At 38.0% G+C, this 72,089-nt stretch overlaps 1 protein-coding gene across 1 annotated transcript; it reads right to left on the bottom strand.

Moving 5' to 3' along the window:
- Nucleotides 1-6,162: 6,162 nt before the first annotated feature.
- NGFR (nerve growth factor receptor) lies at nt 6,163-60,671 on the bottom strand. Its single transcript, XM_072414739.1, has 6 exons — nt 60,556-60,671; nt 41,751-41,886; nt 21,057-21,413; nt 15,017-15,224; nt 14,216-14,364; nt 6,163-12,646 (listed from the first exon to the last, which is right to left on the bottom strand). Exons 1-6 carry the CDS (start codon nt 60,604-60,606, stop codon nt 12,348-12,350), a joined length of 1,200 nt encoding a protein of 399 aa, XP_072270840.1. The 5' UTR covers nt 60,607-60,671; the 3' UTR covers nt 6,163-12,347.
- Between the last annotated feature and the right edge of the window lie 11,418 nt (nt 60,672-72,089).

A 72,089-nucleotide genomic window follows, 5' to 3' on the forward strand; every position in this document is an offset into this window, starting at 1 on the left:
TTTGGTATTAGTAACATAAAAATCCCCCCTTTGTATCAACGGGATAATAGTGTTACCCCCATTCGTATCAGTAAGATAAAAAGTACCCCCCTCATTGGTGTCATTGTGATGAAGAGTACATTAGCAGTGTCCAATATGGATATCTCCTTTTCAATAGTACCTGTAACGGTGCCAGCAATGCCTACTGGAAAAACTATGCAGGCAATGATGGTATTGGAATCTCTTCATCCTACAGGCATGAATCCAGTGCCAGGTGATGGAACCTATTACCACTTGTGCAGATGTGATCATGGATTCATCAGAACTACTACAAAGAATGCTGGGTGCAGGTGGCAAAGCTGCAAGGCTTGGGAGTGTCCAGGAGATACAGTAGAGATGGTAGAAACTTGCTACAGGAGACCAGGAGACTGTCCCAGATCCCTGCAGGACCTCTCTGTTCAGAAATACTTTCCGCTGGTCTGAGTCATGTGACTCCCTGAGAGCTGCCCCTTTACCCCAGAGGACCAGATTATTCCGCAGGAGCACTCTGGTGGCGGAAGCGTGAGCACCACCTGAGCTGCCTTTGGTTCAGTACTCCCTCTAGTGGTGGGTATAGTTACTTGCTGGTCCCGTGATCTCCATTTGCCACATGACCTCCCTAATAAAAGGAAGTGACTTGCAACAGTATGTTACCTGAAAAAGGAATTTAATTAGGCTCTGCTTCCAGGTCTGCATTTCCTGATTCCGACTCTTTGGCATACCGACCCGACCCCTGTCGGACTACTCCTGATTGCCACCTGCCCTGACCTTTGGCTCGTTTGACTACTCTTCTGCCTTTTTGGACCAGTCTGCAGTTATCAGCCCCTGCGTGTACGGGTTGCAAGAACCTGGGATTCCCTCAAATTTCCCATGAGACTCAACAGATCCTGGAACAATACTGTGGTGCATTTTTTGATGCGCTTCATGCAGCTTCTCAGGACGATCTACCATTTGAGTCTCTTCCATAGACTTCTAAACGCTTGAAAATGTCTGTCCAAAATGCTATTATATGTTTCCGGAAGGTTGAAAATAAGTGACCAGGAGCAGTTAACCATGTGGAACTTCCATCTGAACTTAGTCTAAAGGTTTTATTTTCCTTATACTTATAAGTCATGACCAAAAAAACTCCCTAAACCCAGCAACTACAAAAATTTAAGCTTTCAGATCCCTATTCAGCAAACAGTTAACATAAAACTTACCGTGCCACTTGAAAGAACATGACACCAAGACAGAGCGAACACGACTACACGATAACCAAGCAGCCAAAGTTGTTCTTCTATTTCCATGGTTACCACCAAAGGCCTTTGGTTTTTTAACTAAGCGAGGTTTAGGTTGCCATGGACACCACACTAGGCCTCACTTCCCAGCCCCAACATATTATATCCTTCATCTTTTTACATGCAATGATCAAAGTACAGCCTTGTATGGTGCTGCTCAGTTCTTCTTTATTTCCCATAAATAGTTTGTAATTTCTTTTAGGTATTCAGGTACATATCACATGACCGTAAGACATAACTATCACCTGATGTCTTTGAATTAAGGTGAATTATGATAACTGCAAGAATTTTAATAAACTTTGTTGCTGATTTGTAACTTTTGCGTGATCTAAAGAAATAATTGTTTGCTTTATAATATCTGCTAACTTGGAGGATCATTGATATCACCACCTGAACAATACTAAAACATAATGGAACATTCAATATAAATGCGTTTAATACATTCTAATTGCAACAAAACAAACATCAAACAAACTCATCACATTGTTTTTCCAATAAGCAGCCATCCCTGGCACCTGCAGACTGAAACAGAAATGTCATTTTTAATAGCATTCGGCATCATTGATATTCTAATAATCATGCCACTACCTGCATGATATGAATACTTTCTATTGGTTGTTCATCAGCGGGGCCCTCTCAGGACCCTGGAAAGGATACCAAAGCAAATATATCAATGCAACGGGACTGTAGGGGACTGGCGGTGGGGTCACCACTGCAACACGGGACTAGCGGTGCCCAGAATCAACAGTACTGAAAGTCCTGGATGTCCAGGAGTACAATTTGCCTCTCAAGGAAAGAATGCAAGAAACATGCAGGATGAATGTGTGCCTGGAAATGGGCTTTATTATCTGTATTGTAATAAAATATGTTCATTTGACATTGGGAAATTGTATTTACCCATAATGGTAAAGTTAAAGTGTATGTAAATCTGTTGATCCTTCCAAACATTGAGTCAGTTACTAACTTCCTGTGCATCGAATTGGGAGGTTGGTTCAAGCCCCTTCCCCTTTTATTTTAGCAAATTTTATTGCTGATTCGTAACTTTTCTGGTATTATACAAACTCCATCCTGAAAGTGTCCTGGCTGGCATTCAGACCTGGGACCCCAGTGCTGCAAAGTCAAGGTTGCCTAAACTGTCACTTGTTTCAGATGTGCTTGTCTAAACAAAGGTTAATTGTTATTATTTTTGCTAGGGGGTCTGTCTGATAGGGTTAGGTAATAACCTTTATTCTGATTTTTTTAAATACACATGAATAAAGAACAGACACAGTTTATTATGGGCTATGGATTTTGGAGTATTTAACAAAGCTGATCAAAATGTAACAACGCTTTGTTTTTGTTGTTTAAGTGATCTAGAACTGTAGAAAGAAACATTCGGTTTGTTTGAGCAATGTCACTACCTCAAAAGTTTTTAGAAGTGTGTCAGGTGCCTGAATCCCTGCTGAACGCCATGTGTCCTAATGACAACCCCTCCATCAATGCTGGACATAATATATTAGGGCAGGGGGACACAGGCATCCAAAAGTATGTGAAGATTCTTTAAGGCGCTGGGAACATTCAGTGAACGGGCACCAGACAAAACAAAGTTTCATGCTTAACAGGAGACTTGGTAGACATTATCTTCTTCCATGACTTTGAACAAAGCAGAAAAAAGTTCATGCTTACGGCAAATATAAAATAAAAGTCTTAAATCATAGAAACGTATTGTGAAATAAAATAACAAATGGAGTAAAAAAAAAAACTCATACAGCTTGCAAAAATGACCTCGCTGTCTGACATGGTCTACTGCTAAGACTTTTCAGACAAAAGGTCATTTAGAGTGTGAAGTAGGAGGACAGCTGTGCATGGAGGGTGCACACTTCCCATAAAATTCTGCCATGTGGAGCTCTATAAAAATAGTAGAGTTTATATAAATAAATATGAACATGGAGATGTGAATAAATAAGAATGAAAGCACTTTTCCTTCTTTTGTCATAACTCTGCTTCTATAATATTTTTCACGATCCCTGCACTCCTCGCGAAGTATACGGTTATGTCTATAAACTGATCGTTAGCGCATGGAGAAAGTTCCCTGATGATTTGCAGGTGCTTGTTTTATAGTCACTACAAAGACACTTTCATATGCGTTCAGGGCTTGTTGTAAGGATGTGCTCATTGTTGTGTAGCCAGGCCTTTATTAGGTTTATACTATAGCAGTGATAAGGGGCTTAAAGAAACATTTTACACCCAGGGCAAAGATTATAATAACAGATCTACTAATAGCAGAAAAGGTGGTGTATGATTCAAACACTGCAGAGGGCATGGGGATGTTCCGTCTTTGCAATGATGTAGAAAAGGTCTGTGATTTACCTAATGGAATAATTAGCATATTAGAGGATATTTATTGCCCCACATGAGTTTTATTTTGTATTTCAATATTTTTATTAAAGTTTTCAGAAAAATAAATCAAGAAAAATAGTGCTATTACAGTAAACAAAGACACATTGTATGTGCACATACATTTAAAACCCAGAACACTGCAAACAGTGCCCAAACAAAAGTATTTGCCACATCCAAATATACATTAAGTATGAGACACATTAGAAACAGATGCCTTTACACAGGGAAGGGGGAAAACGACATTAATAAACCGTGTTTGAACAGTGCATGAACAAATCTCGTGTCCTATCCCTAAGACAAGGAAAACAACACACATAAAACAAAAAACCAAAACCACAAAGGAAGGGGAAAGGGGAGGTAGAGGAAGTTTGAAAGGCGAACTTGACCAGTTCGCTATACCCAAAATCAATCCTTCATAGATCAACAGCTATGTACTGTTGAAAGAAATTCAAGGCTCCCAAATATCATCAAATTTGTCCAAAGAGTTCTTTAGGGTATGAGTAAGTCTATCATTCACCATAATCCAGTTTATTTTGGTGACAATGGGATCCAGAGTTATCGAGGGTGACTTCCAAGCTTTAGCCAGTGAAATTCTGGCAATGAGTTTTATTTTGAAGCAATAAAGTGTTCTTTCCTGAGAACAGAAGTTGTTTCAGGTAAAGTTTTATATAAACTTTAAAGAGGAGATAAACTCTGGTAGATGTGCCCAACAAAAGGTACGGACAAGCCACCAGCTTGTGTTCTTCATAAAACTTTATGTATGTGATGACTTCCTGACCAGTAGACCACTTGATATGGACACAGAAGACATCTCTAGATCACTGGCCTCCATTCAGGGACTCTTGATGGTGGTGCTTTAACTTATTCTGAGACAATCTTTAGGGAGCCCCCCATTATTGACCATATTAGCTTATATATTTCATTAAGGATTTCAAGTTACGTGTTCTGATTTGCTATCTCTTTATTATTATTATTATTATTATTATTATTATTAATAAACAGGATTTATATAGCGCCAACATATTACGCAGCGCTGTACATTAAATAGGGATTGCAAATGACAGACTAATACAGACAGTGATACAGGAGGAGAGGACCCTGCCCCGAAGAGCTTACAATCTAGTTAGATAACCTAACATAGAAAATTGGTGTCCTTTAAAATACCCCCCAAGTACCTGTATTGTTTGTATTTTAAAATATACAACTAGAATTATTTTATTTTACTCATCGTTAAATTCTACACTCCTTGTTGATCTTCCTGCTGGTTGTGTTATTGCATTATCTGGATCTTACAACTGCTGTGCAATGCATAATTTAAACAATTGATGAAAAGGCTTGCATCGTGTTCATCTCAGCTTCCTGTGATTTGTTCCCTGTCATTCTATTAATAGAAGCTCTCTCGGTATGTCCCTGTCTTTTAGATAACCCAAGTTTCCTAAAAAAATAATACAGTTCCAGCTAAACTGTGAACATTAGTGATGAGAAAATCCTCTTGGATTTGCTCTGCAGGAAATCTGAAGAACCTACCACCTACTTAGTAGGGCATATGATTTATTGCAGAGTTCTGACTTCCAAATAACTGATAGAAAGAGGGTTTTACTGGTGTTTCGCTGTGTTGTGTGCGACTCTCCCATTCAATGGGTTATTAGGTGATCATATGCTATAGTGAAGGCTATTCTCCCTACTGACCAATTATTTAAAGAGACGGCATCTCCACTCATGACCAATGCAAGAGAGCACTTTGTCACTGATAACCAATGTAAGGGGGCAGTCACCACTGGACATCATTTTTATGTACCTGTTCCTTGAGACCTAAAAAATTACTTTGGGTTTCAACTCGTATGGCTTTGGACTTTAAATTGTGCGCAGTGTGTTCATGTCGCCTAAGTTTCACACATACACATTGGGTCTGATTTATTAAAGCTTTCCAAAACTGGAGAAGATAGATTATCATTGGATAATTTGTAGCCAGGCCTCAATATTAATCTCACTTGTGTACTGATCCTTACATATGTGAGCTAACTTATGTTCAATGCTCTCTGCTGTATGAGCCTTCTGCTGTGTAAATAATTTGTCTTGCTTCCCACTTGTTCCAGGGAACCCAATAAAGGACACCTTGATAGTTAGGAACTGACCAGAAGATACTTAAGCACACTTGAGATGATTTTCTTGTCCAGTGGTCCAAAAGGTCCAGAGAAAGGTTTTTCCAGCAACAATTCTCTTGGACATTTGTACAGGGTTTAAAGCCAACCTAAACTCGAAATTTTTCATAACCCTTTTATATAAAGTAAAAAAACGAGAAATGCGCACAGCCTCCCAGGATACCTACGTCACGCATCCCAGGGGGCTCTGACTGCTCCTTCCATGCATGCCCGGCAAGGCATAAGAAGCCTTTTCTTTAATGGAAGAAAAAATACTGCGTAAAGCAACACACACACATACACTGCTCGAAGACAAACATTGGTAATAATTCAGTCCAATCACTCACTAATAATTATAATGTTTATTTTTGTAATTGTCAATCAAATTATTTTACATTGGATGGGTTGTAAGGGAAGGGAGGATCTAGGTTTATCACAGAATAAAACATCGAATATTTACAGTTTTAACAAAATGCAAAAAACGGCAGAACAATTTAAAAAAAGAAAAAAGTAAACTAAAAAAAGAAAACAAAACTTTAACATTTTTATATTTTTTTTATATACAAAAGTGCTCTAAAAAATTATTCTTTTAAAATAGCAAAAATGTTGCAATTAGGATTTGTTACAGAAAACCAACATAGTAAAATAAAGGCACATTTTTGTTTAAATAATGGTAACTAGGCCTACCATATGACCTCTGACCTCTTAGGTTGGGGGATGGGAATGACCTCTGGCTAAGTGCTTAGCTGCTAATGCTGACTTCAGGCCGATCGATCCACTGGAATTCTTCTTTGCCCATTTTTTAATGAACTTTAAACGTTACACCAGAAGCTAAGGATATCTGAGACATCTTTTTCAGCCTTTGCTGAATAGCCTTGGCTTCTGAAGCCCGAAACCTGACTCCTCAACCGGCTAATTGTCTGTTGTAACAGAATTATACATTTAAAGGGTCTGTCCACCTTCACATAACTTTAATTTATTGGCTTGCACATGCCTTAAGGAAACATTTACTAAATCCTTTGCTGTGTCAAATTTGTGCTTTTTATTCATAGATAGAAAAATGGTTGCCACTCGCTGTTGGATACAACATAGCTCTGATGTACAATATATGTTCAATCCACAAAGGTATTACACTAGGATAGGGATCCTTATTTTTTTTTATGTGAGTTATTTGCAGTCAAATGAGATTGCAATAACAGTCACATGGACAAAATAAAAATCCTTATCCACATGTTGGGCTGGATTTGCTTCTTTGGGGTGCGTAATGTTGCATGCCAATTTACGTAGCAGCAAGCAAAACCATTCTTTTTGAATGAATGCACCAAAACAACGCCAAGTATTTACTAATTAAGGCATTGACAAAGCAAAGATTTAAATCCAGCTTCATAAACCACAAGCCCAAATCAATTCATGAGATGCATGAATGTATTATGTATATCTTATGTATTGTATATGGCAACCTTGTGCAGCATCAACAAGTGTTTAAATCCAGCAGCTGTACATGATGATATAAAACCATATAAAAAAGCACAACATGAATTAAAAAAACAGCAAAGAAATGTGAAGGAGGAAAAGCCTTTAAAATGAGCAAGAAGAAAATTAAACGGTCAGTCCACCCAAATCAGATTTAAGGAATTCTTAATACCTGGAGTTGGTAGATGGAGCTGGGAGCCCAGGGGCAGGTAACTACTTCTGGTTGGTTCATGCAACCTAAATCTGATTGAACAATCTGTTACATTTTTCAGATTCTCAAAAACAACATTATTATAGTGCCATTCCTATATAATCCAATTAATATCCAATCAGGTCCTTATCTCAATGAGGCTTGTACAATTAGATTATAACTTGCATGGCAACTTTACCAGACCACCATCAACCCACAAGTAAAAGTCTTTTGGGTGAAATGACCCTTTAAATAACACTTTCCAGTAATAGCTGTGAAGCACTAATAACATAATGCAGCGTATCAGCATCTGACATGGCTACGGAGTGATAGCCAACAATAAATTTATATAACCTGCTGGAACCAGAGGACAGTTGTCAGTAACCATATTGGTTGTAGAAGACTGAATGTCAGAGACAGAAGTCAACAAGGAAGGATTATACAAAGCATTAATATGGCTTTTGTTAGGCATTGCCTGTTTTAATTTCCATAGACCCGTTAGTGTTCAGTCTATCTGACATTATCTGGTGATCAGTTAACACCACAGTGTTTTGGTTTTCTTTTTATTGCCCACCATACTTGGATTGCTAAAGAATAACAGAATGAAACAGAAAAGGATTATTGGGTTTATCTACTTGGAGTAAATGGAGTTATGGGCTGCTACAGCCACTGGCAAACTGACATCCAATCAGAAATTTACATAAAACTGACTAGTAAAAGCTAAATTTGATTGCTGCTTGATCTTCAAATTAAGTGTTACATGAACCTATAATTAAAACTGAAAAACATGAATGCAGATGTCCACAGTCAGATGACAAAATTCTCTAAATTGTGAGCTAGTCCCTTTTTATTCTCAGACTGATAGACCGATAATAAATTCAACCCAGCTGGGGCTAGGTCTGTTGTCCTGGACATCCAACAACAGGGGTGAATTAAAAAAAACTGGATGCAATCGGGACTTAATATCTGTTGCCAACCGCACAAGTAGTTTTTGTTATTTAAGGGTATTAATTGTTATAAGCAACACAGAAAATCTTCGGGTTTATATAAAACCATATATTTCCAATTGGGTCCCCGTTTCACCTTTATGAAAACCATTGGTCAATATTTGTTTGATAAATGTCTCTCTCTGTGATATCACTGAATGGCTGCTACATGCCAAATCCTTATCCTGCCACAAAAACCTATTCAGAGTACCCCCGACTACTTGCTACTTTGCCTTACTGCCACCCAAATTTCATCAAATCAATCCTAATATTTAATAACACCTCTTCTATTGGCCTTTAATATGGGCTCCATTTTGTACCCTTAAGGTTATACAATATCTGGTATATTGCTCACTAGTATCTGGTCTATTCTCTTCTATGGATCATGATATCTTGTCCTTTTTATCCCTGAGGGTGTCACAGGCTGGAGGTAATTAGGATGGCTGTCTATCAGGCAGCAAAAATGTTGGGTAACATAACAAAATATGAGAAACTCTTGTTTACCCCACAAATAGGTTTTTGTGTTATATTTAGAATAAATCATGTGCTAACATGGGCGGAGCAGCTGACAAATTCATACAGCCTTCATGTTTAACATAACCCTAAAATGTATATGCTTCAGTTCTGTGCTTCCAGTTTCTCAGCCTTTTAACCCCAGAGGAATCCTTTCCAGGTTCTCGGGTGTCAGGGAACTCCTTCTATAATAAATTAATAAAAATGGTATTTGCAGCTGGTTCTGCCAAGTGGTATTGTTTCATTAAACCCTGGTTGAGAATGGCCGTTCCGGAGGCTGTCCCATGCCTGTTCTCTTCCTTCCCTTTATATTATAGTAGAATGAGAATACCTCTTTAACCTATGGAAATGCCACAGTTGTATTAGTAATATCCAAAAACCGCAACACAAATACTTTACTTTAATGCTTGAGGACTAGGCTAACCAAAAACTTGTAACGATATTGTGCACCGAAGTAGCTTTAATAATATTATAAGACACCCAAAGACAACTCATATTGGTTGATCTACTAAAGGAGTAGAGAATATCCATTATCCAAAATGTATGTTCACTTAGCTCAGTAAAAAAAAGTTGAATATTTGCTTTAAATACCCAGTCATGTGCAGTAGAGAAAAGAAGAAAAAACAGCTTTTGTTAGCACTCGACTGGATGATAAACTCAGTGCCAACTTACTTACTAAACTAAGTAAAATATCACTTTGCAAATGTAAAATTCTCTACTCGTTTAGTAAAAAAACTTGTTTCATAAAGACTTGTGTGGTCCCCAGCTTGGACTGCTTCAGCTAATAAAGTTGCTACAACATTTATAAAAAGTAAAAATATCTTTTGGGTTATTTAGACCAGAACAAGGGTATTTTGTATTTTTTAGCTTGATCCAACATGCAAAGGCCCTGTAATGCCACTCACTGCTTTCTTATAGGTTCAAAAGGAAACTTACTGTAAGTCTTCCAAGTGACTACATTACTATAACTAAAAATGGTCCAACTTCTGTACATGGATTCTATTATATTAGTAAATAAGCTTCAGTTTATTTTATGGCCAACCTGGTTAAGTTGCATTGATACATTTTTTATGTTTGCTGTGAACGTTGTGATTGTCTGTGCACCTGTACAAAGAGAATCCTAGCATGGTGGAACACTTGCCAGTAAAACAAGATTGTGTAGTAAATATTCTTGCTGTAGGTAATGATGTATAATTGGTCCACTTTAAAGCATAACTCTACATAAGAAGATATAAGAGAGTGAAATGTTCAGTTTTGTCAATAAACCCTTTGACTTACCTCTGTTACTTATGGCTTTTAGAGGATCCTTTGAAGCAAGGAATAAAGGACCACATTTTGTGGATGGAACATTAAATTTTTAGCTCTGGGTCATTTTTCTGGATGTCGCAGTTCTGTACTGTAAAAAGGGGGCTTATTGAATAAAGAGTGGCAAAAGTATACATTTGGTGTACTTCATCCAAAATTATTTAAAGTGAACCTGTGCTAGACAAAACCAGCCCATGAAACTGGCTCATGAATTCTCTAACATTTGCATTGGCTACTTGAAGAAGGGAGAAGGACACACTGGGTAAATGAATCCCAGCTGGAGCTAATGGTGGGTTCATTCCTTGCCTCCATTGATATGGGTTGGTCAGGTACTGTTAAATGACTCAAGAGTACATACTCCCCCATACTTAGACCAAGTGAGACTCAAGAGTACATACTCCCCCATACCTAGACCAGGTGTGACTCAAGAGTACATACTCCCCCATACCTAGACAAGGCGTGTCAAGTAACAAAACTAGAAAGTTGGCAATGGGTGCATGAGATGAGATGGCATCCACTATGGCCATCTCTGTAGTTGCTTTAAAGGCCAGGACAGAACAAGTTGATTAAAACAAAGTTGAACATTTCACTCCCTTACCTTATAATATCATATGGTACTGGAGAGGTAAAGTTACTTATGAAATCCTAATGCATGTGACACATTTGTCTACACCAGTGTAGATTCGTAGGTGGTAATGCAATGGCAGTTCATTTGACATCCATACAAGTAAAAGGCGGCATGTGACAAAAGGTGCCAATTGGATTTTAATAAACCACTGATTCAATTAATGTTTTGCTGAACCCATGGACAGGTATAATGACTACCCATTGTCTACATATTAGCCATTAAGGGCACATTAATACAATCCACACTGATTGTTTGGCATTAATAGCAAGAGTTGGAAACTATTGGTCTATAGATCAAAGATCAAATGTAGAACTAGGCACTTTCCTTCCAGTAAGTATTCCAGCACAATTTCATTATTTTCTTCTTATTATATAAAAACTTAGCCCATGCTCCTTGTGTTTTAATCTAATAAGGTTTAGCAGCATGAAACATCCCATCAGGTAAATGTTTTAAGCCACTATGGCCATCTCTGAAGTTGCAAGTACTTTTATCAGTTGGAAAGCTGGAGTCACAGCTTATTGTTACAGTTCAGCCAGCTGTCAAAAATTCTAATACTGATAATCTAAAGGAACACACAACATGAGTCAGCAAACTATTTACCCTCACAGAAGGCTGACAACTTTCAAAGTGGGTTATATGGGACAAGTAAAAAAAAAGGGGTCCAGAAGTATCTTCCGGTCTCCTGTAAGTCTTCTGGCTGTACAATTAAATATGTGTTTTAATTTTATGAATAGTTATAGAGAAATAAAGGTTAGTTTCTGATTATTTCCAAGGCAAATAACTCAAAATCTTAAAGATATATCTGTATATGTAGGCAATGGGTACATTTAGGAACGTCTCTGGGTCATAAAGCAGCATTACCTGAATAAATCAATAAAACCGTAGAATTAGGGCACAATCCTTGTGCAGCATAAGGTGCTGTATTTCTAAGTGCGACTGTAAAATAACCTTCAAAATCTAAATCCACAATAACCCTCTACTGCACAAAGCCTACAAATTCCCTTAAAAAGATTCTGGAGGGTTGAAGAAAATAGCATTTTGGGGTAGGGTGGGGGGTCACTAGTCACGGCCTAAAAAAAAACATGTAACCAAAAAGATTAAAAAAGACTGAAGAAAGGGGGAGGTGGGTGCACCTTAGAATTCTCAAAAACAATGTCTGAACATCCACAGCTTGCAACTCCTTATCTTAAAGTCTTAGGTCCATCACAGTGAGAAACCTGGAGATGCAGGACATCAGAGGTCCATGGAGAAGATTACACGCCACAATACTGAAAATAATGCTTCAGTGCAGACGGATTATCCGTTAATACTGGGTATAAGGGAAGGATGAGGAATTTCAAGGGGGAAGGGGGCAAACTTTCCTTCACATCTCGTGCGGGATGCTCCATTGACTGATATCAACATGAAACATCTTCCTTCTGTCCTACTATGTCTCGATTACACTGGCGAGGTAGCAGTGGAGTCGCTGTACAAGCTCTGCGCGATGTCCTCCCTCTGAATTTTGCGAAGAGCTGTGTACAGGGCGTCGGTGGTGGCACTGTCCTTGTTGGACCAGTCAGAAAGCAGTGCTCGTACTGGGAACTCTTCCCTTGTAAAAGTATCTATGAGTTCATCTTGGTAGCCAAGTTCTCCAGCCAAGTTTTTCCATGTCTGCTCCAAGGAGCTGGTCAGGAGCTTTTCCACCTCTTCTTGTTTGTGTGGTGGGAGGCTGTTGTAGAGGTGAAGGTCATTTTTGCCTACAGAGCAAATCAGATAATTACCAAACAGTAAAACAGAACTTATCAACAGGTCAAAAGGTTCTACTCTTATCATAGGGACAATGCAAACATCCATGGGTATTAACAACTTGTTAATCAGCACCAAAGAAGATATGTCAGATCCCTGAAATTGGTTGGCTACCTTCTTCAATAGATATTTTAGAGATTGGTGGATTCTCTTCTAAATTCTTTGGATATAGGCATTAACCTTCAGGTTAAGGGAGTGGAGCTCTTGTGCTTTGTGGTTTTATAACACCTAAGATTTCTTTCTATGTACACATGTACAATCATTGTTATTGGAAAGGATGTTTCATGAACCTTTCCAACGAGAAACGTCTGCACGATGCATGAACGAGTGCTGTACATACAGCACCGTTCTGTTCTTTCGAGAAGGGAGGGGAAGAACGATGGAGTGGCACCCCACTGCACTCTCCCCCCTTCACTTTCATTACGATTGTTCCTCGTCCACTGTCTGTGGATCAGCCAGGACGGTCGTTCGGACGATGGACATCAAACGCTGAACACACGCAAGATTCTCGACCCTGAGCCATGGACTGCAACTATTGCACGTGTGTACCCAGCCTAAGATTTAATTGTTATCTGTGTTGCCATCAAAACGAATAACATGTACTTCCTATTGCCAGAGGTTTGAGTCTACTTGCAAATCCTATGTCCAAAAGCAAAATTAAATTTTAATATTACATTTAAAACATATTGTCGTAAGGTGGCTAACTGGAGTGAGAATTTTAAGAAAGCATGTACAGTATATATGTATATATGTTTAACGAGATAGCTGGAGAGCAATTCATTTAAGCTAAAATTTTAAGCAGCCCAAAAGCATAAAATGTTATTACTGTAAAGTGCCTAGAAACAGTTTAATCTGTTACATTCTTAGGAAAAAATATCCATAAAACTTTAATAAAATCTTGGCAGTATTTCAGACTTACTCTAACACCTGCAAGGTTTACATGGTTTATGATTTCTGTCAGGTATAAAAATGCAGAGTTGTAGTAAAGATTCAAGTCTTTACCTGTGGTGTGGTCCTAACTAGAGGGTCTAATATATTGCTGAATTCAGCAAAGGTCTCACTCACAGGGTGAGTATACTTTAGGAACAACCTTCGTAGCTGAACATGTGCAAAATGTTAAAGGAACAGAAAACTTAAACTCCTATTTCTATTATAAAAGTTTCCTATATCGTTGGCAAGCAAAATTACTTAGAAACACTCTATGCAGGGGAGATTAGGAAAAAAATAACATTGATGTATTGACATCAGCACTGGATTACTATACAGTATACTACAAGGGATTGTTGCATGACCGGTGCCTGGCACTATGATGTGAGCATTGGAGGGAGGTCATGAGATAAAAACACTGCATTTAATTTAAACGGCCACTACATATCCTAAAACATTATAACTTTTTAATAACAAGTCTATTTAAAGGCTTAGGAAATCATAAAGTGTGGGAAGCTATATGTTGTAAGACCCAGCCAACTTTTTATTTAAACCCATAAAAAAGTTTGTTTGAATGACATCATCTTCCATACCTTGCATATGTCCTGCAGGTTGTTCGGCAGTACTGTCACTATTGACAGAGATCCCACTGTCGCTGTGTAGTTTCTCCCCCTCGGGGGACGGAGTTTGGTTCACTGTATGGCTATTTCCTCCTTGCTTGTTCTTCTTACAGCTGTTCCACCTACATGAAGATGAGATAGCGAATGATCACACACTTTCTACCTAAAACATCACACAGCTCTCTCATATTTACTAATGAGTTTTAAAATGATGGAGAAAAAAAACAAAAAAGAAAAAACAAAAATACAATCTATGTTATTACGTAGTGAAGCTTCTCATGTAATTCCACCATACTATCACAAGTAATTTTTGGATTTACAAATGGAGGGGAAACGGAACTAGAATGAGAACATACCTACAGTATAAGGCCTGGGTGCATTTTAGCCATGATAGATGAATTGGCATTATAGATATGATTGGGAAGTATTGAATGGTTGGAGCGAAATGTTACAAGTCTCTGTTCCAATTTTAATTGTTTTTATAAAATAAATAGCTTTACCACCAATTTCCACCCCAGCATGTAGATTTTACTTTTCTATAATCTCTTTTAGTAACTTCTTAGTATATCAGTCGTCCACAATGAGAACTTGGGCAATGATGAAAGTCCTCAGCATCTAGCACTTTCATGTTGTCAAGATTCGGACTTATGAGCTATCCCATGATAAGATTCCTTTAAAGTTAGAATTTGAATGGGTTTCACTTTATGAGAATTTGAATGGGAATCGCTTGATGTTTCTCTTTATTAGAAAGCGACCTCACTACCACTTACTTACCGCTTAAAAACAATGAATGCCACCAGCCCAGCAATAACAGCAGCCAGAATGGAACAATAGACAGGAATGAGGTTCTCTGCAGCCCCACTTGGAGGAATAGGCTGCGAGCCCCCTGGAGTTGTGGCCATTATCTCCGGATCAGTCATGGTGGTGTCCTGGTAGGTGGTATTGAAGAAGGGAGTGACTGATGCCACACGCGGGTTTGGATCTACAGAGACAAGCACAGAAAAAGAAAGTTTGGTTATAATGGGAAATATCCAGCAAATATAACAGGGATCATGAGTTTTATTTTATAAAGGATCAGCAACCAAACTCTTAAAGACCACAGGTAAGTTCCATCAGTTAATAGGAAACTAATAAAAACTGGTTGCAGGTGGAAATGTGACATTTTAACATTTACTACTACATATTTGTCTGATTAAAAATAACAAATCTAGTTTCAAAAATATGTATGAGGACTGAATAAATTAAATAAAATACATGAGAAGTGTTTCATGACATAAAATTATTATCCTCTTTACGTGGTTAAAATTGTCCTTCCAGGAATGCAATGTATTCTCTTGTTACTTCAGTTTCCCATGATTATTTTACATTTTTACATGCAGCTTTTTAAGTTTGCCTTTGGCAATGACAATGGCTTATTGCCAGCAGTGGAGAATATTTTACTGGGGATATCTGTGTCTTTCCCAATTTCTTTATATGCCCCAAGCAAAGCAAGGGGGATGATTGTCAAGATAGAAAATTTTTTTTAAGTTAATTGCGTGGGTAACTTTTGTTTCTTAGAAAGAGGAAGGTAACAACAGTTGCTTAATGTGTACTCTAGACAGATATATATAAAACAAAATCCATATTAGACTTCATACCAAATATTTGTAATGTCATGAGCAGTATATCTCAGAATTGGTTTGAAGCAGCATAAAGTAAATACACTGCTATAAAGGACCAATAATTGTTTCAATTCTTTCTAAAGGGTGACAGCGCACTGTTCTTGCCTTCCAGTCACTCTCCTGCATTGCCCTATCTTCTTTCATAAACTTTATGCATCCATGCCAATGCATATTCCACCATTGTCACCTTTTTATAGCCCATTTTGAGTGTTTCGATGCAGTACATGTAGATCGGAAGTAGCTGCAGAGACTATATGAGTACTGGGATGCAAATGAAGAATGCTAAGGGGTATACAGTATATCCAAATATAAAAAAGACAAATATTTATGATACCCAGTTATCTACTTTAAGAATATGTATAAGTTTGGAGTTATTCCTATTCTCTCTTCAAAGAACATGAAAGTTTTATTTCGCCAACAAAAAGGAATTTGAGGAAGCGAATGTGTGTGTGTGATTCAATGGCCGTATGATTCCCATAATTCAAAACAGATTTTAACTTCCCAGTCTGTAAAGACTCTTCCAGCAACAGCGTGATGTGCCAACGATTCTATCTTGCCAAATTGCCTGCAAACGCACCCAGAAATATGCTTCAACCTGTCACTTCCATCCCCTTTAGTGTAACACTTTGGAAATGGCTGTTGGATTTTTTTTAACCTTTCATTTTTTTCCAAAAACATAATGCTTGAGTTCAATTAACGGAGTGATGAACTTGGAAAGAAACTGAAATGTTTTCATCATAGTTGTCAGGACAGAATATTCATATTAAAGATTTAGTGAAGTTGTATAGGGGATGAAAAATACATCTGCTTATGGACTTGTAAGGTTTAACCCAGTATAGTTTATATATGTGTATATATATATATATATATATATATATGTGTATATGTGTTTATTTCAAGTATACTTTGTATATTTTTTACATCTTGTATGGGGGTTTAACATATAGTTAGGATAGTTTAGGGTAAGGTCAGGGGTATGTAAAAGGGCTTAACTATTGGGTAGAGTTTAAGGCTTAGTATTAAAGGTTATTTTAAGGCTGATATAAAAGAAACAAATCAATGCAGCTCTTTGTCTATTGAATGTATGTTTTTGAATAAGTAGTTTATGTTTGACCTGGACCTATGCAGCATGGCTGGAGAAGTAGAGGAAAAGCAATACAATAAGCCAATTAGTGCTGAAAGGAAGCAGAGTTATAGTGAAACAAAGAGAGCTCATCCCTGTTCTGCTTCTCTTTCTACTTTCAATGCACAGGCTGGGCAACCTGGGCTCAGAGGAACTGGGTTGAAGGATTCTGGCCAGAAAACTAAGGACATCTAGTGGCATAAAAAAATAATGCAGAGGCAATCTTTACATTAAAAGCGATTAGAGCAATAAAATCTGGTTTTGGGGGGATGCTAATTAACCTGTCATGTTTTTGGAATGTGTTAAGAAGACTATGAGAAAACCTCTGCAAGCACAAGGAGAACATACAAAGGTATAAAGGTTAATGTTAGTGGTATGTAAATGGGAAATACCTAAAACTTGCTAGCCAAATACATTTTCAGTTTTCATATTTTTCATGTGTCTTCCTTGTACAGTAAGCAGACAAATGTTTTCCAGTCTCCCTCTCCCCCATGAAAATGCACCCTGCAGAGCATTGTGCTTTACGAAGAGATGAGTTGGACAGAGATGGCCCTGTTATGGTGTACGATGCCCAGGGGCAGTTTCCTGTCTTCCCTATGTCACACAATAAGGTCACTGTGAGCAATTAGAACAATGAGTCACAGACAGACTGATGGACCGGACCATTACATTGATCTATTAGTGTGACGGTAGATCTTATGTCATTACAAGTGTATGTCAGTATAAGGGGGGGCATAAAGCACAGGCAGGCATACAAGCGTGGATAATTGCAGCCTGTGCGTGTCTGATCTACCAGCATGTGTTCTATTAATTGCATATGTAGAAATAGCTTTGAATGTACACAAGTAAGTGAGCATTTTATTGGGGGAAAATACTCTATACAAACATTATCAGGCTTATTGGGTAAAGCAGTGCAATGACGATGATGATGAGCACAATGTAGTAACCAACGGCAATCAGATTTTTTATTACTGAATTCATATCACGGAAAGATTTTTTGCCTTTACTTTGAATTTTAAAATAAGTTCGTATCTTTTCTACAATAGTTAAAAATAAAAAAGTCAGGTTTTTGGCAGAAGAGACATGCAAAAAAGTCTGTTTTGCCAAAAAAAAAAAAAAAACTTTTTCCCTGCTCCCAATAGCATTTTGTATTTTTGATGCATGTGCCGTTTGGTTCATTGTAGAACCGAGGACCACTAAGAATAGACCTAGATAGGGACAATGCTCCTGCTTTTCCTGTGTTATTGGCTGCCCCATGTCTGGAGAGGACCACAAGGGACCCAGAAGAGTCGGCATTAAAAATTATGGCTTTGGGGGATGCAGTGGTGGCAGGATCCTGGACTTATCATTACTGCAGTGTCCCAAGAGAAAGGTCGGTTTGTGCAATGATTGCCGATTATGGCAGAAGCTCACCCACACCAACCATCATAATTCCGCTCCAAAGCCTATGTAAAGGCAACTTAAATATCATAAAAAGTATAGCAAACACTGTCCACAATATGATACACTTAAATGGTACAGATGGTTTTTTGGCAAACAATATTATATATTCTTAACAATTCTTGATGGACGGTACAAAAGAACATGAAAATTGCACAAAAATAGCTCTAGACAGTATTTAACTAACCAATGAGCAATAGTTTGTGCATAGAATCCAGCGTAAGCATATTGATGTAAAAATCCTCGCATATGTGCAATGAGTTTACCCGATGCGTTTCGCCCAATGTAGGCTTCCTCATGGGTAATTGCACATTTGCCCATTGAGAGTTAAGTAATCTTACACGATATGGTAGTATGTATATGTGCTGGTACACCCCGGGGGGAATGTAATAGGGTGATGACAGCCTGATCAAGGCTGGGGTAGAAGTGTCCATTAGGGAATTGGACGCCGATAGGAGAGCCAGCTGCACGGTAGTGTTGGTTAGAGGGGGGGAAAAGTCAGAACTTCTATGAAGTTTTATTGCTGTCTGTAACTAAGGGGAGGAGATTATCTCATCCATTCATTATTCATTATGCATCCTGTTTATAATTGTCACTGCACAGAGGATAGAAGAAAATGTCCAATGGGGACAAATGTTTTGATGACTTGCTTAGTTTTCAGTTGCATATCCAAGATAAGAAGTGATGAAAAGTCTCCGCCAAGAAGGGCAGTTGCATGATATACAAGGGCCCTTTATTTCTCCTTCAGTGTTGGTACTTGTCCATGATGCAAAGAAGGAGGAGTAAGGCTTTGTACACATGTGCAATAATTGTCGTTAGAATAGAGATTGGAATGGGGGCACTCCGGGACAATTAGGGAAAGAAATGGCTAGATGATGCTAAATATCCTACAGCAAGGGAATGAGGGACAGGCTCTGTCTGATTTTTATGATAACTGTAGAACGCTCACAGTGTGTAGAAAAGTCAAAGTAAACAATTTATTATAGAAGAATTCATATTTAAGGATAATAGTTCAATTCAAGGAATTGTATTTATTGCCCTTGGTAAAGGGTCAGGATTTCTTATTTCTCCTGGATTGCAAAATCAGCAGCCATTCACAAATAGTTTTATTTTGCTTGGATCAAAGTTGTGAAAAGATAAACTTGATTGACTTGATTGGTATGCTTGCATATATTAAAAGAAGCAAAGTAAAGTTATCCTTTAAATCCCTTGGCGGCCACCCAAAACCAGGACACCTTTAAGTCAATAAAATACGAGCATTAGATTGCCCACAAATATTCCCGTATCATTACTGCTATTGGATTTTTTCATTCCTGGCACTTCCACCTCATTATATCATACTAAGCCTTTGCTGTGTATAGCAAATAACCTGTCTCATGATTTCTGGGAAGTAGGGTTTCAATTAAATATATATAGCATCCCAAATATTTCTGGCGTATTATAGAGGGAACTGAACCAAGATGTCTAAAGGCTAGGCCAAGATTTCATTGGGATTAATGACTTTTCCACAATTTAATAACCAAATGTGCTGAAAGGCTACTGCAGATCCAAAAACAGTGAATATTCGATATTTCCTCAGAGAACCATTGCAAACTTAAAGAGACTCAGATCTCTGCAGAGCCTGAAGGTGAGAACTGCAGGGACCTAGAGGGACAAAAACTCCTCCAAACCTACCCATTAAGGCTGACTGCCAGACTTATCTAATAGGGTACTTTCTGACTATTCTGGGTAGTATCCGTGCATGGGGCTGTCAAGGGTCTTCAATGATGGACTATTCATTGTTGGAGACACTTCAGGTGTGACTTTTGGGGAGGGCTCCCTCAAACCTATCTGTTATATTCAAATGCTATCTGTTGTGATAGGGCACTTTAAGACATTTTTAGTTATCCTCTGTTCTTGGGACTGTTGAGGGTTGGTGGATCCACCATCCTGTATGGTGGAATTTGGGTGAACATGGTTGGATCATTTATCAAGTGATAAATAGCCATGGCTACAATGTAAGGCTCTTTAAGAAGGTTGGAAAAACTATCAATCAAAACTCAATTGTATGGGGCTGAGGATCGCTAATTTGGGGTAATCATAGGACTTCTATTCTCCACTTTTAGAAGCTTGTTTGCCCCCAAAAAAACATAAAAACTATAACAAAAATCTGTTCTCCAGGTTAATCCCTATATTTTACTTATCTTACAATTAAGGAAAATAATGTTCAAGATGAGCTGGGGGTGGTACAAGAGGTTTTTCTTCCTTTCCAGCCTAGCACCTGGAGAAGAATGGGTATAAATCATCCTCTTGGGGGCACAGATAAAATCTAACAAATATTCTACACTTTTAGTGAATTTTTATTTTTGCCTGTATGCCCAGTGGGAGGATTTTTCTGTACTCGCTATTCTGGCTTTCCATATAGACATGTGTTAGGATAAAGCAATAGCAATAAAAAGCACAGTGTATTGTTGTTAAAAATATATCTTTTTTGTTATGGTTGGAAGAGAGAACTGGAAGTGTTTAGTGGGCACCTTTGGTTCGGGTTCGGCTCTTGGCCGATAAATATTCTATATACATGTATTAATCCTTTCTATGGTCTTGTACTTACCAAAACATTCTGTGTCTGATATGGGTGTGCATTCTTGTATTGTTATCTCTTCATCTTCACAAATGGTGCATGGCAGGCAGGGGTCCATGTTGTTGTCCACATTTGAGAATGTCCATTCTGGACATTTTTCACACACGGTATCCTGGTTCATGGAGCAGGACAGGATCATGCCATATCCAATAGGGCATGTCCTGCATGGTTCGCAATCTCCCGTTTCTTCCCTGAAGAACCCATAGGCACAGGCGCAGAGAGCATCATCTGTTTCCACGCAGGGGGCAATCATACGTTTATTACCGTGGCACTCGGTACATGGCTTGCAAGCTTCTGTATGACTGGTAGTGTCAGAGTAGGTGACACCTGAAAAAGACAAAATGTATAATTCAACATTCATAAATCAAAAACCAACAAAAGAAGCACAGTAATAAGAACATAATGTGTTACTTGACATGTGGCTCATATTAAAACACAGGAATTCTAATTCCATTTATTGAGAAAAAAGGGAAACCTTTGGGGTGTATTTTAGGGTTATTTTGGGGTATTTCTTTTGTGGGTTTTTTTTACTGGTAAATAACAAGCACTGGGTTACCATCCTATCTTCTAATTTGGAACATATAACAACAAAGGTGTTACAGGTAGGTCCATGCTGTATGGGATGCATCCAAGACTGCAATGTAGATGGGAGCTAGAAATGGTTGCATGCTGTTGAAGATGATTATAACTACATTTTTAAGTGTATGTAAAGGCAAACCATTTTTGGATACAGTAGGGAAGAGTTTGGTTTATTATTAGGTTAAGGATTGGGATTAAATCATATAATGAAAAGCTTAAAATAAATGGTAATCTAAGTACCGGTAAGCTTTAGTAACTGATTATGATAAGTAAACAGTAAATGAGTTAGGGCAAATGACCCAAACAAAACACAATTTGCAAAAGCTTATGTAAACCTATGACTAATTTTACAAGAAATCACAAGGCAGTGATACCATATCATCCCAGGAATAAGTAAGTAGAAGAAAAGACACTAAGCTTTATATTATTGGATGCCATGTAATAGAGGCTAGTGCAGCATTTGTCGACCTTTTCAATATGGAAGACCCCTTGAAATAACGTACGGGTCTTCAAGCCTGTGCTAATTACTATATCCTCAGCACACAGTACATTAGTGTGGTGGTCAGTTGGAAGAAAGGTACAATATTAATAATATTAAACAGTATTTATATAGACCCAACATATTAGGCAGTGTTGTACAATAAAAAGTAATTAGGAAGAATGATCTCCCTTACTGATAGCTGGAAGGATCATTGGAGAGACACAAATTGCTCAGGGAACCCCCAGCAACTTCTAGAAAAACCCTGGGCCAATATATGACATAGCCAATAGTATTTAATGAAGTGTATAATGTGCAATAAATCAGAACAGCGTATAGAAAGATACAGTGGTGTCTGTTCTTTTATGAATATAATCTACATTTATATGTTTATAGTTACATAGTAGGTTGGAAAAAGACATCTAAATCCATCAAAATCAACCACTAAGGAAATAAATAATCTAGAAAACCTGCATATTCCAGATAGAAATACAGCTGATTCAGGGGAAGGCAAAAACATTATAAAACATCTTCTAAACAGCTGGCATTCTTTTATTTCCAGAATAAAGAATTAAACCCTAAAACTAATAAGCATTTTAATCTATAGGTCCAAATGTTCACACTCTTTGGGGTGTATGAATACTTTAATCTTCTGTATTATTTATACACAACTTTTTTGTTCTGCACTTTATTGAGATGTTTACACACTGTGAAGTCGACCTAAGAAAATACAAGCTATAAATGTTAAGATGGTTGCACCACGTATTGATAGAATAAAGAGCTATTGGACCAAGAAATTCAAATTCAGAAATTCATGGATGGGAAGAACAGTAACACTGCAGTTCTATCAGGGCTGACTCATCTGTGACTCACACTGCAATTATCCTCTCCACAATGCAGGTCCAAGTGGTTTAGATAACATCCGAGGACAGAAATAACCCAAAACATGCAATATTTATAAGCAACGATTGTTTTATTTATATATATATATATATATATATATATATATATATATTAAATCCCAACCATCTCATACTCTTCTGGGACTACTAAATACATTTTCCTGAATATGAAGTCTCTGAAACTGACACATAAAATGTAGAGAAGTACATCCCTCTGTAAAATGTGTAAATATTCTGACAAACATCCCTTTCTGTAGAAGATCAGCTATTTGGCAAACTGTCATATCTCTCCACTTACCTTCCCATGACTTTTTTAATACTGGTGTTCATTGCTAAAGAGAAACCGTTATCTATGGCTATCTGTAATAATCTGAATATTCACTCCATCAAAATATAGAGGGATTACTTGATTTTCAGTCATCTCATTTATAATAATGCTGTCAGGTTGTATATCTGCCTTATCTACTGTCTGAGCTCATTGCTGATAACAGACAATCAAAAAACTGTGGCGCTATTAGGATTACAAGAAAGAAAAAGAAAGAATTGATTGTTTGACAAATCCCAAACTAAGTGTCCGTTATTAGCCCTAAGCTCAGACAAGACAGCCTGTAGGGAGTACAACTAATAACGACATAAACCGCTATCCATGATAGATAAGTCTAAACTCTTATATTGACCTATGAGTAGGGATTCGAATGCTGATGATTCTTTGGACACTTCGATTTCTGCAAGAGAGCAAAGAGGTGGTAGGCAATACCAAGTATTTTACAATGCTGTATTTTGTAAAACGTGTATGGTAATGACGGATTATCTCTACATCATAAGTGGTCCATTGACCCTTTATATTCTTTTCAAACTTCCTTCCAGCACCACTATAGCCTGCAATAGTTCTTTTGCAATATCCAATCACATAGTTAATACCTGCCAAGGCTTATGTGCACTTGTGATATTTTATTATATTTCCAATTATTTTGATCCAGAAGATACCAAAAACTAAAAATTCATTGAGATGGCTGTCAATTGATTACCACAATGAGGAAAACATTTTCTTCTTGATCCCATGTTCGAAAGTCAACTGGATCATTATTCTGTTGCTGATTGGTATTAAAATAGCTGGAGCCATCCATTCCATTCTGGAAACTGAGTGTTGTCCATCAGCCTCTCCTTTCCGAACATTCCTGACCACGCGTGCAGCAAATCATTTTTTTTTTTAAGTTGGTGACAACATGGCTTTCCTAACTAAGTAGGTCGTATCCTTCTTTGTATATCCAGTTTGGTTGCCCATTAAAAAAATAATAGCAGACACAGGATACAAGTAGGAAAGCTGGCAGCCAGACAGAACCTTTGCCCACAGACATGTCTTTTTTTTATTAATAATACAAACTGCAATTATTAATCCTCCATTATATTATGCACCAAAATGTAATAGCACGTCATACGATATCTGTAATATAACTTTCCATTTTAAAATGAGGAGACAATTGTCTAGATTGACATCGTGTGTGGGAAGGAGACTTTCTAATAAATGCTCTAATGGCACCGCAGTGCCAGGAAGAGGGAAAAATATGACCCACAGAAGGGCAATTGTGTGACTAGTGTTTCACCTGTATGGAATAATGATTGTGCAGAGCTTCAATTTTACTGTCAGATGGCCCACAGAAACACAATTTACGTTGTCTGAATATTCATAACTTACAAAACTCATGGGCTTATTAAATAAGGCCGTGATGGCGTGCTGTGGCCCATAGTAAGCCAATCAAATTTGCTGTAACAAGATTAGGGAAAATGGAGCACTAATTGGTAGCTAAGAGTTGCTTTGTAATACTTCTTGCTTTACTGAAAACCTTTAATAGTTCTAAACGGTCAGTATTAAAGCCAAGTGTTAGTACATTTTTTTTACATTTTTTAAAGTTTTACACGTGAATAGGATCAACTTGGAATCAGATTATTTTCATATGAAATTATACAACATAAAAATTGCAGGAAAAAGTAAAGTAAAATCAAATATTTTAGGTTTTTGCAGGGTTTTTCTTTCTACGAATGAGGAACGCTAAAAAAGGAACTAAGAGAAACACTACAGAACAGCTTTTCCCACCTTATTGACCCCTGAGGAACCCTCATAATAATTTTTAGTCTTGGAGAACCTCCACTTAAAATAATTTTTTTAAGGGCCCTTTCATTTGTGGCCAGTGCCACACTTACAGAGGGCTAAAAAGATCCACCAGCAGTGTCTGCCAAGTGCCATTGGCCCAATAACTCCACAGGCAGCATAAAACAAGAGATGAATAGGCTGCACCTCAAGGAACCCCTGGTAACCTCAGAAGGATCTATGGGTGGGAATAGCTGGTATAGAATGCCACTTGAATGACCGCTCTGGGTTTTATTTGGGTACTGAGATTACAATAAGAATGGTGATGTCCCATATGGCTTTGAGAGATCTACACAAGGGAGGCCTTCACAGGTGAATAACAAGCATAAAACATGTTAAATGTACATATCTTTTAGAAAGATGTTAAAAAATGATTTGGCAACTGGTTCTCCTTAAAGGGGTATTGTCCATTTTCCAATTCAGGCCAAAGTGACAGTGTTTGCACATAGCACATATACCTACTATGTACCACTATGTACTATACCTGCTATGTTGCCACCTTTACTGCTGGAGCTCCTGTTAATGAATGGAGGCTTCACTGATATGCATTATGTGACACAGGCCTCATCAGTCCCAATTACTGTCACATAGGAGGGGGCAATGGAACCTGAACAAGTAGGGCATGACAAAATGGCAATAGAGTTGGTCTGGGCAGATGTGTCAGGGGAAGAGGGAATACTCAAACAATCTGCTCTGAATGAGAATATGCCTTTAGGTATATGTGTGCTAAATAATGTATAAATGTAACACAGACAACCTCCGCCAATTCCTTCATCAGGAATCAACTTGAGACATTATAGGGTCCAAATATCTATATGCACAGTAACTATTTAAGTCCTTGAATAAAAGTGACTAGAATCTCCGAGCCAGAAACCATGTGACCTTAGCAAAGGAAAAGCAATTTTCTGTCCATTAAGGATTTACTTTTATACTAAATAAAAGTGATGAATCAATCTGGATTTGCCAATTATCCACAAGCTAGGAAAAAAAACAGGCGATTTTGGGTTAATTCACATTCTATTTGCAGAAGATGTCTGTTTGATAGCAAAATGTGAAATAAAGTTAAAAATTACCATTATAGTTTCCCATTGAAGATTAAGTGCAATAAAAAAAGGAATGTTGTTCCTTATACCTGGTAGATTTAATACCAGCAGTCCCAAAATCAGGATTTCCAAAAAGCCCAGGCCTCTACTGTAATGAAAGTGTCAACCAAATAAAATGTGCTCCCAAAAGAGAAGACATCTTATGAACGGCTTAATGTTTTGGGTTAATATAATAAACCCACTTGTCACCCTTTTCCTTATTCAATTATTTCAACAAAAGCCTTGATGGTGGACATTTCATTGAAGAAAGCACTAATGAAAGACAAAGCTCTACTGTTCATCTCATTGAGCTTCTTCCTTGATTTGAAAGAATGTTAATCATTGGAATCCAGTAGTAAAAGTCATGGCTCTTCTGTTTCTTACACTTACGAATAATACATGATTGCTACATGCCTTAGGAATGACATGTGAAATGCTAATTTGTCCTGCATTTCTGTAATCTTTTCAAGAACATGGAAAGTTACTACAATACTAGAAATACCAGTTTACATCCTACCCCCAGCAGAAGCCCTATTAACATCAAAGATCGTTTGAGAATTTGCGAGTAAATGGGAATTTGTGTTGACAACCTTTTTCATCCGGCAAAATATATTTCTGGTTCACAGCAGCTATTCTTTCCCTCAACGGGGGTAACTGCGTCTTGAGGGTGCAAAAGAGCAGAAGAAACAAACTTTCTTATATGGAAATGTACACTCCAGGAGATGTCTCCTCCATTGAACATTCACCACTATCCAAGGCAGAAAATGATTAATTTACAAACGTGTTTGGTAAAAGAAACCTTTCAAATGTCTCTGGTTTTAAAAAAATGACTATGTATACACTTTAACCTCCACATCACAGACAATCCTGTAGACTGAATATTATGGAGTACTTTGACCAGGCAGTTCAATGGCTGAAGAACAGACCGCATTGTCATCTTGACTATTATTCATTTTCAGAGACATCTGTAATATATCTTGGCCTACGAACAAAAACCCTTGGCAGCCCACTGATCCAAGCAGCACCCATGTGAATGTGGATAGCTCCCAATCCAAGACAAACATGAACTGTTTCCGTCCAGGACAATGACCCCAACTAGAATCTCCAGGATCTAGGACAACATCTTTTCAATAATGTAGCTTGTCAGCTTGGGCAAAGGTTCAAATGTGTTGCAGCATGTTGTTTACTATTATATCTTCCAAAGTTAGTTATACAACTAATAGTTGTTTTTTATTTAAGTGCCAAATAATATGCTTTGAATTATGATGGTGTGCAAAAGAAAATGAATAATTAAAATTGATTGCAGATAGTTTTCTACTAACGATGTGTATGATAATTCAGAAATATGCTAAAATAATTCAAGGAAGCTGGGGGAGGTTAAACTGCTGACTTTTATCTGAAGTTGTTTGTATCAGAAGCCATGAAAATGTTGGGACATCCTCAATATCACTGGATACCGCCATAAGCTCACTTAATTCACTGATGATGTTGTCCTCTTCCTCACCAACTAACTAAAATCCCTTCCCCAATTTTCTGTCCTTGTTAGCTTCGTTCAGTTCAATCTCACGCCCTCATATTAACCACTCCAAATGTCAACTCTACACCTGCCCTTAATTTATCTGGTCCTTTGGTTGCATAGGTAAAAACATGTTTCCCATTTCAATTGGCCTCCTCTAAGCAACTCCACTAGGGGGTTTTAATAACTGTCGATACTTTGTTCCAGGCCAACGTCCTGGCCATGATTAAGCAAGCTCACCTGCTATTGGAATTATGGAAAAAATATAAAATATCTTGGTCAGCTCTCAAAATGACTCTCCTCCCTATACTCCTCTATTTTGTTTCCCCCCGACTCCTATCCCTACCCATTAAATGTGGATTGTGCAGTTCTTGTTTTTTAAAAGTGTTGGGACATCTGATTTGATGGACATCTAAAGCTGGTCTTGATAATTAAGTAAATAAACTACTGTATAATGGTTAATCATGGATCAGGAAACTTTACAAGTCAGCAGCAATGGCAGTTTTCTGTTGATGTAATGTGTTAAGGAGGTCCTGTATGACCTTTAGTCCTTCTCTGTGGAACCCCTACAGTAATATTCTGAACTCTGTCAGTCTGACACCCAATGTCTTCACTCGACCTGTCTAGCAAGCAGACATTAGAAGCTATTTTAGTACTTTTTGGCTAGTGCTAAAACTTGGTTAGCAAGTTAAACTCGGGATGGGAGATTTCCCAAAGGCTGGTGATTGGCTGATGGAGTTAGTTGCCCTCAGTATCAAAACTTGAGATCACGGTTTCTTGAAACAGGGCTTTCTATCTATTAACAGAGACGAATTCCTTTAAATAATGAGAAGTTCCAACTATTACTCAGCCATAAGTGCTCCTGTTAACTTGCACTTAAGTGAAGTATTTCCTCTTCATGCATATGCAGCTGTGTATTCTCACTCCGAAAGTGTGATATTTCATACAATGTCTAGTCTGGCTGTAACTTTTGTTTTTCCATTTCCCTACTTCACTTCTGGCAGCAGGCAGATACCGAGTAGACTTTTTCGCCAAGCACCTGAATTGCGGTTTTTCCTCTTGAATTACAGGCCTAATTACAGTTCAGAAGGTGTAAATCTACACACGACTGATGCTCTTCCTCACTCGTGACCTGCCAAATCTGAGCAATGTTCAACTTTGGATGACTGAATTGCATGCATGGCCTGGAGCGAATCCTGTATATCACAAAAGGTTAGCAAAGGAGGGAGCAGATTTCTTATTATTTATATTTGAAGGGACTTTCATTTTGCCTTTTTAGGGTCAAGTGACCAGGTTTCATTAAAAATGTATCTCTTGACCCATTTGTACTTTTCTTTCGTCACTTCTTTGATCTTTGCAGCCATAGCACAATACTTGCTGTAAGTTTTGTTCATGATGGACAGATAACTTAGCCTGGTACCTGATGGCTTGGACTTAAGAGCTGAATTATAAAACACAGAAAGGTGAGTATATTTGGGTTGTATAGTTGTCTTTCATGCATCCTTTTATCATTATGGACAATGTTTACTACAGCTTATACTGTAAAACTTATCATTTAGGGATAAAGGGTGCATGTAAGTTTATATTTAATAAATTCTGTTTATTTCTGGAAAGGTCAAGCATGAAATAAACCTGTAGCTATAAACCTTTAAACTGGAGTCTCTCCTACTACTCACCCATGATTGGATGGCTTCCATGCCACTTACATTTTCCCCAGCCCGAACCTTTTATTTGTAGCCTTATATCTGTATACTTGAGTTTTCTGTATCAGCAGAATGTCTATGTATACGCCAGCAGAATAGATGGATTATTTAGATTTTTGGGACATACAAGAACCTAATCATCACTTGCACATATTTTGTTTCAATTGATATTCAATTTGGCATGTACTGTACATGGCATCATTTAATTATCATAGTGTCCTTGCTGTTTCTTTTTCTGTGTGCTAAGACCTAATTAAATATTGCTAATTATTTATAACATATCCTGTATATGGTTTTATCCTATAGCCTTTAGCCTATATTTAGTTTTTGAAGATGCTTTAGGTTGCATTAATCAGGTTACGGATATTGTCTTACAAAATTGTCTTTAGACGATAAGAGTGGGCAGGACAATCTGGCTGTATTAAAGATAGCCCGGTAAGGCTCTTCTACATAGAACACTAGTCTGGCCAACAGTCCGTAGCTGAGACTTTCCTGTGATATAAAACATGCTGGGATTTTTTCAAAACATTTACAGTTGCCTGGCCAATACTGTGGTGAACTGTTCTGGTTTTCATTTCTTTCGCACAGCAGAACAATTTAATATGTTGTAACATTTGGCATAATGTTTCATGTGAAAGTAGAGTTGGAGTAATATTGTGTTTTTCCTAATCTTCAGTCATTCAGAGTTTGTACTAAAACTACTGCTGTTTTTTAAAGGGTCAGAACACCCAAATCTTTTAGATTATGGTCGATGTTTGAGAGATTCCAACTTTCCTCCCTTTCGAGAATCGACCATTTAAAGGGATAATTCATGGTGATCATTTTGAGCTTAGCTCCCTATCATCCATGGTAAATCTACCCCCATATCTTTTCTTCATTGCCACCTTCAGACAATACCAGATATAAAAGCACAATTATCTATATAAATGTCTGGTACTATACAGAAAGTCTGCCACAAATACAAAGTTTGGTTGATGGTTTGGTACCTTCAAAGACCAGTTACCCAAACTATAGTGGTTTATTATCATAAATGTTAAAGTGATTTATTGTTTAACTCTTTTCAATATATTTATTTATTGTTGTAGCTGGGTAGTTTGTAAAGAAAGGGTCGCTATGGCCATTGAACACCACTGATTTGCTGTTGTCTTTGCTGTGGGCACTCGTGTTGGGGGTACTGCTAAGCGGGACAAGAAAGGGAACAAATAGCCCCCTTGACATACTCTGCCAGGATACAAGTATTATAATACAATAAAAACATTGACATACCAGAAACATTAAAAATGAGAAGTTATGTGACTTGACGTTATGGGGGTTAGTTGATACCTAATAGCATTTAAAAGGCATCCAAAAGAGTACAACGCAAGAGACGTTTTGAAGGCTGAAATGAAAAGTGGTGACCGTGGTTGTGAAGTATGGAAATATAGTAAAGTTTCTTCAAATCAGGGGATAAAACAGGTGACAGGGTTTGATGAGCCAGAAAAAAATAAATTTGAATTGCATTTTCTTATCATTAGTTAGCCACTAGAGAGATTTACAGAAGCAAGAAGAACTCAAGAGTGTGTGGAGAAAGAAAATTGATTATCGTGCAGAGCTTAAAATTGGAAGAAGGATTAGTCCATGTTAGTCTGTCTGCCTATCCATCTATCAATCTAATTTCAAATTGCAGTAAAATGTCCAATTGCACTTAATAAAAGTTAATTCATTAAAAAAGTTTATATAGACATTTAATACATATATAATGGGGATAGTTTGCAGTAAAATCACACATGTAATGTTGTTTTTCCATATCTTTAGGGCATTGTTTGTTTATATAAACCCCATCATTAATCCGTAGAACCATTGGTTGGACACTACCTTTGCCTATTTTTGATATGGAAATATTAGGCACAGTGTGCCATGATTCCATCATTGATTGATGGGGATGGTACAAGTGAGATGCGCCTAAAGGACATTTTGGCAAGTAATCAGGAAGATCAGCTTCCTATGCGGCTCTAAGCGTTTGTCACATAACAACTCAAGGCCACAAAAAATGCTGGTCCTGGATGAAAACTGTCTACCAGTTGCTGAGATTGCAGGTCTGAATGGAGAAGGTAGCTATAAAAGGCACAGCAGTGTGATGGTGAAGTGTCTCCACTTAGTACACCAGCATAGCATTTCAAACTCGTACTTGGTCTGGGGACACATGTCCATGCTCGCAGAAGAACATGGGGAGCATGTCACCACTGACGGTACTTTTTTGCACTTTTTGTCAAAGATTGTCCATGTTCAGATCCACCAACAAGCTTACAACATGCTCTTTACCCCATGACCCACAGTCATCATGGGACTTTAAACTGGAGCTTGCATTTCATAAAAAAAATGGCATATAAGCACTGCTCAATTCCATTCAGCTCATTACCACCCGTTTATAAGAAGGCTGTTTGCTTTGTTACTGGTTGGGTATGTATGCAAACAAATAAGAGTTACCATAATAAACAAGGCTTCCAGTCCATGCAATTGATACTAAAGTTATGTTGTTACTAATAAGTCAATATAAAGTAGAATAGCGAGCTGATTTTTCATGTCACTGGGAAAAGGGTACACAGGGAACACAATTATTCATAGAGGCAGACCACAGTCCCAACAGGAACCTGTGAAATTACTCAAACGCTTCACACAATGTTCTGCTAGAGGCAAAATAATTGACTTTCAAGCACATTCTTGTAAAGAGAATGATGATTCACGATTTCACATATTACCTGAAGCACAGTAATTCTCACCTTAATATTGTTGTGTCATCTGCGTTGTTGTTGCTGTAGTTTTTTATATTATTTGAAAACTTTGTTAAAAGGCACATCCATGAAAAAGTAATATTTCCATTGAACCTATACCTATACCTTTTGTAGTCATTAGATGGCAAGACCTGTCTCACGTAATAGTTCTAATATATCGGTACATAGGCTTTACCCTCTGGTTGCTGTATTTTAACTAACTAGGAGTGAAGCAAATGAAGTAAAACTATATTATTAAGTAATGTAATGGCACTACATGGCAGTAGATAGCAGAAACATTTTAGGGAGATCTTACCATGGACACCCTGAAAGTTTGATGGATTAGGCAATAACGTATTGTACTTATATTATCTATTACTTTCACAGCACCCTAGAAGCTGTTTCGTTTTCCTGGGTGTTGGTCTAGCTTGTTGGACAATGGCAAGGTATGTCCAAACTCTGCAGTATCTACTAGATTGTAAGCTCTTTGGGGCAGGGTCCTCTCCTCCTGTATCACTGTCTGTATTAGTCTGTCATTTGCAGTCCCTATTTAATGTACAGCGCTGCGTAATATGTTGGCGCTATATAAATCCTGTTTAATAATAATAATAATAATAATAATGGTAGCCATTGGACCAGCTCTAAGCATGTCCAGTCTTCCTGGGGGGCTTTGCCATCACTACACCCAAAACTATTCAAACTTAACCCATTTTCATGGAAAATCCTCATTTCACACCTAATGTCTGTGTGAAGTGTAACTACTATTCTATTTGCTTTTTTGCTTCATTGGGAGACCAATTCTAATTCAACGGAAAGGGACTGTGAGTGTTCAGGATGGGGCTACACACTCAGACATATGTTTTCTGAGTGTTTATGTTGTTGGCATTGAATGTATTTATATAAATAAACTGCAGACAAAGAATTTCATGAATGTCTAGAAGAATTGACATCATGTAGACAAAGGGAAAAATGTTCAAAGACAGAAAGATGGGAATAATGAAAGAATAAAAAATGAGTATCAAAAACCCACTCAAGAGACATTAAACAGATGTTTTTTGGTAATGTATGCCAAACTAATACTTTCACTTAATGTTTGACCATGAGTTTGATTGACATGAATGTAATCCTAATTACAAATACTTAGACAACTAGTAAGACAGATCACCATCGTAAAACTCCCTAACACAGCTCACACACCAAGTTCCCACCCTGATTTTGCCATATCACATGATGGTACCGCTTCATTTAAAGTGGCCTAGAAATGATTAAGTCTTAAATAAGCAGACAGTCATTCTGGCCTAATTCTAAATGATACTCTGGTCTACAATGTCTGTTTTAGATCATCTCTACTATATACTTTTTCTATTCCATATTATTTGTATTTCCAAAGCTGCTGCTATCATGCCACTAACTGAACTTAAAAGTAGGCACCTAGTTTCCCCAAGGCTCCTGAGTTTATGATTATAATGCATTCAACCATTATCTTATATTTAAGGCTTCGGGGAATATTGTTTTCCATGTGTCAGAAAACAATTAAAAGTGTACTAGTTATAAAGTATAAAAATATACAAGCATAGTAAAACCATATCTGAGTAGTTCTTGAAATAGAAAAGTTACATCATTTTCTTAACTCTTCCTGCATAGCTGTACTTCTCTCCTTTCCCTTCCATATTCTAAGCCTTTATATCGGTCATATAATGTGATGGATGGCCTCTCTGACCAAGAAGGAGGATCTGCAACAGGAAAAGTCAAGAGTGATGAGTTGACCAAACAGCAGGATCTCCGTGCCATAATTTCCATCTTTACTCGAATCCACCTAATGTTCTAGCACCACATGTTGGTTGTCTAAAAACTGAAATATCGGTATTAAGTAGACTGAAACCTAAATGTATAGCTTTGCCTTTCCAAATTTCCAAAAGTAAAATCAAATCTACGCCAAGACTCCCGGGGGCCATCATGCTATGTTTTGCTTTTTTAGACAAAGTTGGTCGTCTTCAACCTTCTCCTGGTGGTGGACAGACAAAAAAAAGATTGTAAATATTGCAAATAGAATTAGGCTTTAAGTTGTCCGGTAAGAAAGGACTGTAAAAAGAAGCTCAGCACTGAGGAGTTATGGTGGGAATGGTCATCATTTTAGCACTTTAGAAATGAGTTCATTGTTAAGAAATTACATTACTACATTACTATAACAGACCAGAGATGACCCCATACATTATCATTTATCTTTACAGCCTTCTGCAGAACTTTTTAAAAATATTTCCAGGGAGTAACACTAGCTATCTAAGGCATATTTTAATAGAACTATTGCATCTCCCTGGCACTAAACAGAGTACCCCATTAACAACTCTGTAATATACTTATGGCATGTCTGGCGATGTGAACTTGGCGCCTGATGACTATGGCATGCATTCATTCAAGCTATAACAGGCCTATTGGCAGCTGAGCATTTTTCTTGATCAGATGAAATAATTAGATAACAAGCAATATTAAATAATTAGATTAACAGAGGCACTGCTGTTTGATATCATGCAGGAATGAGAAGATGAAATGTTTGTTTGATAAAATTACAGCACTAATTTTAGGAAAACAATCATTTATGTGAAAATTGGACCCTTGCTGAAAGCAATAGAAGAGCAGAAAAAAAATGAATAAAAACTAAATCAGCAGCGCCTCCTTAGGTAAAAGCTGGTATTGCAGTTTGCGAATTCACAATGATAACTGTTGACGCAATGGGCTTGATTTATTAAAGCTCTCCAAGAATGTGATGAAAAAATTAAAAGGAAAAAGATCACTGCTATAAGAAAGTGCAGCCTACTCGTAATTTTAACTTGGAAGAGGCTGAAGAAAGGATACAGGCATATTTACATATATCAAGAAAATATCAAGGAAAGTCAACCATAAATGAGCAGAACTGTTGTCAACCATGTTGAAAGATTTAAACAATGTCAAGTCGTGTAGGGAAGCTGATTGCAGCTGTAGCAATCATGACCTGTCTCTACCACTTAATTAAATTAAAACATTTCGACATCAGGGGAAAATACAGTTGCGAGGACAAGGGGCTATGCAGTTTAAAATAAAAAAGGCAAAAATTACTATCTATCCGTACAAAATAGGAGTGAATAAATGGCTGTATATAATAATATAGATATTAATTTGAATATTCACTTTGTGCTGTATAACTGAATGCAAATTTCCTGGGAAGTTGGGGAACATTTTTAGAGCTGGAAACAATAAGGAGATAAGAGAGTAAGAGTAGCATATATAATTGAAGTATTTTTACAAAGAATAAAGCCTCAAAGGGTAAATCACAATATACAATACTAGTATAATTTTCCAAAATGCTGTGTATTTTATCATTACAAATCAGTCACTGAGCTTCAGTCTAGGGTCTCCGAGTAAGCTAAGATAGTGGCCCTGTTCCCAAATACTGGAAAAGATAGACCATCATGGGTGAGCCTGGGTGATCCAGCTAGATTGGAATGGATTTCTTGTCAATCAATATCTATTATTTGGCAAATATTTTCAATTCTGGACCAGATCTATTCCAGGTTCACCCATATTTATAGAGGTGTTGTTTTTTTTTTGCAGTATTGCACTTACAGACTTACTTGGTGGAATTTCTCATAAAAGAGCGCTGGACAATGCTAGCTTCGAAATCTACCCTAATTAACTCCATCACTGGTTCCCACTTGTGAAAGTATGATTCATTTGGAGGTGTGTAGCTGATTATACATGACAGCTGGTTAACAGGTGTTTTCTATCACAAGCACACATTTCAGGCCAGCCTGGGAAGTTTACATACCTCTGGGCGATCCTTGCTATGGGCCTGTCACCAGTAATTCTTTACCGAGGCAGCGTGGGTCTCTGACAAATCCTTTGAAATCCATCCTGTAAACCTTTTATCTACAGCATGCAGTATGGGGAAAAGTGAATGGCATCAGAAAAATGGATCTTGGAACGTCTCCAAGACTTACCAACGTGACCTACTCCAGTAGGCACCAAGGAACCCGATTCTTATCACATCTCTGTATTTCACATTATACTCACCTGAGGTTAGCTTATACAACTTTGTAAAAAGTTTTCTCAATTCTTAGTTTAGTATAATATGAAACATTTCCAGGAGTGGTTCCATGCTCTGACCCCTACGTCACTGCTGTGTTTTGTAGTGACCTAACAGAACCCTTTATTGTAATTACTGTAATGCAATCAGGCCGCATAAACAGTAAAACATGTGCCTCCGTTTTTTTTTGTTTTTTAACATGCTACAGACTTTGTTAATGTCCCCAGTGCTGGCAGTACACAGGAGATCGGGACTACTCCACAACACAGAGGTTCAGATCTCCAGTGGTCAGACACACTTAATGCCCAATGCTCCAATCAACAATGCTCAGACTCCCTCAAGCAACCTTTTTAAGCCTGACTGCATTACAGTAATTAAACCTAAGGGTTCAAATTGACTTTAATTATAGCCTCTTTTTTAAGAAAAAAGCAACCTATAAGCTGTCCAGGATTTATTGAGTCAAAAGATTTTATGTCTGTGCCTATTTTTTCCTGTGGATCAACTTGATTGCCAAAAAAAGCTTAAAAGGTCGAACAGGGTAAATATATTTGTGCTGTGGACCTGGAGTATTTATCTATGTTTCAGGCCTGATGTTAGATATCACTTTAATTTGAAAACCATTTTAAGGTTGATTAAAAAAAAAAATTATTTATAAAAAAAGACAAAAATGAATTCATCTACTTACATTAAAAATCCTAAAAGTGAAACACATTGTAAGCATTATATGTCCCATCAATATTTAGAAATTATTTGGTTTGGGAAAGTTGTTTTCTTGTTCATCGTCTCAAACCCTGGGTCTCTGGGCTTTTGGGGATCATTGACCTCTGTTCATAAAGAGATTAAAGAATTATGGTATAGATAAATAAATGTATGAGGGCATGGACCAAGCAACACAACACTTCTAATACCAGCATTAAATGTAACAATAGTCAACAGATAGGAAAATATATTCATTCTTAAGATGAAGTCTGCACGTCCAAAGATACCCAATTCTTCAAAGTGATTCAAAGATTCAAAGTAATGGCCTGAAGTTACCCCATGTGCAAGATTTTTGCCTGATTCAGGCCGTGATGGTACCCGGATCAGGCAATAATCTTGCACATGGGGTAACTTCAGGCCATTACTTTGAATCCTTTGAGGAATACATAGAGGTGAAGCAGATGAGTTTGCTCAATGTCCAAGTAATCCAGCATTTAGACATTGACAAGATGTCCGAGTAGGCTCCTGTCAAGGGAGTACGGTAAGACTGACATGTCAAACACACCTCTGTATAAACAACATTCATCCTTCAATCTAGATGGAATTTTATTGAAATCCCCTGCAGGATTTGGATCCAGCTGATATCTGAGCATCTCCAGACCATCTTCTGGGAGGAACTGTATATTTAACATTTATAGTTTAATACCATTCGCTTCAACGGCATTAAAAGTAATTTGCCTTTTTAACTTTTCCCATTAAACTTCTCAGTTTTTAAAGTAAGTTTGTGAGTCATGTAAGTGAGGCTCTTGGACAGATTCCTATAGCAAGAAGGTTCTGTTAGCTTTGTAGTAGTAATGAGAGGGGTGGTGGCTGGCCGGAAACCATGGGGATTACAATAGTCAATGTGGTATATAGAAATCAAGGCTGCATATACGATGGAAGGCATACTGTAAGGGTTACATTTAGAGGGACATGTTGTCCTAAAAGTGTCCAAGCTCCTAGGCAGGTTTGATGAGTACCCTTAGGGCACATTGTGGTTTGTGCGGGTCTACAAAGACTAAGTGGTGAGCTTAATGACTACTGTACAAGGGGGCTGGTAACTGCTATCTAATTAGGCCAGAAATTGGACAATGCTTCCTGGCCATAGAATGGATTGACATATTAGAAGGCAGATGGGGGGAGGAGGGGATAATGTTCTTTGATGGATGGACCAGCACTCCCAGTTTATGACAGTGAAATTACAGTCCAGAAAAAAAGGAATACATTGTTAAAACATTGTGCTCAAGGAAAAGGTGTGGCAAATAACAGAAAGCAGATGTTGTATTTAAAGCAGAACTCCAGTTTCTTCTGAGTTTAAAATATGTAGACCAGCCTTTGGTAAAAAAGCAGATATTTGGCTGTAAGATTTACCAGAAAACATTCCATAAAAGCCAGGAAAAGTAGCATTTCCAGGTAGCCCCTATGGTTACCCTATGTCCCCTATCATGGATGTATATAATTCATAATGGTTATATGGTTTCGTGCTCTGGTTTGTGTTTGTCATTTAATGATGTAAGAATTGTGGTTCCTCCCACCGATCCCCATGTCATGGGATTAACCGATTTACCGGCATTTAATCTTCAGCCATATGCTTTTATGTGGTAACTAAATTCTTAGTAAATCGTAACATTTTGATAATTCACAGCAGAGTTATTATATAATTGTCATACAGTCCAGTAAGGAGTGGAAAAAGAGTATGATCGGGGTACCAAATAGATCCAGACTCCATCTTTTCCCTTAAGGCTGCAGATCAAAGAGCGTTCAGAAGCAGACCAGGCGTCTGATCAGACTCCAAGTCCCAGTCTCTGCTAAGATCGCTAAGCATCTCTAAACCACGGTGTAATTGGCACATATGAAATGGCTGATAAACGTAGTTCAGACCCTTCTCTTCCTGATATATCTGCCTCCTTACAAAGCAAAGACAGGGCCTTAGGCTCTCATCTGAGCGGAGTTTGGGTATTCTCATTGATTCCAGGTCTCACTTTAGGTCTCCATTGCTTTGATTTGAGGGATGCAGAGGTCTGGTGTAAATAGGTAAAGAATGGACTTTAGAGAAATTCATGGATGTATTTGTTTGGTAACTTTGGTATTGCTTCAAAAGTCAATCGTTCAATCCTGCAACAGCACATAGCTGAAATATGTATTTACACTGTCCAAAGTGAAGGAGAAGACGTGAAGGACCTTAAAGCAGAACTCCAGCCTGAGCTTTAGTCTTGTATAGATGGACAGTTTCCTCCTCCCTGTGCTTCTCACAGCATGCATTAGAAGCTGTAGAATGTCAGACAGACCGCACCTTATTTTCTGGCTGGAAGACGTCCAACATTATCTACATTATCTACTACTTTCCTCCTCTTACCCAACTGTCCCTGGCCCACCACTTTCATTTATTCTTTCAGTTATGGGGGTTCTGCATTACATGTGAATATTACCCAGACTAATATTCAAGCAAAATCAGTCTGCCTAAGAATGCCCACTCCCTAGGACTGACATCGGTTTATAATGGCATCAGTTTATAACGGCATCGGTTTATAACGGCATCGGTTTATAAAGATCCCCCAAGAGCCGCACCACTGCTTGCATTAGGACTGAGGGATCTTATATTGTATGAACATGTTGATGTGGAAAGAGGAATCATGGAAAAATAAACGCAGGATAAGGGGGTTTAACACCTAACTATCCCAAAAAAATGCCTCCGCCTCTCTTTATTCTCAAATTGCTCACTTTTCCTAGGAAATAAAACTCATCCTATTTCACAGTCCCATGACCAGTTCTTCATTCTCTAGCAGGTGGGCAAGCACTCCCACCAATGACAAGGTTATGAATACTGCATTTATTCTATATAAATGATGGAATGATGGATAGAATTGGGAACAGTTGGAGACCTTGGTAATTTTATTTATTTATTGTTTGTTCTGTGGCTTTATTTAGGATTTTGTACATCACTTCCAGATAGAACATCCTTTTCGGCAACAGAAAATTATTTAATAGAAAACACTTTTCATTGAATACAATATTTGTTCCTTAATTCAAATAAAAATAATCTGATAAGAGGTAGACTTTAGCTATTGAGCCACATCACTGCCTAATTTTTAAATGTTACAAATATTATCCTACAGTAAATATAAATTCCACATGCTGTGTGATAGATGCCCCCCATTTAATCTCTTGTTTTCTCATTATGAAATGCTTATCACAGGCTGCCTAGGATAGAGAACATTTTCTACCTCCCCAAGGTCATCGTCAAGGGCACAGCATGAGGTGGGGAAGATGCCATTGATTTTGAAGTAAGTGAGGTTTATATTATGGCAGATGGAATCCAGATTTTGATTTGAAGGACATAAAGCGAGGGCTCGGAGGGGGGCAGAGCCGTGCCCGGGTCTGGGGCGCAGCTGCTGTCTTAACCCCTTTATTGCAGAAGAGCTGCAATATACCATTTTATTGGAAGCAGATATAAAACAATTACTGGAGTTATCAAAAGCAGGCAAATAAAAGAAAGGATATTAAGAGCAGACAAAGACTCACATCAATAGATTTTTGGAAAATCAGAAAGACATTGAAACAAAATGAACTAATGCTTTAAAAACTCCTAATGCAGATATTGTGCAGAGAGAAATAGAGATGGAGAGAGCTGTAATGGAAAAAGTCTATACAGAGAACTCTGTCCTTGATAACTGATCTCTGTCCTGAGATAACGGTTATACAACATAACCACCAATAACCAGTTAAGCTGCATAAACACGTGCAATAATTATCGTTGGAAGCGAACGACTAACAACCGTTTGTCCGATATTCGTTAACAAAAAAAGTACACAACGACATGATGAACGAGGATTGTCGATGGAAACGAATAACCGTCCCGGCGGATCTGATTGGGTGACGATCGTTCGCTATCTATTGTGTGTACGGTCGTTCAGTGATCATGGATGGTTCTGCAGTACACTTTCTCCTTTACATGTCACTTCCTGCATCGTTCAACCAATCGTATCCAGTGTGTGTACACTATTGGTGGATTATATTTGACCAATCGTATCGTTACAGCATGTACAGGATTGTGCACAATACGATCATGAATAATCGTTGATCTGACGTTAGTCGTTCGTTTTCTAACGACAAATATTGCACGTGTGTACGTAGCTTTAGAACATCACTGCTATTTCCCTATTAATAAGAAAACAGTTACCAAGTGTCTGAATGGCTGCTACAAAGTAGAATTGTGTTCTTTCCCAATTGGCTTCTAGTGCTGTTTCACTATCTCTCATAGCGCTAATGGGAAGGGAATACAGTTTCTGCTTTTAAGATACATTAATTATTCTTTTACATGATTGGAAACCGTTGTTCAAATTTATTAGTGATTGGTTGAAAGGTATATCTGAAAGCAGCAGAACCTCCTACATCTGTTTAGATTCACCACAACAGATTATAAAAGATCATATACATAAATAAGCAGTAGAAAAAACTATTCAAATTGATAAAAAAAAAAACAAATTTCCAACACAAATGCAATGAGCAGCCTAAAACCCTGGAGAATAGATGTAAATAAAACGTATTCATCTGAATCATTCCAAATCAGTGCCATTGTACGATGGCTTTTCCGTCGGCTATTATGGTGAGAGATGATGCTAAAATGTTGTGTGACATTTATATACAAATCCCTAAAGGCAGCTGTAAGTCTTCCAACAAGCAGACAATTGGATTAAGGATACTCACTGTCCAGACAGGGTTCACAGACAGTTTGGTTCACCCCACATTCCTGTACGACCCCCTCTCCAACTCCGCAGGCCTTGCAGCACTCTTTGTTTGCAGTGTATTGTCCTGTTGGGCAGTCCTCCGCAGCCACCAACAGCTGAAAAGACACAAATAAAAATTTTAACTGGTTATAATCTTGTATTTATATGGCACCAACATATGATGCAGCACTTTACAAAGTCCATAGTCATACCACTAACTGTCCTTCAAGGGAGCTCACAATTTAATGACCCTACTATAGTCACATATCATTAACCAAGGTCAATTTTGGGAATGAAGCCAATTACCTCAATGTAAGAGGAAACTGGGGTTTGCAAAAGAAATTCCATGCAAAAACAGGGAGAATATACAAAATCCACACAGTATCCTGGCCAAGATTCAAACCTGGGACCTGGGAAGGCAAGAGTGTTTGCCACCATGCTGCCCATTACAGTTCTATTTAAGAGACAGCTTGTGTGATCAAGCAAATTAAATTGTCTACTGGATGAGCTAAATCATCTCTCCCTGCTGCTAATTAAAGGCATACTACATCCTGCAGGGGAAAAATCAAAGTAGACCATTGACCAAAATATCTTTTATAAGAACCATACACCACAATTATTTCCCAGCATTCATACCACATATCCAGCTCTACACTATGCTGTATGTTGTAGAGGTTTTTTAATACATTGCTATATGTCCCAAGATGGGAGCCATCTTTATTGTTAAGGACCACACTTTGGGGTGATAGCCAGTTTTGTTTTTAAAACCAATCTCTAGCACCGTGTGACCTCACAGTAACCAACTAGATTGAGACTGCACTGTAAGGCTATATAGACACACAACAGATGATTCTGGGCCGATACGAGACGTTGTTCATGGATCCACCCTGACAGGTCCATGAATGTTAGAAGACCTCAATGCAATTGAAGGGAGGGTGCTGCTTGCTCATTCTACCCCCTCCACTGAGCAGAACAGGGCTTTAATTACAGCGCTCGTTCATTCATCTTTCAGTCTAACGTGTGTACCCAGCCTAACTCCTGTATTCCCTGCCATTTGTGCCTTTTTGGATTCCTGACCTGTGCCTGGACTCTGACTACGTTTGTCAGCCCCCTGCCCTGTCCTCAGTCTGCTTTGATCTTGCCTCTTTTTGTCATCCTACTAGGTACCTGATCTTCGCTGTCCCTACGCCAAAGCCCTCTGTTCCACTCACCCCTGGTGGGGAGATCCTGGTGGTCACGACTTCGTGTCCCCCCCCTCCATAGCAAAGTAGTCTGGTGGCCACTATGGTCATCATTCTTTGTGGGTTGCTTTGGTGAAGAGCAGGAGACACTTATACTCCGCAACCCACCCAATCCCATGCTACCTGCCAGGGGATGCAGCCCTAACAGTATCTATAAATAATGTAAGACTGAGCTAGAATTTTTAACTTTAGATCATAGGAAGACCAAAGACTGAGAACTCAGTGTGATTATTCCTCATCAAGTACTGTCAATAAACAAAGGCATATGTGGGACAGTGAGAGAAAGGCGCCTTTTTGTTCCAGTTCACCATTGTTTGACAAGTACGGAGTAGGAACTTAAGTGGCCTGCAGAAAGCCTAGACCTCAACCCTACGTAATACCTTTGGCATGAATTGGAATGAAAAGACCTGGCTGCCAATCTGCAACCAATATACCTCACAAATGCTCTTTTGATTTAAATTCCCACAAACATACTCCAAAATCTTGTGAAAAGCCTTCCCAGAAGAGTGGAGATTCTTATAGCTGTAATAGGGGAGAGGAAACTCCAATTAAATGTCCATTGTTTTGGAATTGCACCACTTTGGCCAAACAGTGTAGATTCATTCCATGAAGACTCAACGTGAAACTGAATAAAAAATAGGAGACAAGCTCATAGAAAATCTAGGCACAGCTGCAATCCTACGAATAATTCTTAGAATTAAATGACCTTCCAATTAGAAGGAGGGCATAGCAGCTCGGGAGACTGTCTTCCAGAGATTGAGACTCCTAATAAAGAAGACTAATTTGCCATGAGAGAAAAGGACAGTTTTCCAATAATCAAGCTGCTCTTTTTCCACACTCAGCATGATAATAAATACTAGTAAATGACTTTTTTAGAGCAGTGGTTTCCAATATCCTTTCCCCTCACCCCACCCATCTACAGAAACATCTTCCCAGTATCATTATTAGAGCACAGATGGTGGTACATATGTCATTGGCCACCTGTGCTAATTGTATGGATTTCTATTCCTAATAACCTACATTTCTGGGGTGTCCAAGGGCCTAGAGGCCTAGGGCTGCATCCTGGATACAGATGTTGCACATGAATAAATAGGAATTATTACAATGCATACTAGGTGACTTTAATTCCTGCAATAGCCTTATGACTTCATAAGACCACGCAAAGACACTGGCCCTGATTTACTAAAGCTCTCCAAGGCTTGGGGGAATACACTTTCAGAAGTGAAGCTGGGTGATCCAGAAAACATGTAAAGGATTTTTAAAAATCATTTGCTATTAGCCAGCAAAAGTTTTGAATCCTGGACGAGATCCATTCCAGGTTTGTTGGATCACCCAGCTTCACTGATCAAAGTGCATTCTCTCCAGCCTTTGAGAGCTTTAATAAATCAGGGCCACTGAGCGGAAACAGACTCTGAGTTGGCTGACATCACAGCTTATTGACTCTCCTCCTGATGTCAACAGCTAGGTAGGTCACCTAATATACCAGAATGCATTAGGGAAATTGTTTTAGAGTTCTGCAGACTTTTGATGATTCTGTATTCATTTACTTCTTTCTGCACTTAATGACAAGTAGAATGCCATATTAAAACTTGCAGGCATTCAATTGGCAAGGTCTCCATGATAAATGGCAGTTCCACCAATGGCTACCACCATTTACAAAACCAAATGATAGTGCCATAGTTCATAGAAATGTTTATGATCCAGAATTGGAAACTGGAAATCCATTTTCCCAAGAGTTAGACATTTTATTAAAATCCAGTAGTTATGGCTTAGTGTAATCATAAAGCCAAATGCAGTGAAATATTTCCAATGAAATTTAAATAAGCCCACTCAAAACACTGAACTTAAAAATGCATAAACTTAATATGATCACCCCATTTTTTAAAAGTGATGATTGGCCGACATAATTGAAAGTTTTATTAGTGACTTCATAGATGAACTTGTGATCTTACTATTTAACTGCACTTTTACATTGTTATAAAGTGGCCATCAGATCTGAATAATAAAGTAAAGAATAAAAATCAGATTGCTCATTTTATAAAAAGGGTCCTACATGCCCCGTTTTAATGTCTGTAGCTGAACACATTGTACAAGGCACTTTACATCACCCCTCACTTGCTTAATGATATACTATGGTATGTTTGGTATTATAAACGATAGAATTCCTTTACATATCATGTATCAATCACCATAACTATTTAAGATTTGGCTGTTTATAAAAAGGTTGACAAACTGATAGAATGTTTACATTCAGTGGAAACTCAATATCTGCCTAGACTGGATTCCCTTCTTCACCTGGGTACTTATCGCTATATACAATGGTAAAGTGACCTCTCCTAAAAATATACAAAACGCTATTGAAGACGCTTGCTCTGGCTCTTACGATCGGGTGTTTTGTGTCCAGATTTTTTATTATTAATGAAAGGCACTTGTAGTTCATTCAGCTATTTCAATTAGGCAGTGTAATTGGAATAGTATATATATATATATATATATATATATATATATATATATATATATATATATATGTATATATATACAATGCTGAGTGTTTCCTCATGTGCAGTGACCCTTTATGGCTGACAAGTCACAATTAGTTAGCAAGAACATCAAATTGGATTATTACAGATGTGGTTGCAGTATGGGTAATTTGCAACAATGTCAGGAATACGTAGAATGCATGTAATATGGAATCACATGCTTCATACTGCCACGCGTTTTGAGTTATGGCTTCATACAGTGCAATGCATATCAGATCGCAATGAAAAAAAGCTTTGGAGAAAGTTCCAAATTAACAGATGTCTCAGATGTCCAGGGCTAGGTATTGAAAGGTTGTTCCTGGAAGGTTTTGCCTGTGTCGAGAAGAATGGAAGAAACTGCTGTTGGAAGCTATAAGTCTTGGCAAGATGTTATACTGCTGCTTCTAATGAAGTTTAGATACATGTCTTTTGTTTCCACAAAAGATCAATTGCATTTTAAATTACTTTTTTTATTTTAATTGTTGTCATCTATGAAAGACAAGCTTCACTCAGGTCTGATTACCCCATGCCTTAACATTAAAAATCATATCTGATCTTCTTGTGTTAATATGATGTGAACATGCTGTTTTAATCAATAAGGCTGACTAGCTTTAGTAAGGTTGCTTTCCTATAGCAAAGCACCTTGGTATGGGCTGAAAAGTGAAAAGACAGCACCACAAAAATGATCCTGTGCATGTTGGGGAAAAAAATAAATTCCAACACGTTTCAGGGGTTCATCCAGTCCCCCTTCATCAGGGTTGCATATCCTTGAATGGAGTAAGTTATTAGGATATTACTACAACTTATATTACTATCTGCGGAACAGTAGAAGCAGGACATCAAGGATCAGTTCTTTATCCCCAACAGATCATAATACAAAATTGTTGTTGTGATTAAAAACAATATGGTTTTTCACTCCAAAATCATATTACAGGTTATGTTCTTATGTATTACATCTGATTCATAAATGACGCCGGAGGACACCTGTACTCACACATTTTGCCTGAGGCTAACAGGAACAGTTTGGGTGGCAAAACTCTAGTGTGTATATGAACCCAAACTCAAGGAAAAGATTTAGCCAATTGAGTCCCTGAGGGATTTTAGGAACTGCTAATTACTTTAACTTCCGACAATATCAGTTTTGGTTGAAATGTTCCACCTCGGCTTTACATATGTTTTACCAAGACATTAATAACAATTTGAGGCCTCGCTGATGCCACCGAAAGTCATTATCTCATGGGTGGGCAGAAATTCAGATCATCAATAAAGATTATTTGTTAAGTAATTACAAATATTTAGTAAATAGACTAATTGGCCTGTCACCTAGTTCTGTGTTGATATTACGAACTGATGATTGACAAAATGAGGCCACAGTATCACATACATGTATACGGACAAGTCAGATGCCATTGTACAAACCGCCAATCAAATATGTCCTAAAACATTTCCACATTTCAGAAATGTGTGAACTAAACAAAGGCTAAGATCCAACAACATTTTAATAATTACTCTGTGGGGGGGAAATAGCTTGAATTTCCTAACAAAAATAAATCTATCTACAAAGTACTTCTGTCTTTATCAGTTTATTTGTACTTTAAGGGGAGAGATATGGAAGGGGAAGCTGAAGCTGGCTTATTGGTGGAAGGACAAGATATTCTAACGTGTCTGCTTATTTATTAGCCCTCAACCAGAAAAAATGTAGACATGAGATAGTAAACGTGAGATGATAGAAATAAATATAGGTGTTTTGCAATGGCATTCATTTTTATTGGCACCATGATATAGATATATAAAGTAGAACCAAACACTCCTGTACTATAGCATGCATTAGTGAATGATCTGTGTGAATATAATCCCTGTTTATCCCGCTTATATGTAATGACAAGTGTCTCCCAGAAGAATAGGTGCATGACCAACAATGGTCATGGTTAAAGAGCTTTAACATATTGGGGGCCCATACAGGTACATGAAAGGATAAAGAAAGTTAAGAGGTGGAACTAACCTGGTGAAGTTAAAAGATAGCAGGGCTGTGGAAGGAGTGCCTAGGAATAGCTGGTGTCCAGTGAACTTTCAACCCACTTTCAAAGGCAAAAGGATCCTACCTTTATTGAACTGTTTGTGTTGGATATATACTGGCAATGCATTGCTAAAGGTGTGGCGGACAGTCAAAAGACAGGTCATCTTTCACACCTTAGGCTACGAGTGTGTGGCAGTACACATAGGTGTCCTTATCAGCTTGTAATCTTTCAAACTCTCCATAGTAGATATCACATTCTCTACTTTTCTTTGACAATAATGTTCCAATTCTAGGCCTGGCCTTAATAATATATATGAGAAGCATATGTCCACCTTAATGCGTTCTCCGCCCTGACACATGATCCACATCAAAGTTTACACACCGCCAAAGATCACAAGCCTGCGAATCTGTGAACAAGCGGTAAAAAACTCTCGGAGGAGGGAGAGCTGTGTGCCATCCATAGCCATACCGGGGAACTGTCCATTCTAATAGCCACCAAAACCCACCAAATGATTTTTAGGACCAACAGGTAGTAACTTGATAAAAAGGATGTTTGTACACTTTAACAATCTCATACAACCCGGGTTGTATAGAAAACCTTGGCCAACCTCCCTCTGTAAATCCTTGTTTCCTGGCTATCTCCCATGCTGATAATAAAAAGAAGAATATGAAGATATCTCAACCTCCAAGCTACTTTATTTATGTGGATCAACATCACCAATTAATTGTAAAAGGTTATAAAGTAACAGGACGTGCCGAGCTGCATATTAAACGCGTTGAAGATGCCGAGCTGTCAAAATGTTTAGCTTGAAGCCCATTAAGGGTTCCCAGCAGATAACGAGCTCATTTATAGTTTGATGAAAAATATCAAATAAACAGAAGAGAAAATCTTATTAAAACCTAAGATCATATTCTAAAATACTATTTTAGCCAGACCCGGAGATTTCTTTTATTAGTAGAGCTATTAAAATAAACAAAGCATGCTCTTTAGGCTGAAATATATCTCATTTATAGTAAGTTCTAAAATTGTTACAAGGCTCAGAAATGATTGCGGTGTGATCCTTTGACCACAGGCAATAAAGAATGACTTGTAAAAGACTGATTGGACAGGCACGGAGCCATCATGTGACTTTCTGGGACCAGTATTCCTTGCCAAGTGCCCAGAATGGTCCTTTGGCTTTGTATTAAGCGTGTATAGCTTTATGAATTATTATATTATTAAATATTTTTTTATGGTGGCATTTAATTACACAGCACTGCACATCAAAGTCAATGTTCAATTTGCTTATATTTACTCCTCAACATGGCAAATAAATGTAACGGCAAATTCAAACTTGAATTATAATAAATCGAATGATTGAAAGGTGTAGGCCAATGACAGCCAGGTTGGGGAGGAATGAACTATATGATGTTGGATATCCTCCAACATTAAAATAAGTTTATGTTGTCTCCGGTACAGAAGATGAGTAGAAACCCAACAGGTACAAAATGCCAAAAAACAACGCTTGTTATTAGTGGAGCCTAATCCCAGGACATAATATAAAGGAAAATACCAAATGGAACATACAAATAGAAAACAGTACCGTACTGTAACTAAAAAGGAAACGTATGGTGGAGGAGAAGAGGCCCTGTATGCATGTCCTACAACCTGGTCTATAAGCTCCATGTAGCTAATAAATTCTGTATACAGCACTCTGGTATATGTCGGCGACAGTGAAGCTGCAATGAAACCAGTTTGTATTTAACTGCCTTTCGCGTCCTTTATATGTATAATTCACACCTGGGCAACACTTTTCCATACACAGGTATGGCTTGCAAAATCTCCAACCCTATCCCTGAGTGCAAAGTATCACGCTGTCCCTCCCTCAGATTGTTTGCATTCTTTCAGAGCTTCAAACAGCTGCTTTTGGCTCTTTCCTAACTGACAGAACAAAGTGACGTTGACAACCTGCAGGTGCACGTTTACTACGTATTACTGAAGGTTCTTGGTAAACACACAGCGCCTGCAGCGGCTCATGTACCTGTCTTCTTCACACCCTCCGCTATAGCATTTCCCTCACATGCTGACTTACAAATCTGGAGCTGGCACGGAAATACTGATCTTTATTGAGAATATAAAGTTTGTGCCTGATTTGTATACAGGTTCCTCACCTGCAAATCCTATTTTTTGTACAGCGCTACATAATATGTCGGTGCTTTATAAATAAAGGTTAATAATAATAACAACCTGTGTTCACTTAAAATAATCACATGTGGGGTACACAAGGGGTCGATTGAAAAGATCAAGGTTTCACCTTAGTTATTAAAGCTGAACTCCAGGCAGATAAAATACACAACATGTGTAGCTCTGTATCCTTTGAGAACATAACTGAATTTTCCTAGTAATAGGCTCTTGTTTTTCTCTATAAATTATTATTATTATTATTGGAGGACTAAAAGCCAGTAAGGTGTGGTGCTGAATGTGCTGATAGGAGGAAAGAATGAGCAGAGGGATGAACTCCTCAGGCTGCTGCTGGTTTTTCATTGTCCAATCAGAAGACTTTGGGTGGAGAGAGGACATTACTATACTTCGCGTGTTATGGAATAGACAAAAATCCAATACCTTTGCCAGTACAATATTTAACATTTCATTTATTCACTTAGTAATTTGCCTGGAGTTTAGACTTAAGCTCACACGAGATTAGCTAGAGACAAGTGGAAGGTCTGAGCCTGCTCGGGAGATTTTGGTGGATTTCAGCAGCCAGGTAAGAAAAGCTCCTAAAGTCATTAGTGTTGGCAGCTAACTCTTTACAGCCATTTGTATTGACTTCAAAAGATGCATCTTCCTTGGCTGCTAGCCTGCTGGCAATCGGATCAGATTGGCTGGCTCCAGAATTCTGCTGTCTAATCGTTGTATACAAACAGACAAAAAGACAGGAAAAAGAATAAGCAAAAATTCAGTCCTGTGTAACTGGAAATAAAACGTATGGATGTCTCTAGTGATTGGCTTATCTTCTGTCCTTAGGTATCAATCCCGAACATAGAGTATGGTCCTCTTTGATGCTGATGGGTGCCTCCAAATGGGGAACAGTTGGGAGCTTTGTCTACATCCTCCAGATACCATTCACTCCATGCTATATATTGTGTCCCGTCCTGCCACCTAATGTATCATTCACTCCAGGTGTATACTAATTATTGTCCTTACCAATCACTCCGAATTAAAGATGTGCTGATCCCCAAGATTTGGCAAAATGCAGTAGATACCTGCACACATTATTTCCAAACTTTTCCAAGTCCCTAATAGCCTCTCAACTCAGGGATCTCAGCATCCAGCTTGGAAACCATGCTTTTGCTACTTTTTACAAAGTTATACCTCTCAACTTGCTACAATGGGTAAAAGGAGCATTCCTTAGCAGAAGGTGTCCTTTCTAGAAGGATAAAATGGTAATTATTAAATAATCAATTAACGTCACCTATGCCTTTACAACAGATACCAGGCATCATATTGGGACCTATTCAAATCGTTCCATTGCATTAACACATGTATAATAAAGTGTGAAATGTCTCCAGAAAGCATGAAAAAACATGACTTTCTTGGTGTACTACTTATTTGTTATGCGTTATATAAAAATAACTTTTTTCTAAATGATTATTGTAAAATTCTACCATAAAGGAGTTATAGAGCTTAACATTATATTTAAAATATCACTATTTATGCTTAAATTCTTCATGTCTCTTGATCAGTTGTGTGGCATCATATAAGTTAAGCTAAAAAAAAGTCCCTTTTATCCACATGGCATGACAAAATGTGGAAATATTGCATTGTTATATGCCAATATTGTGTGTATACAGGCTTTTTTGCTAATAGTATATTGCATGCCAACACATATACAGTGCAGGTTAGAATGGCACAGCTCCGAGGGCATCAATGTAGAGTACATCGCATGGTGTGTGTATTATTGGATCCATTCACTAGGTCAATGAAGAACTATTTCTATGTAGATTATACCCATGAACATTGCTCTGATCTGAACAGGAACCTAGTAAAAATAAAATCCCGAACAGGACTGAATACATTGCTACAAAAAAAGGATACACACAAACAAGCCTGTGTAAACATGCAAAAACACATACGATAGCACAATTAAACACACGAACAGGCATGCAAATGAACACTGTCAAAGATTTTTAAAGAATGTGATGACTTGCCTTTGCTTTAACTGAACTAGGATGAATCATTAGGATTCAGCTCCGGACCTGCTCAAGGAATTACCTTTTCTTGCGGGTGTGACTCCTGAGATCTGGTCACCTGAGTGTGTGTATAGGTGTGCACTGTGTGTGCACTGTGTGTGTGTGCAAGGCAATGTACCAGTAGTGATAGGACCAGTAGTGATAGGGTTGCATGAACTGGTGGCCCCAGTGACCTTTCACTTTGGGTTAAAAAAAGACCATAGAAAAAAAAATATCTCGGGAAAAATATATAGGGAAAAAAAAATATAGGGAAAAAACAATTAAAATCCCCCTGTGCCTAATAAACACCTCGGAGTGCCTATGCTCCTTTTTGTCCTCTCCCCTCCACATCAGCAATGATCCATTTATTGGTAATACTCCCAATTAGGAACCTTGCTTTTACTGGCCAAAACCAGGCAACCAAAGCTTCTTATCATTAAGTTCACATTGATGTCAATGCACATCACCTTTAGCGTCATCATTTCCCAGGTGTATCAGGCTGATAAGCAAATCAATTTGTAAACCATTTGCCGAATCTGAAAATCCAAAAGTAAATGGTTTTGCTGACTCTTCTTTGCATTCATGGTTGAATTTCTGCCATTTTCAAATATGCGTACATGCTGATGAAGGCGAATTATTAAGCTTGATTCATCTCTGCGTTTCTGGATTTGGCAGTTTGTGTGGATATTTGTTCATCTCTAATCTAGAGCCTCCACATTGACTTTGTGTGCAAAGGTCCTTGAAATCCTTTAATAGGACAGTAATAAGCAGTGGACTTTTATCAGAGTTTCCTAATGCTTGTTTGCTAACCCATTCATTATTAGAATTTTTTACTGACTTGAGAACTACCGGAAAAAATGTGACAGCATATGACCAACTCAACCCCAGCTCTTGGGTGAATCACTGGGGGGATCATTAGCAGGGGCAAGAAGGTCCCAATTCTTAAAGTTCTCATTTTGAATATTACATCCAAAGACCCCACATAAAACAGATTAATAAAAGATAAAATAAAAACCTAGATATAGACATAAATAGATATAAAACAAAAACCTATAATAAGTATAGGGTTAAAAAACAGAAAGGAGACAAATTAGGTTCAAGATAATTTAAAGAAATCTCAGTAATTCTCATGAGCCATTGTACTCTTAACAACCACCAAAAGCCATCTTCATTTTTTTCCCTCCATATTGACTTCAATGCAAAGGCAACCTTTGCCAAAATTTCCAAATTCGTTTCACTTTCAGAGACATGGGGCCCCCTTGTTTTTCTCGTTGTCGGGTCCTACTCAGGATGTGTCTGACATTGTATTTGATGCCATTAAATTCAGCAGCATATTTTAAAAACTGATGGTGGAATCCATAAAAGTGAAGTAAGGTTATTTAGATCTCTACTATGCGTGTCTGTGTTTAGGTCTTCTGGTTCTTTGACATAGGTATGTTTATTTAGAATACATGAGATCTTTGTTACTTTGTTATTTTTATTGTACATGTCTTTATTGTGTGTACAGTATGACAGGTCTGTGTGTGGTTGTGGGTGGAGTAGTTACCAGCCTTTAGGAATGTTGTTCTACCTTTTTTAATGTTTTAGCTGGGAAAAGTGAAAGTTCAGATGTGCTGGGGATGCCAAAAACAGTCATGCAAGCTTCTGCAATTATCCGACATGCGTATCTGTCCAAAGAATCAGGTAGTATATTGTAAATTAAAAAGTTCTAAATTGTAAAGTGATACACAAGTAGCCTAGCTGGTAGATGTCTCAAAAAGAACAATGGCTGGGGAAACACCACCCATCCCAGATTCTCCACCATTGTATTTCAGTTTGGATATGTGGTTACTTCCTTCCATATTTCATAAAAAACAGTCTGTCAGGTGTCTAAACAACAAAACATATCTCTGAAATAATACAGGTTGTATATTAACTTCTCCGGGGGCCCGTGTCTTCTACTTTATCTCCATTCTGATCTGCATGCCTCTGCCAGTCACTTAGGAGTGTCAGCATTCAACACTTTGGGTAGTAATGGTTGCCTGTCCCCTCCGAAAAACTGTGGTTTCTTCCACCAACTTTTTTATCACTTCTGTTTCCTTTAATGATGTAGGGGTTGGAGAATTGAACCACAGCATGCGATGGAGGCATTCGATACTTCTGGAAGTAGAGATTGGTGAAGGTTGCAAATTTGGAATGCAGGGAATATAGAAGGTATGGACCTTTAGAGATGTGAGTATATGACCCCATATATTGAGGAAAACTGGCTTTATAATCTGTTTAGAGCCCTAATAGGATCTTTGTAAGCATGTTGTTGGGGCAAATTAAGAAGCTTGGCTCAGTGTAGGGGTATTCAAGTTTATAGAATGCTAAATAACGTAAGGTTAGCTTTCCTTGTATGACATCTTGAACATAGGGAGAAGGGGCAGGGCAAGACAAGGAGTTTTCTTGCCAGTTAATAGACCCTTCCTTCTTGGATTTTTGCTAACAAATTGGAAAATCTCTTAAACTTAAAAAAACAATCAAGGTGTATCTGTAGGCAGCCCGGTCTTTTGCCAGGTGTTCCAGGCGTTGTACTGTTCATCAGACGTAATTAATGACCATCAAAGATAAGTAAAGTGTCCTGGTTGGATGCTGATGTCTTTCTACAAATACGTCAGTAGTTAGCTTACGTAAGTATTATATTACACCTGTTTTGGAAAGTCTCCTGTCAAAACCACTTCTGTTTTTACTGATAATTAAGACAACTAATGTCAAGTGACCTATAAACACAATAATTGTTGTTTTACATTCTTTAAATAACCTTAGAACATTCTGCAAGTCTAGCACATGTCATTTCACTAATACATTATTGAAATACTTGCCAAGATTAAAGCAGCATATTTCTGGTCAGGACTCGGTCCAAAGCTTGTGTCTAAAATCACAGAGATTATAGTACTTGACGTGTTAATCTGGCACTCGGTTGTACAAACAAACCATCAACTTTCTGCAGATATAAAGAGTCAATCCACCCATGACTGATATGTCAGCCGCAGAAAGATGCTGACAGGTCCGCTTACCAATATAACTAACCATGACTTGGATCCTGCAAGGTAAATAAAGACTACCCCACCTATCAGATCAGAATATAAAATTTATGGAGGGTTCGATCAATAAAATGCCCGTAGCATCCAAGGAAGTATCAGGATACTTTGCCAACTAAACATGTGCATTTAAAATTTTTGGCTAAAGGTCCAACACCAAAATTTTCACTTTCCATAATAGGTAGCAATGTTCTTTTAGACAATCTTTTGCAACCATACTGGAGATCCCCACTTTTTTCTAGAGGTAATGGTAACACGATCTAACAGTAGTAGAATGTTTTTAATAGAAGAATAAAAAACAGTATTAGAGACCCAAGGCTGATTGTTTTACGCTTCTCTGCTCTAGATGGTAATATTTTTTAAATTAAGTGTAGTGTTGCCTTTAATTAATGCTTAATGGGATAAATGGGTACTTATAATGGTGGTAAGTGGGGAAAGATCCTTTATAATGGTGATCAGTGTAGAAGTCAGTAAAAGTGTAGTGTCCTTTTATATTGATTAGTGCCCTCACATTGGTGATCAGTGTGGACATGACCAGTTGCATTGGATGCCAGTGCCAATGGAAGTGGATGTGCCAGTTGTATTGGATGCCAGTATAATGGGAGAACAATCAAATACTGATTACTGCTTAAGTGTCTTCTAGCAACCTCTGGAGAGACTGTAAAGTTTCAGGAAAACCTGTAAGAGACATCCAGGAAAATTAGAAAGATTAGAGAAAAGACTGCAATGTCTTTCTTCAATATGCTTGGGAGTTTGACTTCGAGCTAGCTTAAATGTCGTGTTGTGTTGCCTTGAGTTGCTTCTAGTTAAATTTCATTTAGCTTGTTTTGCTTCAAGCTGCTTCTCAGTTGCACTAAGCTGCTTCAGAGCTGCTTCTAGTTTTTCTTTCCATCACTTTGACTTGTATGGGTAATCAAAAACAGTTCAGACACAAAAAGAATGTCTGAGTAGGGCATGGTAAAATAACTTTAACCACATTGAGATCAGCCGGCTTTGTCCATAGTAAAGATTGCAATCACTCCTATGATGAAATTAAAAATTTTCCCCTGCAGAACAAAAGTTATTGCTGGTTTGGGTAATGGGGTAAAGAGCTCTCATCTCTCATCTACTCCTGCGGTTGGCCTAAGGTTACGGACAGGAAATCTGCTGTACATATGGCATCCCTGTGATCAAAGCTTTATCTTAATATATTTAGTTACGATAGTCGCTGTGTAACCCAATACACATATTAGTGAATGTTATTACTAATTCTTTCTGTATGTGACTCATGCTGTGTTTAAGACTCCTTATTAAACTTTGTTTCTATACCCTCACTGTTTCTTCTATAATCCATACATGGCTTCATTTTTTGGCACATGGAGGACAAGAAGAAATTTAGGCATGATCTGACCAATCAAAGGCACTGACTGATATCTTATCAACCTGAATACATGGCTGGTTGCTACTGTTTATAATATGGTGATGAACAAGGGAGGTACGTAAAGACCCCCCTATGATAACTTTTTAGGTGTATACAGAAGTAATTCAGTTTTAGTTCCTTAACAATGACAGATGGCAGCCAACCATGTCTGCAGGGCACCCGTGGACATGAAAAGATTTTGAAAAGAATCACAAAACACAATGAATGATGAATGTAAGGATACCTGAAACATGATAAAGGCATGTAAAATGTCAGGATCAGGCGTCTGTCATTTAGCAGTATAATCTAGTCTTTCTCAACCTTCTTATCTAAATAAATATTTTTTAGCTCTCACGGAACTTCTGCTAAAACCAATTCATTGGGTGTCAGTGGGGAGAAATTCTCCTACATTAGTGGTCATTGGGACGAATGCCCCTCCTTACAATGGTGGCCAGAATTCCACCTATACAGACAGCTAAACCAATCATTGATGTCTTGCAGCTGGCTCCGCCAAGTATCATTGGCGCTAGAACTAGGCAAGTACCATCTAGTTGGAGATAATCTAACCAAAGGTCAAGAAATCTCTTGCAACCGCTGGAGGAACCTTGGTTGAGAAAGGCTGGTACAATATGTACTTTTTTAGTAAGTTATATACGGTTTAGGGAAATGAAATCACGCCAAACTGAGATTCCCTGCTTTGCTGCCAATGTGATGGGAGGAATCTCAACTGCATGATCATGAAGTTTATCTCATTGTATTAAATATAACTGTGCACATACATACTAACAGAATTCCCTTCTAGTCTAATACTACAACATTTAACAATGTCCTGATAGCACAAACAATGTCAAATAATATAGTTATGTGTATCAAGAATACCCATTATCCCTATTTAATGTACAGCGCTGCCTAAAATGTTGGCACCATATAAATCCTATTTAATAATAATGACTAATTTTTAAAAAGCCCATTTGGTATCCCAGCTGTATGTTGGCTCATCCACTGCTGTCATTCATTTTCATTGTAACTATTTAATGCAGAGTGTAAGAACCATCATAGGGAACAATTCCTTTTGCTGACATAAATTGAAAAGCATGAAAATAATAACATCACCTTCTGTGATTGGTTAAAGCCTAATTTTCATCATAACTTCAAACAAAATATAACAAAAGATGAAATAACAGAGCTAAAATATTCACTATCAATCAAGAAATTGATTATGCAGTATTTTATTTTCTGCCACTAGATGTCCTCAGTATAATGCCCAGCATCAGTCAACCCACTTCCTATGAACCCAGGATGTCCTGAACCAGCCTACTATTGGATACTGAAAGAAGACGCAGCGTAGTGACAAGCTTATACCTCTGGTAACTCAAATCACTGAAAGAAGACGCAGCATAATGGCAAGCTTATCCCTCTATCACTCAGTTTTATGCTCCTATCAGTATGCTTTGTGTCAGTAGAAAAACTGATTGACTTTTTATACTGCTTTTTATTATGGCCCAAACCCAGTGGCAGACATAGCTAACAGTGGGCCCCTGCGCAGAACTGACCTAAGTCAGAGACAGAGCTATTACTGGGGGTGCCCTTGTTGGCCAAGGAAGGTCCGGGGTCCTTGCACACTTTGCACCTCCTTATATGCACTCCTGCCCCGTTAGTGATAATTTCTAGGAACTGCAGAATGAATGATCCCAGAACAGAACTGTTTTTTGGAATGGGCAGGGGTAGGATGAGCTGTGTGCACTAGAATGGTCCTCCCCAATAGAAAAGCAAGAGTAGTCATTCCTGTTGGAAATTTAGTGATCTGGCAGAAGAAATCCCCAGATAATGTTGGGGTACAGCTGTGCAGACAGTAAATTGATGCCTGGGATGATCACAGATCTAGCATCTATGTATAACTTAAATGACCAAGGCTGCACATCATTGTCAGACTTCTTAAGCCTGCCATACACCATACAATCGGATCATAAATCTCTTCAGTTTGTATTACAATGAAAGGACAGATAAATATTTATTCATCACTACCAGCTCATTACAACTCGTAAAAGCAAACTTACAGCATTTCCAGTACTTAATCTTTCACCGATCAACACAGGAAAGCTCAGAAATCAAGCGTTACCTCCCAAAAACATAAGCCCACCTAACCGTCCTCCCATTTCCACCCACTAGTGCTGACTGATCCATTCATAATACTTCTCCCTAATTCATAAACACAAATCCTCCTTTCATCTCTCCTGGCTCCATCAGATCCCTAATAGCAGCCTTTCACAATATCCCCTCCCAAATCGTGTTCATTCAAGATTCCCCTTATTTCCAATCCCAGTACCGTACAAAATACACTGTCTGAATCCACACTGAAACTTTGCAAGTCCAGAGAATAATACAAACTCATTCACAGCCTGCAACAACTGGAGAACTATAGGGGCAAGGCTAAAGTTTGCAACATGATAATAACAGAAAATATTAAATGGGATAATACTGAGAATGTTATTTATAAAAAAAGAAATCAAATAAAATGATTGAGATATCAATGAATAATTGAAAACAACTGACGCTCAAATAACTACCAATCAAAGCAGACGTTCTAACTTAAGAATGTAATTAAATATCAAGGAATAGACAGTGGTACCATTAGGGTTGCCACTTAGCGGGTAACTTACCTGCCTGGCCAGCATAACTTGGACAAGTTGTCAATGTAATACTACAATAATATTATTAATATGAAAAGGAAAGACTATTGGGTCTATTTATAAAGCAGTGATTCTGACATTCACCAAATGTTCTCTGGTGGAGGATGAATCACTGCCATTGAAAACACATGGACATGGAAAAATAGGGTTTTGTCAGATTCCCTTATAAGATCAGGAAAGGCATCCTTAGGTATCATACACCATTCAACTCCATTTATTCATTCATTCTGTCCAGAATTAGATTGTAAGAATGGCAGATACACCTAGCAACTTGCTTAGAAGATATAAAAAGAATCTCAAACTTTTTTTGAAGTCTTGAAATGAGATTATGTTCCATATTGGACAGAACCCCTTACTAAAGTTTGTTTCCCATGCAGTGGGAATTTCACATACTGTACAATGGCTCTCAGAAGAGAAACATAGTGGGAGGGGGGGGGGGTATTTAATTGAAGTATATTCCCCAAAGCTGTCATCCTTATCCTTAGAATTGTAGGGGTCAGTTTATAAACTGAGAATCTGACATGCATTGAAACATTCACTGGTGAAGAATCAGTTACTGCCATTGAAACACATAGACCTGGAGAATTCCAAGAAGAAATGTTTCAATGATTGTCAAATTCTCTGTTTAAGAATATACTCCATAGTGTTAACCAGGCACAAGTAATAGGCACATGATTGTCCCAAGTAGTGCAGGAAGGATAAAGATGACCGCCCTGTATAACTTATCTTTTAAAACCATGAAAACGGTTTTCCTTAAAGGACTATACCATTCAAAAATGATAAATTGGTTTTGCATAGATAACACTGATCTGAATCACCTCCTAGCTTTTTGAAACTCTCAGGGACTTTATTCACAAGAAATTAAAGTTAACATCCAACTGGAAAAGCGAGACCCTCTCAGCACAGTCCATGGCAAGTGGGCGGAATTGGGAACTCAATAAGAGATGATTCCACTTATCAGCCCCAACTCAATCACATCCAAAAAGTACCAAACTTTACAGAACCACCCTGGGATTTCCAACTATTAGGTCAACTTTAAAACTTTCCATACTGGACGTCAGATCTTATACTGACTTATGGAAGTTACAAATGAAATGTCATAAAACAGGACATGCAAATAGGGAACTAGGAGAGAGAAGCCAGAGGCAAGAGGAGGAGCAGAATGACAGTTTCCATACACCAACTAGCCAGCTGATATATTGCATTAATGGATCTGTACATGGAGGAGGGGGTGAAGGCTTTGGGACTAGCCTGTGCACTGAAGGGCATTGTGCAGCTCCTACTGAAATCTGAGTATGTTCAGCATTCACACAAAAAGGTAATGATCCCTACTGCATTATCCGCAAAGCCAAACCCTTAGAGATTGCAGATAGTATAGGGCACACAATGCACCATCAACATAAACACATAAAATCTATATACAGCATGTGGTGGAGAAAATGAGTTGGAGAAAAGCTTCAAATTTGCGAAACGTCAAATGCACCCATAGGCAAAAAATAATTGCTGTCATATAATAGAGGGACACGCCAAAATTTTAAATAATTGCTATGTTTTTTACAATAAGCATGCCATGAGATCACAGCATTCTAAAAATCCATAATGCAGATGAGCAGGAGGATTATGGATGAGATAAAATGGGTCCACTTACTATGCTGCATAGAAGAAGTACAAGGGTTGTCTCCATTCCTCTTGGTCCCATTGAGCTGATGATAATGGCTTGTGTACTAGTGACAGTCAGATGCAGAATGCAGCTCTACAATTCAGCTACACCTGCCCCTAAAGCCTTGACAAGCCATCCCCTTCTGTTTAAAGAGAACCATCCCCTCTGCTGTCCTCCCACTGGCTGCATACAGCCTCCTCCTCCCTACCGGGGAACACTTCCAGCAAAACCAAAGACTGATTGTCAGGATTGGATTTAGGGAATCATGCTTGGAACAGAGCCCTGAAAACACTTAACTGATAATTATTAAAGAAAAAAAAAATAAAAGAAAGAAAAGATGGAAAGGCAGCATTTTCATGGGCTTCTTGTTTATTGTGTTATTGGAGCTTCTCATCCTTCTCACGTGGGAATTAATGGGAAAGGTCGGGGTCGTACATATACTCCGAGCTGCAGGAGGTTCATGTAAAGAAATAATTTTTTAATACATCGTCTTATTTATTTATAATAAAAAATGAAACAACGGTTGGTAGCCACGGTCTTGAATTTCTCATCCAAAAATGACCATTAGGCTTTGTTCATACCAGCGGATAAAAACTGCGCCATTTACTACTTCTGGTGCCAAGTGGTTGTCAATTGGCACCAAGGAGCAGCAACAGACAGTAACCAATAGGTATTTCAGGATTTGCTTGCAGTTGGAAGCATTTTTTTTAACCTCTGTATGGAACTTCGTATTCCTTGTAAAGGGTTAAACGCTCTTAGACCCTGTGTGTAACGTTTGAGAAACATCTGTACGGCAAGGAATTGCCTGAAAAGAATGAGTTCCCATTTGTTCCAATGTTAACCATTTTTAGGTGATGGCTGGGTGTCTTTAATCACAGCACTACGATAGACTGAACTTATTGGGTTATTAATATTATTATTATTATTATTAATAATAAACAGGATTTATATAGCGCCAACATATTATTATTATTATTATTAATAAACAGGATATATATAGCGCCAACATATTATTATTATTATTATTAATAAACAGGTTATATATAGCGCCAGCATATTATTATTATTATTATTAATATTATTATTATTAATAAACAGGACTTATATAGCACCAAAATATTATTATTAATAATAATAAACAGGGTTTATATAGCGCCAACATATTATTATTAATATTATTATTATTAATAATAAACAGGTTTTATTTAGCGCCAACATATTATTATTAATATTATTATTATTAATAATAATAAACAGGGTTTATATAGCGCCAACATATTATTATTAATATTATTATTATTAATAATAAACAGGATTTATTTAGCGCCAACATATTACGCAGCGCTGTACAATAAATAGGGTTTGTAAATGACAGACGAATACAGACAGTGACACAGGAGGAGAAATGGACCCTGCCCCAAAGAGCGGGTTCCATGAGAAGAATGTTACATATGTTGAAGAAGAACGTGGTTAAAATTCCAAAATATGCAAATAGACATTTTTTGTAGAAGTACCATACTACGTATAAAGGATTGGTAATTGCTTTTTCATTATCATTTTAATTGCCTGGTGCAGTTTTGTTGGGATGAATAAACTTGTTGTGTATACACAGGAGTTCATTCATCCCAATTCATCCCATCCCAAGCCCAGAACCCAGAAGAAAAGTGCCAGTGAGGTCCGGTTGTCATTGAGGTCATATTGCTGGAGGTTAGGTAAGTATAGTTCTGCTTTAAACTGGCCATACATAGGACAATTTCACTGCAGTCTATTTATTGTTTCAGTGACTCACCTATAAATCGATGGATATGGTGTGCAAGAGAACCTTGATTGATTGGGTCAACAAATTGTAGAAGCATTTGATTTTTTTTTACAACCTCTCCATAGATCCCCATTCCAGTTTAGGTGAATGTGCACATACATTTGTTTTAACTGTGCTTTGTTTCTGCTGGATGCATTAATTGCTGTGTGTAATATTAATATTATTATTATTATTACTACACAGTATTTATATAGCGCCATCATATTACCCAGTGTTGTACAAGGTCCATAGTCATGTCACTCAAAGGGGCTCACAATCCAATAAATAGTACAATTTAACGGCTGACAATTATTTATCGAATACGTTGATCGAATTGAATATCAAATTGGCTGGCATCAGTATTGAATAACGTTAGATAAGTGAAAATTTAAAGATCCATACCAAGCAATCAAGCCTGTGATTAGGATGTTAAACCATCCTTGCTTTTAATGTGATCATTTCTAGAGCTCCAGCCTACGGAGAACACAGCTGGATCGTCTCAGTTCATACCTCCCTCCAGACGGAGCTCTTGCGTTAATGACGTAAATGTACCTCAGGGGTAAAGGTGGCGTAAACTGAACATTTTTGCTAATGTGCCTTAGGGGTGTTGTGGGAAGTGAATGCACTTTGAGAATAATTACATATTAACAATGGGATCATACAAACTCCATGCAGTTAGGGTTCCTGGTTGTAACTGAATCCAAGACACCAGAGCTGCAAGACAAGTGGTGACTGCCATGGTGATATTAAAGGAAATCTGCATATTGAGCTATTCTGGAAATGCTAGCTGCATGGCTGTCATGCTGACCCACAGCTTGAATGATTTCTGGGTTACTGACCTGGAACAAATCTGTAGATCAGAAATCTTGACTTTAAATCATTGTACTAAGGCTAATGATTGTTTATTTATTAGGTGGATTGCATTGCATACCTCTCCGCACCCCAATTTCTATTGCTGCACCAAATGGTGAGCATTAATAGAGTCATGAAGGATTATACAGATTAATACAGACCATATAGATCTTCAGAGACCATGTAAGTGAAAAGCACCATAGAGGACTATAGAGACTATAGCAGTCTACAGAAACCATAGACCTATAGAGAAAATATAGTCACCTTAGAAGTCTATGGAAACCATATACAGCTATAGAGACCATATTATTTATAGTCACCTTTGAAGTCTTTAAAAACCATATGGACCTATAGAGACCATATACTTTTAAGCACTATAGACGTTTATAGAGATATCTGTACCTATAGTGACCATTGTATATAGTGAAACTATAAGCACCATAGAGGTCTATAGAGATCTCTATACCTTTAGTGACCATTAAGACCCATAGAAACCATACAAATCTGTAGGCTTGTATTACATGCTAATTAAGGTAACACCAACATTTTCTGCATTTTTTAATATTGGTTACAGTACATTTTGGAATGTTAAATGTATAATTAGCAAGTAATATTGTATGTCATTTTACCATTTTCACCAGCTTACTATACTATGTTGCCCTTATTGCATTTACGAGGGGGTGCTGCGAAGTTCCCGGCTTTGCCCCCTTCCGGATGAAATAGAAAAATGAGTGTGGGGGCATATGACAGCCTAATATCTTAGTATGTAAGTGTGCAAATATCAGGTCTTTGCGATTCCTAAAACTGATTTTTCTTTCAGTGAGAAGCAGTGATGGTAGAGGCAAAAGAAAGTTTCACGTCGTTGGAGTTACGGGCCGCCATAAAGTTTTTGTTTCTCCAGGGAAAGGAAGGACACTTCTCCCCCAGTGTTTGTGACATCTCAGTGTGAATGTCCTTTTCTGAATTTCCCTGGAAGAACAAAAACTTCATGACGGCCCGTAACGCCAACGACGTGAAACTTGCTTGTGCCTCTGCCATCACAGCTTCTCAATAAAAGAAAAAACAGTTTTAGGAAACACAAAGACCTGATATTTGCACAGCTACATACTAAGATATTAGGCTGTCATATGCCCCCACACTTATTTTTCTATTTCATCTGGAAGGGGGCAAAGCCAGGAACTTTTCAGCACCCCCTCATATACATGCCAAAGGACCTACAGTATGTTCACCATCCAGGTCCCTTGCCAGTGCCATTACCAGGTAACAAGGAACCTGTAATTCTGCACTGCAGATGTACCTGTGCCTGGATATGTCGAATGGGTTACATGTCTAGAAAAAAATAATTAGGTACTCAAATTTCTATTGGATCATTTCTATCCGAAGGGCATAACATCATATAGGTATGTGTATGTGCAGTGTTTTGGGACTTCCAACCAACTCAGAATATCAATTTGATTGGTTGGAAGAGTACATAATTGATTATCATTTGTTGTCATACTGATCCTCTAACTCCAGAAGCCAGTATATCAGAAAAACTATGAAAATAGGACTTTCTGTTTTTCCTAATCTGCATACTTATAATAGGTCAGTGACTTATTTTTTTTTTAGGTCGGTATAGTAATTACTATCTCATTGCAGTGGCAGTCTGTTTTACCCATTTTGTCTCTTTATCCACCCCTACAATTGCACATCATATCTGACCTATACATAAGCAAGAAATCTCCCACAGCTTCATGGAGAGCTTTTATTTTGTTCTTGATTCAGATTTGTTCAGCCATGACATGCTTAGAAGTAGGAGGAATGACTATACATTACTTTTTTTAAATTTCTGTATGATGCAAAGCCACGAGGACCCCATAAATAAAGCCATTGTTATGTGTTTCACCAATACAGTCCGTGCTTCATTCTTTCAGTAAATGGAAATGTGTCTGCCAAATACCAAGTACGGCTTTTCTCAATGTGCCATACCCAGGAACATTCATTAGATTTATGATCACCGTCACTCTGACTGTATCATGATGACTTGACTGCCTGTAAAAGCAATGCACATCATTACCAATAAAGCTGACTATCCAATTCACGTTGAGGTAGGATGCCCATAGATGCCAGATCTCTCATCCAGAACAATAGAAGATTGAAATTGCACTGTCAGTCTTGCAGCAACTTTTTTAAAGCAAATCTGTAACCTGGGCAGCAAAAGCAGAACAGGCTTGTAAAGGTGGGGGTGTAAGATCCTAGTTTTATACACTAGTTCTATCCAAACTACTTTCAAATTCTGCAGAGGTACTGGTACGGCAGCTGGCAGGTGGAAACACAGAACGTACACATGAATGGGAAATGTCGGCATTGGGTTCAACTGGAAGTGTATTGCATACTGAAGACACTGCTCCATGCATTGATGCTGCTGATAACTATAAACAAACTGTATTAATATATTATTTTATTAATAGAAAGGCTCGCCTACTTAAACTTGACCCCTTGTTTGCAAAAAGGTGTTCAGGTGCATAGAGTTTGAGTGCATTGACCATCCACTTTACTTACCAGATATTGCTCCAATTTTTTTCTGTTTCAAAACCCTAAAAAGTCATTTAAATAAAAAAAAACTTGGACAGGACTCCTACTGTCTTCTTCTCTAAAGGATAGGCACTAAGTGACTTGCCAACTGAATCAAAACATTTTTGTCAACCCACAATAGAAAATTAGGAGTCAACAAGTAAACTTTTTTATTGACTGTATTTTTCTTTTACAATACTTATTATTGTTTTCAAATAGCAGATTCCAGATGTCAGTTAGCTACAAGATACAAAAGAACAATATTCGAAACGTAATAGATCCACCAAGTCAAAGAAAGAATTTTTAATAGAAATATACCCTGAGTGTTTAGAGCTTAGAACAGGCATGGGCAAACTACGGCCCCTGGGCCATATCCGGCCCATTAGGCTTTTTTATCCACGAAAGTGATGAGCCAGTGGCCACCAGACTACTTTGAAGAAGGGAGAACAACAGAGCGCGGATTCCAGGCTCTCCCTACCAGTGGCGAAAGAAACATATGTCTTCGGTGTGGGGACTGACAGAGAATAGGTACCAGGTAGGCTGGAGTCTTTGTAAGGAGTGTTTGTGGAAGGCCAGGGTTGGGGCAGGCAGCTGGCGAAAATTAAGGTCAAGGCAGTCTAAGGTCAGGAAGGTGGATGACAAGAAGCAGGGTTTAGGTCAGACCAAGGTTGAGTATACTGAATCATGCAGAGTTCAGCTTGATAAAGTGACAAGTAACATGCTGAGGATCCAACAACCAGAACCAGCCAATAGTGGGACATGATCATGACCAGGGCAGCTCAGTGCTTTAGAGGTTAGCACTACCGACTTTGCAGCCCTAGATCTCAGGTTCGAATCTCAGCCAGGACTCATGAAGTTTGCAGGTTCTCCCCGTGTTTGCATGGGTTTTCTCCATGTTCTCTGGTTTTCTCCTACATTCCTAAAACATGCAGTAAGGTTGTTTGGCCTCCCCCCCAAAAGTTACCTTACACTGTATTAAAGACATATGGCTGAGGTAGGGACATTAGATTTTGAACCCCTTGAGGGACAGCTAGTGACATGACTATAGAATTATTAATTGCCCAGTGGGGTTTTGGTAAGTTTCCAAGGTTTGCTCAGCAAAGTTGGGGGGCAATGTGATAGGTTACAATGAATTAAAGAATAAAGTTGTAAAATCTATGAATTTTAAAAAAGTCCACCAGGTTTGGACCATGGTGCCCTCCTAAACACAGCCTTCAGGTCGGTTAAGTGATGCATTAGAAACAAAGGATGTAGGCACTATATACGTAAGTATTATTAGACACTTTAGAGGTCAAGAATTGTCATTTTTGCCATTATATTTCCAATACTTTGCCCGATTCTGTTCCAAACGGAGCACGAGAGAGTTTGTTTGCAGGGGAGGCATTGATTGTACAAATGGGTAAAACATGTCCTCAAGGTTTCTTAACATTCCTGCAGATAGTTCTAAATGAAGACTTTTGAAGGGAAGAGATTGTTTAATAAATATTAATAATAGGTATACAAGTAAAAGATCAGAGATATTGCTGAATGAAAAAAAGTGATTTCTTTCACTCTCATTCCAAATCTTACAGATAAAAGTGGGGGGACAAGATGAAATAAAGGGGTAGTAGAAGTTTGCAGAGGTCAACCAAGAAGTCTACCAAGAGAGTGTTTTTTAGTGTGTTGTAGACCTATCCCAACCAGTCCACATAACCTGATTTTTATGTATCCCATCTGTAAGCATTATCCATAATCCTCAGTTCTTTTATTTGATTAAGCAAATCTAAGCTGGTATTGGCCATTTTAGTGCCCCAAGCCAAATACAATTGGAACCACCCTGTCAGTAATCAAGGCACCCGCAATGGCCACACATTCCCTTATGCTTCTAAGACATACAGATAAATTCTTCCTAATACCCAGCATTTATGACACCAATGTGATTATATCAGAGTGATTGGTGTTGTCCAGCAATGAGACATCTGGTGAAAAGTTTTGAAGATTATTTAGACAGCCCAGGTAATGGGAGGCCCAGTAATGGGTCATTGAAAAGTGAGAATCTGACAGCTGGTAATCTTGAAAAGAAGGGTGTTATCTTCTCACCAGAAGGAAGAGATCTCGGGCAAGACCACAAAAATGGTATGGAGAATCCATTTCTAAGTTGGAACTCCAGCATAAACTACTGGTGGCTTGGTACAAGGCATGTAGGCTTTCAGGCACGTGATAACATGGAATCAGAATTTTTATTACAATGAAATTATTTGTGGGCTTTACCCATAGATATGATAAAAACAATATAGAAGATATGTGAGTGTGTTATTCCCAGTATTACTAGATGAAAATATTCATAGTAATACAAGGTGAAACTAAGGTAAAATAAAATCAATACAGCAACTAAATATAGAGATTGGAACACTATAATATATAAAAAGTTGTGGAGCTTTATTTTTCTGAAGGAGTTAAATTTCTGAAAGCAGCAGGGTTGATTTAAGAGCAATTATCGTTATAAGATTGAAAGGATAGAGCCTGGAATTTGTAGCCTTGGGCTTTTGGGGTTTTCTTAGCTTCATCTAGTGGACATCGAGAAACTTGAATCCTCTTCTTTCTGAAGGATGAAGATTTTTACTGACCCATAGCCAGTTTTACCTCCCCTGGTATTACGCCGGGCCGAGAAAGGAGCTCAGAATAAGGATTAGGTTTAGGCAGCCCAAGTGGCAGCTTCCTGTGTGTTTATTAAATACAAGGCGATCCTGAGCCAAGACAAGGGCTGATTATTATCTTCTTTTACGGGAGATTTACGTTTTTGCTTTTAATTCAACAAAGATTTTTGACCAGATAGCTGCTTTTTTATCTTGATCTTAATAAGCTTTGACAAATAGTCATTAATCCTAATGTTAAACTTATCTTAGATTTTTAGATAACTGATGAACATAAAAGATTATCTGCAACTGGAACATGCTAAAGGGATTTGTGCTTTATGTTAAAGTGAGCCTAGATTTTGACCATACTACGTATCACGTAACATACAATCTCTTATTTATTTCCATGTCTTGCTAATAAATTTGAAAAACCATCCAATATTTTTTGTGTGGGGAAAATATGACACTAATATAGCTTTTCCATAATGCAATGCTGGGTACATGAGTGACCAGTCACTGGCCTCAGGTAATATGGGGGCAACTCGAATCTTGCTGATCCCTCTATACGTTTAAACTTGCAAAACTTGCCCCGGCACTTCCAAACATTTTAGTAGCAGATTAGTGGTAGAGGTCAAAAACGATTAATGTATTGTCCTCTAAAAAATGAACCTGTTATGTTGCCTTGCATGGATATAACACAGTGGATCTAGCATTGAAAATATAACATTTCCAGGTATTTTTTTTACCTCTCAGAGAGATCATAGTACCCCCCTTGCCAATAAAACCCAAAATGAGCTTTAAGTCGAAATTAAATGCAAAATAATATTATGTAATAGCACAACAATGTTACAATTACCAATAGCTACGTCTTTGTGCAAGTGTGCACTTTATTAATATTACACAGTATTTATATAGCGCCATCATATCACGCAGCACTGTACAAAGTCAATAGTCATGTCACTAACTGTCCCTCAAAGGAGCTCACAATCTAATGTCCCTACCATAGTCATATGTCATTATTGTAGTCTAAGGTGAATTTTTTGGAGTGGAAGCCAATTACCTGTACTGTATGTTTTTGGGATGTGGGAGTACCCCCACGCAGACACGGGGAGAACCTGCAAACTTCATGCAGATAGTGTCCTGCCCGAGAACCGAACCTGAGACCTAGTGCTGCAAAGGCAAGCGTGCTACCTCCAAGCCACTGTGCTGTCCTTATATATATATTAGTATGTGTATATAAATATATATTTACACTTATATATACTTATATGTATCGGAGAACATTATTGAGTTCCCTTGAATGTAATATAAAACATAATGGTGAGGAAAGGGTTAGCAAATTTTTAATAAGAGTGTTCCACGTGAAGCTATATACTATACACCCCGGCTATATCACACACATATATGTTATGTGTCCCCATGGGACCTCCATAGTTTGCAAGCTTATGCAGCTGCTTGCATCTGGAAGTGACCCTTATAAAACCGTACACTGCTGTAACCTGCCAGTAACCAAGCCAGATTTACATCACAGCACTGGGGACCCTCATTTCCTCTTCTCTACAATACTGGAGGTCTTATGTATCAAAGAGCTGGCATTCAGCATCACTTGGGCAAGCCTGGGAGCTTGTTACTTAAACCGATATGGTGAAAAGTCTATTAAGCAAAGCAATAGCCTAACATTTAAAATTTATCACTCTATACCATTGTTTGATCCACTTAATCTATCTGTTATTATTTCCTTTAAGCTCTCCATAAACCGGCTCTGTGTGTAAGTAATACTCTTTTAGTATATACCGCTTCTTATTTTTTGCTAAATCACCACTTTGTCTAATGAATTTCATAATTCTATGCTTTAGGTATGTTTCCTTCACTGCGTGTGCTAAAGGGGAAAATCCAACAATGGTATATTGAAAAGTTGTGGGGGGTTCATTGGAAACACAAAAAGGGAAGGCTGTAGCAATCTAATCTAAATCATGCAGTGGTCTTTGTAAATGTTTTGTGAAATATGTGTCAGTGCTGTAAAAATAAAGAAGAATATTTTGGAGATACATTGCAAATCTCCCATATCCTGGCTTTATTATTACAGAATGGTGGCAGACATCCTAATCAGGGCAACATCGGCTGTTGGCAGACAAATTGGCCAGGGGCATCAGACCTTCAAGCCTCATCTCTTTCCAGAACCCAATAAGCCAGAGAATGTTTGATCAGAACCTTCCTATAAATCCAATGGTCATCAAACAATCTGGACGTTTTAGGAGGGTTACATGTGATACCCATAAATATCAACATTTTACCATTGGATCAAAGCAGTTTTGAAAGAACTGTGAAGGAATCTCTTGTCTCTGATCATCTTAAAGGCTAGTTTACCCAAAAGTGACATTGGAGCTAGGTGGTCAACCTTTGGCGTCTTGTGGATCTTGGAAACTCTAACTTGTCCTATTTCCTGTTGATGTTCCATCCATGTTCCAAATTCTCCATTTATATTTTTCAAGTTATAAATAAATATATCTAGCAGAGATAGTATACACTCCTTTCTATGGCCACAGAGGTTAAACAGTTTTAGATCTCCAGACCTAAACACCAATGGACTACCAGCATTTGAAACTAGAGATGGATGCCAGTGTTCAGTTTGTGAAGAATGTTCTTAAAAGTTTGCCAAACCCGATGCTCAGTATGAAAGTCCATGGTAGACCTTTTTTGACTGCCTTTTCTTGGGGCAAATATTCTGAGGGTATTTTCTCTCCTGATGGGTGTTCTTAAAATATTAGATGTAACATATGTTAACGTAGAAAAGAAAACTTTCAGGTCTAACAAATGCTAGCCCAGGAATATTTGACCCTAAAAGAAAAAAGTTCAACAGCAAGCACATGCAAAGTAAATACCCTCAGAACATTTGATCCTAAAGAAGATAGCCCACAAACATTGGATACTAAAAGTAAATAGCCCAAGGACATTTGCTCAGAAAAGAAAATCTTTTAAAGTTTTGAGTTTCAGCATAGTTTTGAACATCAGAGGACGTTCAACTTAAACTCACGGTAATATTGAACTCGAACCTTATCCCCATTTATAATAGATACACATTTGCTGTTTATCTGGCACCTCCATACCCTTGCTTTCATTTGGCAGGGCTTTTATGGGATATTTAGTTGGATTCATTTACTTGAGACAATAAGAAAGAAGGTTTTCGTCCTTGAGAATTAGGGGGGTCTGTCCTTCAAATATTGAGTTATATAATGTTTTGTGTGTTTGGCATCATATATCATTTTATATGACTTTCTTATGTTTTTAAATGTGGTTCATTTTTGGAAAGCCTTCCAGTTACAGCACTTTCTGTCGCAGGCTGGGACCCCTAAGCTTCTGCATTGCTGCCAAGCTGGTGTTTTCTCATTGTCAAAGAGCTTCATCCAGCCAGGTAGCAAAGTAAAGCAGTTTTGGGGTACTAGTCAGAAGGAGAGTAGGAACTAGGGAGACGACTAGGAATAAGGAATGGTTTGTACTCCTTCCTTTCCACCTAGTCAAATAAGTTTGAACAAAAAAAAATGTGCTGCATAAGTAAACTGAACAGCAACCCAAAGTGGGGTTTGATAACAAAGATATTGCAAGAAAAAAGATTTAGGTTTGACATACATTTGATAAAAGCTCTTAGATGTCTAGGGCCAATCTTAGCACACTAATCTCATTTCACTCTCTTCTTCTTCTCTGAA

This window comes from Pyxicephalus adspersus, chromosome 6 (assembly GCF_032062135.1).
Source record: "Pyxicephalus adspersus chromosome 6, UCB_Pads_2.0, whole genome shotgun sequence".
Lineage (NCBI taxonomy): Eukaryota > Metazoa > Chordata > Amphibia > Anura > Pyxicephalidae > Pyxicephalus > Pyxicephalus adspersus.

Excerpts from the sequence above, each read along its gene's own strand:
- NGFR (XM_072414739.1), bottom strand. The coding sequence starts at position 60,606 with ATGGGACCAAGAGGAATGGAGACAACCCTTGTACTTCTTCTATGCAGC. Across the intron at positions 21,414-41,750 it reads CTGTGAACCCTGTCTGGACA|GTGTCACCTACTCTGACACT; the intron begins GTGAGTATCCTT and ends TGTCTTTTTCAG. Across the intron at positions 12,647-14,215 it reads ACCTGCAGGACATATGCAAG|GCAAAAATGACCTTCACCTC; the intron begins GTATGGAAGATG and ends TTTGCTCTGTAG.